Source organism: Amphiura filiformis, chromosome 1 (assembly GCF_039555335.1).
Source record: "Amphiura filiformis chromosome 1, Afil_fr2py, whole genome shotgun sequence".
NCBI classification, from domain to species: domain Eukaryota; kingdom Metazoa; phylum Echinodermata; class Ophiuroidea; order Amphilepidida; family Amphiuridae; genus Amphiura; species Amphiura filiformis.
In genome coordinates this window covers 38,628,526-38,688,633 of record NC_092628.1, presented here as the reverse complement: position 1 = coordinate 38,688,633, position 60,108 = coordinate 38,628,526, and the positions used below count along the sequence as shown (strand labels likewise).

Sequence of the window (60,108 nt, the reverse complement as noted above, 5' to 3'; positions counted from 1 at the left end):
AGTCAATTATTGCAAAAATATTAAAATTTACTAGGTTATAGGGGTCCTATTGTCAGTTAGAACTAGCTATAAAAGGGTTATATACGGTAGTATTTAGCCCAGTATCATACATTCCATGGTGTCAAGAGCCAAGCAATTACAGAGTCAGACTCCCTTGAAGAGCCATACATTTCTTGACTCCAACGACGACTCTGAATGTAGAGTCAATTGACCCCACAGGTAGAGTCAACTGACTCTCTTGTGATAATCAGGTGACTCCTTTGGAGAGTCAGTGCTAGTTTACTCCACTTATAGAGTCACTTGACTCCATTCTGGCTATCAGCGCATGCTTAGGAAAATTCATCACTACGGTATAAGAGGGAAGGAACTTGGTTGGATAAATACTTTCCTTACCAAAAGGAAGCAACGTGTTACGCTTGATGGAAAATTTTCCTCAGCTGTTGATGTCACGTCGAGTGTGCCTCAAGGCGCCGTCATTGGTCATCTGTGTTTCCTAACTTACATTAACAACATGCCTGAGTGTGTCTCAAATGGCACTAAGATCCGCCTTTTTGCGGACGACGCTCTCATTTATCGGGAAATAAACTCTGTTCAAGATACACAGATTTTCCAGAGTGACCTAGGCCTATGTGATGTGCCCTGAGTAATTTAATTTTGTTTACAAAGTTACATGAGTGATGACATTTTGGGGGAATTCCCCTCTCAAATTGAACAAAACAAGTTGAATCATATCTAATTTGGAATATTTGGACACCCCCTGAGGTTGTAAGGGGAAAGTGATGTAATGGAATTCCCCTAAGGAAGTGATGTAATGAGAAAGGTTAATATTATAATTAAGACTTTGGAATTTCCCAGATTGAGCATAATGTGAAGGTAGTAAATGGCCCATAATAGAATGGGGTTTTTCCAATGCTTTGGATATAAGAAAATGAAAACACAATTATGGACACAGTTGATAGTGTTGATCTGGGCTAGCTAGGTAATATTATTACAGTCCAATTCCTTCAAAGAAAGGAAATTGCAAACCAGAAATATTTTATGTAGTCAAAGTGCTACTATTTGCCAGTGTTGTCGGAGAAGATCTAGAACACGTCCAAGAACGTACTTCTTCCAAGAAAGGAATATATATTCTTCTGTCGACTTGTTGAAGTCTGGTGTTTTGATTCAACGCAACTGTCAAAATAAGTGGGGACAACTGCATCGCAATCCTGCTTCCTGAAGATATTGTGTGAAAGGTGGAAATAGCACCAAGTTTGGAGAAAGCAGCGCAAGGAGTTAAATTTGGAGAACTGCGCAAGGAGTTTAGCATTGGAGAACTGCGCAAGGAGTTTAGTATTGGAGAACGGCGCAAGGAGTTTAGTATAGGAGAACTGCGCAAGGAGTTATTTAAACGTGTTTGGAGAACACCATTTTCGTATAAGGATTTTATACGCAATGATTTATAAATGCAAGTGCACAATGGACGTCGCTGATTTTCGTAGGACAAGTGAATAAGGATGTATTACATCAGTCGTCCAGAACATTGCAAGAATTTTATAATCACCAAGAAGAGGAATGCTGGCTAAGTACTAAATAGATAAAGTGTGATTATATTTGATTATTGTGTATGTGCCTTGTTGTCATATATTGTACCAATAATAACGTGCTTTCAATTAAAGACTTAGATTTTGTTAGCTTAAACAAACAGTGTATTTGTGTTGTGCATTCGTGTGAGTTCGGGTAAAAGGTGATTTTGGCCTTGAGTCAGGTACGACTCGTAACACCTAGAAAACTTATCCAATTTGGGCTCTGATTGGCTGATGTCTTTTAACACAGAAAAGTGTTACACCATGCATTTTACATCTAAAAAGTTACCTTCCATCACCCCTTATAAGTTGTGTGGAAACACTCTTCAAGTGACACAAAGTCATCCATATCTTGGTGTCACCTTTAGTAGTGACTTAAAATGGAACTCACACATCAGTAAAGTCACAAAAGGAGGCAAAAAGGCTTTACGTGTCATCCGACGAAATTTGAAATCATGTACCCCGGACGTAAAATCAAGACTTTATTTATCCCTTGTTCAACCTAAATTGGAATACGGAACCACTGCGTGGTATCCTAGCACCAAAAAAAGCTAAATACCAGCTCGACATGGTTCAACGGTCGGCTGCAAGAATGTGCCTTGACTACTCAAGAGACTCCAGTGTGACATCCATGATCATCTTTTCCCTTCAATGGACGGATCTGGAGACTAGACGGATCATCGTAAGACTCGCCATGATGTACAAAATCAACAGTGGCTTAGTGGGCGCACAGTGTCATCGCCCCGATATCTTCATGGCAGAAATCGCCATGGTAGGTTGAATCCACCGCCACACATGGCCATTTTGTATCGACCTGTTTGTTTCGAGTCGCATAATAGGCCGAAGGACATCTGACTAAGGCTACTGACAATAGCCCCGATTAGCCGGTTACTGACCTCGCTGATGTGCGGTCGAGCATGGTACACCATAGGTCATATTCTTTTAGACTACCTCGAACGATTGGCCTATACACTGCGCTATATAATTCGGCACATATAAATCAAAATTATTGTCAGTTTTTGACTCAAGACGCACGGTTCTTTCTCAAGACGCAAGCTAACGACTATCATATCTGTTCAAAATATATATTCAAGTGCAAGGGACCACATGGTTTCTTTATACGAAATCATTTACGGGAGATATTCATCATTTTCTACCCCGTATCCAAAGATTTTCTTCTCATATCAAACTCGTGCATAGCAAATTCACGTGTATCGATCCCGGGTATTTATTTTAGTATCTCTGCTGACAAAGTAATTATTAGCCAGGCGATGTCGGTGTGGGGCGTCGACTGGGAACCATACCTTACCCGACCTACACTCATCCATTTTCTTTCCTGCAACCAAGAACCAGAACCAGAACCAGATGCTTTAATCTCTAGTTTCGCTGTATAATTATATGTGATGTGATCCATGAAAACGGCTTCACATAGATTTGTAGACTGACAAAAAATATTAAAATTCTCATTTTGAAGGCACTGGCAGTGCCACGGGGGCATGGGGAGCACAAAATAGCCCAGTCAGAACTCTTGCACCCCCAGTAAAAACCCGACAAATTACGAACATTTTCATTTGCTGCTTTTGACCCCCCCCCCCCCCTGAAATTTACTTTGGCTTCCCAATAGACAATTACCATCCACTGAAATTTATCGATGGTTTCACTTCAAGCATGTCATGCATGTCAGGCCTGCAAGTTATAGGCCTAATGGTATGTCCCAGCCTTTTGGACCCGCGCGCGACACAACGCGTTTTCTGTAAATTATACGTCATAGTAATCACTCGCGTCAGCGACGCGCACACCAAGGAGACAGTTGCGATGCGCAAAAAAACTTTACTTCATTTGAGTATTGAACTTTAATACATCTACACGTATTTATACGATTAGCTAAAATTTCACCGATTTAAAAAAAATATAACGTCGATTTCAAGTTGGACGCCTATTTGACGCCTATATTTCAAGTTGGACGCCAATGTGAAGGTAAGACTTTTTGTATTATAAGAAACAGGCATGAATAATGTTAATTTGTTCAACGCTGTCTTGAATTTATATTGAGGCCCATATATCGTGGGCAGAATAACATTATGGCTTTTATGCAATAATGAGGCAAATTTGAACTGAGATGCGATCATTTACTCAAAAAAAACCTGAAACTGATGAGAAACCCCTGAAAAGCACGTGAATGCACAGGCCAAGAAGAAGCCCCATTCAAATCGAGCAGAATAAGTTTGCGGGAATTTGGGCTCACAAAAAACCTGAATTCAGGCTTAACCTGAAAAGTGGACAGTAGGCCCTACTGTAAAAACCCAAGTCCCAAGTACAACGATACCGGTATTCTATTCCAGCAATGTAAAAAATTCACTAGTGTAGTAGGCCTACGAATCACACTTTTTATTTCTTAGGCCTAGGCCTACTTTTTACTTCTTATTTTCTTACATTGGTTCTTATTTTGTACTTACTTATTAATTCTTGTTTTTTTACCGTCCTATAGATCATGGCGTTAATAAAGAAGAAATTATCATCGTCGGGTGGATCAAAAAAGGCGCCGAGATGTGAGAGTTCATCCGGGTCAGGGATTAAGGTTTCCAAAACTAAAAAGTAAGTAGAAAATCTCTACAAAATTCAATTTTCTATTCATAATATCTACATTTGTGACCGGACACCTCGAATCAGCCGTAAAGTCGGCCCGGTCAATTTTGTTTTATTTCGTGTTTAGAAAATATATATCATAAGCTTTAAAATGGTATATCATTTGACTTCTAATGATATCCAGAAGCGGGGTTATGGTTTGTTGAACTCTTCTCCTTCAACAAAAATAAATGGTACCTTTTTCGGTTCTACATGTGTCTCTTTTTCCACATTGCTGTACGCATAGACATACCACCTAGACCTATTACTGCCCATCCTTTACCACAGCGGGAGGTGAAGCCCCGTATCCAAGGTGATATTGACGGATTGACGGGGTTACTAGGCGCGGAGAAATATCGCATACATGTTTGACGCGCTCGTTTGCGTGATTACTACGCCGTTATCGCCGCGTCAAATGCAACATGTTCCATAGACGCGAACATGTCTGCTTGTTTGCGTCCGGGTATGCGTCCTTGTCAAATTCGTTGCTAAGCAGTGTCGGCTTCACTACGCGAGTCAAAGTCATAGGTCTAGGTTCTCGTTTGTCTGGGGCTGTACGGTCGTTTACCCGTAATATCATTACATGGCTCTGCGTCGTTTACTCGCGCGATTGCGTAGTGCTGCGTTACCCGCGTATTATCGCTGCGTTATGCGAGCAGCGCGGCGTTAGATACGCCCGTGCGACGCGAGTGGCTAGGTTAGCAACTGACTACTTTTCTCTGTTTACCTAGGATAGCAAGCGACTACATTTTCACTGATTTTGAGGCCAATTCTTAACCGTTTTCAACCAAATAAATTCCCTGTATATTCCTCGATCTCCCGTATGAATTTGGCGACATTTTACGTTGACATACCCACCCATAAACCCACTGCATTTACCTATTTATAGTAAGCTAGTAAGATATTGAAATGATGTGATTTATAAGCGCCGTAAAGTTTTATAAAATGCATAATACCATTTTTCTGTAGATTCAAATCAATGACCCTTTGTTTTCTCTTTTCTTCAATTTGAAATAGGAAATCATCGTTCATGACATTTCTTATAAACATCTGTTGCGTATGCTGCACTGCAGAAGAAGAACCATACCAATCTTCACAGAATTCACCGCAACCGACATCAGCTAAAGAGGTTCCACCTGAGACGGACTTGCAAGATCCAGAAAATCTGTCAACAGAATTAACCGCTCCTCCAATAGAAGAGGAAAATAAACAGCAGTCAACAGAGTCAGTAGACCAACACCAGCGTTCACCTGAAATCAAACTCGAGGAACAACAGATGGCCGTCTCATGTGGCAGCCATGACTCGTTTGACGCAATCTCCAATTATGCACGACTATCATTCGATGCAGCAAGTCTTTATTCTAACGGCGATCCAACTGGGTATCACCTAAGTCCATATCATCAGGATTATTCCAGTGACTACAGAGCTGTTCAGAATAATGGAGATGACATTTCTCTTGGCCTAGGTGACGTTCAGCCGTACTCTTTCACCTTTAGAAACACTCAAGTAAGTTATTTCTTAATTATTTAAATAGTTCAACTTCAACACTACATTTTCTTGGCTCACCTGGAACGTTTTTGCTATAGGTCGACTAGCGTCTTCAGCAGATGGTGATGCTGTGATGATATCTTGTCTATAATCGGAATAATCATTTTTTCCAGTTGAGCGAAAAATAGTGTAGTGACAGTGTTGAAGTTCAACTCTTCAATTAATTTATAGGCCTATATACCACTGCGTATGAATATCCACTCTTTTACTTTTTTGAAAATGTTTAAATAAAATAACGTAATTGCCATAGTACCATTTCAAACATCTCAGATCAAATGATGGGAGTTGCTAGATCCCATTAGAATCTTACCTCTCTCGTACAAACTGTACATACTGCAGTTACTGTCCGTTTTCCTATACACAATACACAGTGCTCTTTCCCATTGACGCGTGACCTCTACAAATAGCCCTACGTTATAAGTATGGGGATATGACTAGTTAACGTCGCTGTGTGAAAAATAACCGGCCAATATTAAAAGCACTCTTCTAAAGTTCTAGAAAATATAGATTTTTAACATGTCCTAAATTTTTAGCTAATTTAGATGTTTGGAAATATTCGTACTTTGGTGTTTTAGTTAATGTTATAGGTAATAGTACATTGCCTAGTTAACGTCGCTGTGTGAAAAATAACCGGCCAATATTAAAAGTACTCTTCTAAAATTCTAGACAATATAGTTTTGTAACATGTCCTAAATTTTTAGCTAATTTAGGTGTTTGGAGAGGGTCGTACTTTTGTGTTTTAGGAAGGATATGTAAACGACAGATAACACCAAAAATATGAAGAAATTATTTCCAAACCGTGTTAAGTCAACAATCATTATGTTGCTCATTTTCAAGAATGCTGGTTTACAAAAAGCACGGCATTGTCTCATTTCGTGAACAAAAGTACACATACCATTGTTTCCTTTCGTTTCCTTTATAATCGGTTACCCAACTGAAGCTATAATACAAACTTTATTGCGATATCGCACATGAAAACAGTCACATGTGCACAGCCAGAGAAGATCCGATTTAATCAGTTGAGCTGTTTCAATGAGTGTTATCTTGGTTTAATAGCTTTTAATGGGGTTAAGTCCTGCAAAGGTCGAGATGAATTCTACTGTAGACATGACTGCATCATGAGGCCTGAACTTCTTGGATGATCAGTGTTTGTTACCAGCGGCGTCACGTCATAGGGGCACGTGCCTCCAATCGATTTGAAATTGTAGCATGTTTAGAAATTCCCATAGGATAAGTGCCCAAAACGGTAGGGCCCCTCCCCCATCAGCCCGATGCCCCCTCAATCAGGGTCGGTGCCCACGACCCAATATTATGGATGACTCACCCAACATCACTGTTTGTTACTATAGTTCACACTATAGACATGTTTTCGTTTATCGGGGTTCACACCACAGTTTCACATTATCTTCTTACAGGACCAAACCCCAGACCAAACTTATGACAATCTCAATGAAAATCCGTCTGAAGATCTGACACAGATTGCAGTTAAAATTCTTCACGCAAAAAAAGATCTAAAACACCAGCAGCCTTCATCTGAAATCAAACCTGAGGAACTGCAGACGATCAACGTCTCATGGGGCAGCTATCAGTCGCGTGACTCGATTTTCAATTATGCACGACTATCATTCGGTGCTGCAACTGTTTGTTCTAACGGGGATCCTACGGGATATCATCTTAGTCCATATCAGCAGGATTACATAGCTGACTTTCAGATTGGTGGAGACGATACGGACGACTGCAGCATCTTCACTCTTGGCCTCGGTGATGTTCAACCGGACTGTTTCGCCCTTATGAATGCCCATGTAAGCAAACAATTTATTTCTTGAAAATGTTTAAAATTAATATCCCAATTGCCATAGTAACATTTCAAACTTCAAATATCTCAAATCACTCACCGCACTTTAACTTTTATCTTCTTGCAGGACCAAACGTATGACATTGACTGTGGCCCTTCTTCAGTTTCCGCATCGCAGATCATATTAGAACGGGACATCGAGTATCACCAGGATAATCACAGGGAAATAGCATCCAAAGTGCAGTAACAACATAATACGATGAAAAAACGTAAACTCAGATTCACAGCTCCAATAATTAGTCGTGAGACGTAAGTTGCAAACGTTTCTTCTATGTTAAGTCAATTATGATTTGTCATTATCTACACTTTTACAGCATCCAAGTGCCACTTCGAATATCATTCGCCAGCATGGGGATAGATGATCATAAAGTGCAGCGATACCTAGCATTTCGGCGTTTGAAACCGATACCTCGTTACCATCCAGATCGTCGGCAAATCTTGTCCAACACCAAGAAAACTTGGGGAAAGAAACGGCAAGCTGCATTCCAGCGCAGACGACTACAACGCAAAGATCATCTAGAAAAGAAGAAGCGCCTGAGAGATATTCAACTTTCTGGACCCAACCTAATCCCTAGCTGTGGCAAGCACTATCTTGGTTGCAATTTGATCGACGGCCGGTCACTTCGCCCTGTAAAGAACCCACAAGACGGCGAACTGATTGTTTTAGGAAGAGGGTGTACTGGATCTGTAGAATTGGCTCGACATAAAGCCTCCGGGTACTTGATGGCGGCAAAAATTATAGATATGGAGGCTCCTGAAAGGTAATGGACTCAATGAATCAAAACCTATATGCAGACCTGAAACTGACCATTTGTAAAAAAAGGAGGAAAATGTCTTTAAAAAAGAGGAAAATAGCCCAAAATCGTGCTAAAAAGTTCAAATTGTGCTGAAAATAAACAAATAATGTGTAAATTTCAGGAAAAAAAAACTTTTATGGAAAAGAGGAAAAGTTTCAGGTCTGTTTTTAACAAACTTTGTTTCAAACTGACTGGTTTATTTGAGCAAGTTATGCGCATTTTGTTCCGTTTCAGATCTAAGACTCATATGCCTATTCTTTTTGTAATTTTTTTAATGTTCTGCAGTGGTTATCGGGAAATGAAAAAGGAGATCCGTGCGTTGCAAGCAGTAGACGGTGAAGAAGAGTTTCCAAAGTTAATTGGAATTATTCAACAACAGCATTTAGTGGCATTTGCCATGGAATTTGTCGGATACTGGCAAACATACAAAACCACCAGCCTGTGTCAACAAATATACGATAGCGGATCCATTAGTCGAAATAACTGGTTGATGATCATTAAGGACATCGGAAAGGGTGTGCAAACCCTCCATGACAGAGGATATATCCATGCAGATCTTCACATGAACAATGTGCTCTTACACCATCCCCCAAACAGCGATCGGCCTAAAGCTAAGATCATTGATCTTGGGTTTGCAGTTACGCGGGATTGTGCTGTAGGTTTAGGAGACATGAATTCCTGTGAAAAGGAGGACATTTACAGGCGATGCAAACATTTTGCACCTGAACTTGTTGAAGGAGAAAGCTTCTTTTCCGTGCAGACAGATATCTTCTCCTATGGGCGGATGATCAAAAACATCGCAACTGCCTTATCCATAGACGGACTTTCGTCTTTGTCTGACGCATGCACGTGTAGAAACCCAATGATCAGATGCACCATTGGGCACGTGCTGCGGGAGATCGACAAGATATTGTAGAGAGGGGAGGGAGGAAAGGGAGGGTAAAGGGGACGGGTATAGGGAGAAACTTAATGGGGGAGGGGGCACAGGGTTCTCTCTAATATGCGAGTAATGTATGTTATATGTCTCGATATAATAAAGATATAATAAACGAAGGTGGGAGGGGAAGGAGGTGGGTAGGAAATTCCCGATTATCGGAGAAAGAAACAGGGAGAGAAGGCTGGAAGAAAGAGAAAGCTGGAAGGGAGGGCAGGCAGGTAGGGAGGTAAACAGCCAAGCATTCAAACAAATGGGTAGTGAGGGAGGGAGGAAGGGAGTCACGGAGGCTGTGATCAGAAAAATACTTTTACTGATTGGAATTATAAAGAGGGGTCGGGGATGCGCTACTAAAAAGAAGGGATGGTAGGGGAAGGAGGCGGGCATGAATCGGGGAACAAACAGGTAGAGAAGGCTGGATGGAAGGGAGGGCAGGGAGGGAGGGAGGGAGGTAAACAACCAGGCAATCAAACAAAAGGGTAAAGAGGGAGGGACGAAGGGGGTCATGGAGGCAGGGATCGGAAACAAATGCATACTCATTGGTACATTATTTTATTATTAATTACTCGAGAATCCTTGGTATTACATAGGTAATTTATTATATTATTATTTGAACCGTATTATATTAATACGGATTTCTATATTGCCCTGCACATTGCAGGTTAATTGTAAATAATTGTAAATAAAAGTTTAATGAAAGTATGGCACTAATTGATTAATTGACTATTGATTTAGTGTATAAGATTATGGTTCTTTGTCCAATTCACAAGCCCCACCACAAAGACATTTGGCATTTGGACAATAATGTAACAAAATCAAACAACAATACGGTATGTGACTACTTTCCACTAGCCTTACATTATTTTACAAGAATGTGAGAACATGAACAGAAGGATATCTGATGAATATGGACTAGGGACATCAACAAATGTACTACGATAGCGGATCCATAAGTCGAAACAACTGGTTGATGATCATCAAGGACATCGGAAAGGGTGTGCAAACCCTCCATGGCAGAGGATATATCCATGCAGATCTTCACATGAACAATGTGCTCATATTCCATCCCCCAAACAGCGATCGACCTAAAGCTAAGATCATTGATCTTGGTTTTGCTGTTACCAGGGATTGTGCTGTAGGTCTGGGATACATGGATTCATGTCAAAAGCAGGACACTTACAGGCGATGTCCACAATTTGCACCAGAACTTGTTGAAGGAGAAAGCTTTTTCCGTGCAGACAGATATCTTCTCCTATGGGCGGATTATCAAAACATCGCAACTGTCTTGACAATAGACGAACTCTCGCATTTGTCGGACGAATGCATGTGCCGAAACCCAAAGGTCAGATGTACCATAGCACATATGATAAGCGAGATTGACAAGTTATTATAGAGAAGGGAGGGAGGGTGAAAGGATCGGGGTATAGTAGGGAGGAAGCAAATGATCCGAGGGAGGGAATGGGTAGAAATTAAAAGATGGGAGCGAGACTCAGGTCCAGGATCTATTTTGTGCATGTATTTTACATGTGTCTTTTTGAGATATTGACAAGTTTCTATAAAGAGGGTGCGGGAGGGACATGAGTCGGGACGAGGAGAGGTGGAAGGGAGGGTAGGCAGGTGGAGGCAAACAGTCAGGCAATCAAACAAATGGGTAGATACTCTCTGCTTGGGAGGGAGGGAATGAGGGACGGGGAATTAGGGAGGGAGGGAATGAGGGAGGAAATGAGAGATGGGGTGAAGGAGGGAGGGAGGGAGGGAGGAAGGGAGGGGGAGGGAGGGAGGGAGGGAGGAGGAAGAAATAGAGTCACAGGGGCAGGGATCAGGTTAATTGTATATAATTGTAAATAAAAGTTTAGTTTAATTGAAATAAAATTGACTATTGATTTATTGTAATAATTATTGTAATAAATAGGCCTAGTTTATCAAAATACATTATTACAATTACTTGCAAACCATAATTTCATGAAAATTGAGGGCTCACTCTTTAATAAATCTTACTAATATATACATTGTGGCTTTTAAGACTTAAATGGGCACTTTGTGAACCACAACTTCATTCCCCACCATACTCCAAAAATGTTGAGAGATTTTTATACCTATGACTACATAATATTACATATCTTTTTACATTTCGTGAAACATTTTTTGACTTATTCTAAAAAGTATTAGGGGGGCACTTAAGTTGTGGACCGTATATGAAGCTCATAAATACTCGTTTATATTACTGAATACACTAACATGTGTATTGACATGCGTTTAACATGTCAACTGTGAAAACTCTGCCATTTAATTGGATTCCCTACTTGGGAACACGGGTAAACATCATTGGGCTATTAGGACACCCCTATGGAAGACACCCCTATGGAAGATATCCCCTATGGAATATTGGTATTGATGAAGTAATCATCTACTGTTGATATCGGTGTTGATGAAGTAATCATCTACTGCTGATATCGGTATTGATGAAGTAATCATCTACTGCTGATATCGGTGTTGATGAAGTAATCATCTATTGATGATATCGGTGTTGATGAAGTAATCATCTACTGGTGATATCGGTGTTGATGAAGTAATCATCTATTGATGATATCGGTGTTGATGAAGTAATCATCTACTGGTGATATTGGTGTTGATGAAGTAATCATCTACTGCTGATATTGGTGTTGATGAAGTAATCATCTACTGGTGATATCGGTGTTGGTGAAGTAATCATCTACTGCTGATATCGGTGTTGATGAAGTAATCATCTACTGCTGATATTGGTGTTGATGAAGTAATCATCTACTGGTGATATCGGTGTTGATGAAGTAATCATCTACTGCTGATATCGGTGTTCATGAAGTAATCATCTACTTGATCTGGGGCGGATATTTTAAAAATGAATTTAGAAGAGCAGCAACGACATTACGACAACTTGCATTACGGCGAATGTCCTCAAATTTTACATATGATGTAGATTTTTAAATCATTGTTAAAACATCTGAAATGTAATGCAAGTGATGGACCAGGTGTATAGTAATTTGTTCTAACTTTCCATTTTCATATCTAACTTACTCTGCACTGATCTTACAATAAATTAGTGATTTGAGCCATAATGATACCTACATCCTGACTCTGGCTTATATAACTCTCTATCCAACAAGAAACTCATTGAAATACAAACTTTCAAATCAATATCATAGGCATATTGAAATTCAATTAATATACCATGCAGATAATAACCATGATAACCGTGGCCCAATAATTATTAGAGATCCAATTAAGATAAGCAAACATTACTGGGTAGATAACAGGAACTGAATTTTGTCAGTTGGAAGTAATGGAGTAAATCGCCTGTATCAAAATAGCAGTGTATGTTTCATATATGCAGTAATATGCTCAGCCTTATCACAAAATAAACAATAGCATTGACCTTACCCACCAATCAGTAAAGCCTATTATAATCATGTGATGGCTCAATCCAATAGTAAACATGCTCAGAAAAAATGGTGTTGATGATATCGGTGTTGATGAAGTAATCACCTACTGCTGATGTTGGTTTGATGAAGTAATCATCTGCTGCTGATATTGGTGTTGATGAAGTAATCATCTACTGATGATATTGGTGTTGATGAAGTAATCATCTACAGGTGATGTTGGTTTTGATGAAGTAATCATCTGCTGCTGATATTGGTGTTGATGAAGTAATCATCTACTGATGATATCGGTGTTGATGAAGTAACCATCTACTGCTGATATCGGTGTTGATAAAGTAATCATCTGCTGCTGATATTGGTGTTGATGAAGTAATCATCTACTGATGATATTGGTGTTGATGAAGTAATCATCTACTGCTGATATTGGGGTCGATGAAGTAATCATCTACTGATGATATTGGTGTTGATGAAGTAATCATCTACTGATGATATTGGTGTTGATGAAGTAATCATCTACTGGTGATATTGGTTTTGATGAAGTAATCATCTACTGCCGATATTGGTTTTGATGAAATAATCATCTACTGCCGATATTGGTTTTGATGAAATAATCATCTGCTGCTGATATTGGTGTTGATGAAGTAATCATCTATTGATAATATCGGTGTTGATGAAGTAATCATCTATTGATGATATCGGTGTTGATGAAGTAATCATCTACTGGTGATGTTGGTGGTAATGAAGTAATCATCTACTGCTGATATCGATGTTGATTAAGTAATCATCTACTGGTGATATCGGTATTGATGAAGTAATCATCTACTGCTGATATCGATGTTGATGAAGTAATCATCTACTGGTGATATTGGTGTTGATGAAGTAATCATCTACTGGTGATATTGGTGTTGATGAAGTAATCATCTATTGATGATATCGGTGTTGATGAAGTAATCATCTACTGGTGATATCGATGTTGATGAAGTAATCATCTACTGCTAATATTGGTGTTGATGAAGTAATCATCTACTGGTGATATTGGTGTTGATGAAGTAATCATCTATTGATGATATCGGTGTTGATGATGTAATCATCTACTGGTGATATTGGTGTTGATGAAGTAATCATCTACTGCTGATATCGATGTTGATGAAGTAATCATCTACTGCTGATATTGGTGTTGATGAAGTAATCATCTACTGGTGATATTGGTGTTGATGAAGTAATCATCTATCGATGATATCGGTGTTGATGAAGTAATCATCTATTGATGATATCGGTGTTGATGAAGTAATCATCTACTGCTGATATCGATGTTGATGAAATAATCATCTATTGATGATATCGGTGTTGATGAAGTAATCATCTACTGCTGATATCGGTGTTGATGAAGTAATCATCTACTGCTGATATCGGTGTTGATGAAGTAATCATCTACTGGTGATATCGGTATTGATGAAGTAATCATCTACTGGTGATATCGGTATTGATGAAGTAATCATCTACTGCTGATATCGGTGTTGATGAAGTAATCATCTACTGCTGATATCGATGTTAATGAAGTAATCATCTACTGGTGATATTGGTGTTGATGGAGTAATCATCTACTGGTGATATTGGTGTTGATAAAGTAATCATCTACTAGCTTCTACTGATATCATCTACTGCTGATATTGGTATTGATTAAGTAGCTCCTTACTTTTGCAGTTGGTGTTGTAGCTATCTGTCGATGATGAAGTAATCATCTATTACTGATATTGTTGTTGATGGACTTATCATCTATTGCTGATATCGGTTTTGACGAAGTAGCTATGATGATGTTGATGAAGTAATCACATACTGTTGATATTGGTGTCGATGAAGTAATCATTTACAGGTGATATTGGTGGTAAAAAAGTAATCATCTACTGCTGATGTTGGTGTTGATGAAGTAATCATCTACTGCTGATATCGGTGTTGATGAAATAATCATCTACTGCTGATATTGGTGTTGATGAAGTAATCATCTACTGCTGATATCGGTGTTGATGAAGTAATCATCTACTGCTGATATTGGTGTTGATGAAGTAATCATCTACTGCTGATATCGGTTTTGATGAAGTAATCATCTACTGCTGATATTGGTGTTGATGAAGTAATCATCTACTGATGATATTGGTGTTGATGAAGTAATCATCTACTGCTGCTATTGGTGTTGATGAAGTAATCATTTACTGGTGATATTGGTTTTGATGAAGTAATCATCTAGAGGTGATATTGGTGTTGATGAAGTAATCATCTACTGCTGATATCGGTGTTGATGAAGTAATCATCTACTGCTGATATTGGTGTTGATGAAGTAATCATCTACTGCTGATATCGGTGTTGATGAAGTAATCATCTACTGCTGATATCGGTGTTGATGAAGTAATCATCTACAGGTGATATTGGTGTTGATGAAGTAATCATCTACAGGTGATATTGGTGTTGATGAAGTAATCATCTAGAGGTGATATTGGTGTTGATGAAGTAATCATCTACTGCTGATATCGGTGTTGATGAAGTAATCATCTACTGCTGATATTGGTGTTGATGAAGTAATCATCTACTGATGATATTGGTGTTGATGAAGTAATCATCTACTGCTGATATTGGTGTTGATGAAGTAATCATCTACAGGTGATATTGGTGTTGATGAAGTAATCATTTATGTAACATGTAATATAGTTGCTTATTAGAATACTTCCCTGTCCCATTTGACTCTGAGATGAAAGTGTTTCTTAAGCCAGGTTCCACAGCTTAACCCAAAATTGACAACCATGAGAGTTTACCAAGTAGCGCGGAAAAGGGTAATTTTTACCAGTAGCAAGGACCGCGAAATTTGCAAAATAGGGAGTATTTAATTTGTGGACTGTCCGCAAAATTTGACTATGAAAGCAGCAAAATAGGGAGTATTTTATTTGCACTGTCCGCAAAATTTGGATAAAAGGGGTACTTGAGAAAATCCGGTAATTTTATGTCAATATTTATAGTGTAATTGAAAAGGGATATTTGAAATTCTAGTCATTGCAAAGGGGTGTTTGAAATTCTAGTCATTGAAAGCCACAAAAAAGGGGTTGTTTTGGTGCAAATTTTGTCCTCGATTTTGCATAAAAAGGGGCTAAATTTGATTTAAAATCATTGCAAAGATTTGGTAACTCTCATGGTTGCCAACTTTTGTGTTGAGTTGGGGGCCGGGTTTTAGCCCTTTGTTACAATAACTCTAATAATGATGCTATAGTAATAAAAGTATAAATAATGCAAGTGACACTGATTTAATTCATTTAAATAAGTTTAATTATATCAAATCATTTATAAACAATTCAGCACAATATGTTACGCAGTCCTCCGCATGCCCGACACGACGCGATGATCTCTAGAGCCAAACAAGAGCAAATACCGGATCAGTCGGGATTATTATGGCTTTCGATACGGGTATCATCATAGGGCAGCAGTGTTTGGGTTAGGATTTGGGTTTACAGTTATCGACCAAGGGAAGTGTCGAACTAACGGAGGACTACATACCCGGCCACAAATTTATTTATGGGTCTATTGGCATATCATTATTATTAGAAAGAACTCGGTAATAATAAGCCATGAATATTATATACATACATATTTACAGGACTAATTTATCTACATTGACGAACCAACATACAAACTATAATGAGTTATTTTAATATTAGTAATAATGAATACAAAACATAATACCTACGTGGCTGCCTCTTCCCAGTGGCCAAGGAGCAACCCAGCAAAAAGAAAACGTTTAACTGATGTGTTCAATGAAGGATATAATATTGTCTAAAGGCCAAAAGGGCATACAATATTATTTTTAAATAACTTTCAGAAACATATTTGAAAAGTTTCTGCAAAACATTCTAACATAATGTAAGTAATGTATTGACAAATTATTGTACCAAAATGTTTACCAACAATTATGTTATAATAACATTGTTATAAAAAGTTTTATAAAACGTTTTTTTCATGACCTTTATGTAACCCAACATTATGTTATTGCACGTTTGATCAAAACCAAAACACATAAAACGTTTAAAATATTTTTGTATTTATTGGGAAATCATGCACTGATCGCGAAAGTCGACTTTTTTCCTTCCCAATGATCATGACCCAAACCCACTGATCGCAAAATTCTAGTGACTGCACTTTCCAGTGACCATATTAAGCCGGGCTTGAAACATGCATCAATGTTTCTTAACTGCAGTCTTCAGTCAAGGCATAGGCATATAACTACGTTTCTATTCTTGAAGATACGTCTACAGAGTTCAGCTTGCCAAGACAACCGTTTTTACAGAGCTCAGTTTGCCAAGACAACCGTTTCAACAGCTCAGCTTGCCAAGACAACCGTTTTTACAGAGCTCAGTTTGCCAAGACAACCGTTTTTACAGAGCTCAGCTTGCCAAGACAACCGTTTCAACAGCTCAGCTTGCCAAGACAACCGTTTTTACAGAGCTCAGTTTGCCAAGACAACCGTTTCTACAGCTCAGCTTGCCAAGACAACCGTTTTTACAGAGCTCAGTTTGCCAAGACAACCGTTTCAACAGCTCAGCTTGCCAAGACAACCGTTTTTACAGAGCTCAGTTTGCCAAGACAACCGTTTCTACAGAGCTCAGCTTTGCCAAGCTCAGCTTGCCAAGACAACCGTTTCTGCAGCTCAGCTTGCCAAGACAACCGTTTTTACAGAGCTCAGTTTGCCAAGACAACCGTTTCTACAGCTCAGCTTGCCAAGACAACCGTTTCTACAGAGCTCAGCTTGCCAAGACAACCGTTTCTGCAGCTCTGCTTGCCAAGACAACCGTTTCTACAGAGCTCAGCTTGCCAAGACAACTGTTTCTGCAGCTCTGCTTGCCAAGACAACCGTTTCTACAGAGCTCAGCTTGCCAAGACAACCGTTTCTACAGAGCTCAGTTTGCCAAGACAACCGTTTCTACAGCTCAGCTTGCCAAGACAACCGTTTTTACAGAGCTCAGTTTGCCAAGACAACCGAGCTCAGCTTGCCAAGACAACCGTTTCTACAGAGCTCAGCTTGCCAAGACAACCGTTTCTGCAGCTCTGCTTGCCAAGACAACCGTTTCTACAGAGCTCAGCTTGCCAAGACAACACTGCAAAAACAGTGTTTAGAAATTAAACACTTTTCTAAACGCAATTTTGCCTTCACAATGTGTCGAATTTATGAACATTGTTCAATGATGGTGTTCAATTTCTAAACATCTGACATCCATATTCTAATGTTTCTAAACACATTCTTGCCTTCACTTTCTAAACAGTTGCTACAGAGTTCAGCTTGCCAAGACACACGTTTACACAGAGTTAAACTTGCCAAGACAGTTTGCCAAACCGTTTCTACACCGTGGCCGTGAGACTTCAGTTTGCCAAGACAACCGTTTCTACAGAGTTCAGCTTGCCAAGACAACCTATCCTTTTGACAATGAACACTGATTGTTAAAAGATTAAAACTATCCTACGTCAACCTGAATACAAAAGTATAAATATATTACATATTTACTAACACGCATAGTAAAATATAAAAGATCCATTTTTTGTATCAAAACATTAGTTTACAAAAACAACAAGTTACAAAAAAATCTACAGCAATGGCAGATACTTCCATATCTGCTGGATTTATCACAAAAGTACACATAATTCTTACACGTTACATTTATCTAATTACGCTTTACATATACTTTTAAGTATAAAGTACTGTATAATTACTAGTAGGAACAAAACAGTTAAATTAGGTTAAAAATCCCTGTACAGTTTTGTAGCCCGCGAGCCTTCCTGGTTCTCATTCCCGATTGCAATCATGTACAGTGTTCGAAACCTTTGTAACTTTAGCTACGTTCGGACATCGACGTGACTTGATTTCGAAATGTCATATTTCTTGACTAATAACTACGAGTATACCTACCAGTTCTCGGTGAAGATTTTAGTATACACGAACTACGCATGTGACTAAAACTTCCAATCTCAATATCTTATATCACTTATAAGAATATCATTATTGTTTTCTGAATGCCATATAAACCGCAATCAACAATATTATAGTTGAAGTTAACTCTTCAATCATAACAATATTATATTCGATTTCTTTTGTCTTAAAATGCTGATAGGCCTATATAAGCTAGTTACTGAATCAGTTCTTTGGAGTCGCTATTACTAAAATCAGCAAGCTCCGTTGTAGCTACTGGGTTTTCAAACGCCACGTGTGATCCATTCCCGAAGTCTGAAAAAAAAAGTAAATCAAGGTTAAAATTGTTTTCTATATCCGGCCTATTCAAATCACCGCACACACTCACTCACATGCTATCCACAGGACAAATTGTTTTACAGCATCAGAGATGATAGCATTCACACGGAAGATGTTATGCCCCACCATCGTCTCCCATTCCAAGCCTAACAGATCCAGAACGACTTCACTGTCTATACATGACGCTCGCATATAATATGTAGCACCAGGTGAATAGTCCAAGTGCAACATGACGTATGATTGCCCTAAAGGATGCTCAACATCACGGCAGACCCAGAGCAGAGGGTGACTGTTCAGCGAACAAGGGACACGCCGTCATATGCATGCACAGTAGTCGAGTATATGTCAATCCACGTAAGATAATACGCGGTACAGCAGGATCTCGAAAGTTTTTTGGATGTATATGTCTCAGTTGCAAGTTTAATGCACATGTACTGATTTAAAGAAAATTAATGTCTCCTTGTCTTTATCACTTTGCACTTTTCATACATGTCTATGGCTATCTCCCTAACTGATGTAGCGTCGCTTCTTATTTTTAGAAGAACCAGTCTGCAACAATCGGTGGGACATAATATCGAGGGCATAGAGCAAAAACCACCTAGCCTATGTCCATTTGGTTTCTCAATTACATTTTACTCATTTCGGTAACAAATATGACGGTTAATTCTGCCCTCCACAAGAAAATGTAAGTTACTTTCGGGTATATGCATGTTCACTTGTGTCTAACTATAACTTATAAGTGGTCAAGTGACCATGCATATACCCCAAAGTCACTTGCATTTATTATAGAGGGCATAATTAACCGTCCATTTGTTGCCGAAATGAGTAATAGGCCTATGTAATTGAGAAAACAAATGGACATATATGGTTCTGGCTCTAAGCGATATGTGCTAGAAAGGCATGTCTAGAATATACTGATGCGCAAATAGCAGTCATAACAAAAATATGAGGGAATGAATCTCAAAATGCCCCCCCCCGGATCTGATACATTTATTCACTTACCATTACTAGGTACATCCATCTTCATACCGTACCCATAGTCTGGTACCCCGCTGCTCATAGTATCTTCGAATGGATCATGGTTTAAGAATAGGATCTTTGCCCTGTATAGAAACACTGTAGCGAGCACAATGTAGCCATTGAGTACTGCAAGGATACTAATGGACAACCGATGGAAATCTGCGTGTATTAATTCTCCCAGTAACACCCATACGATCATTACAAAAATGCAACCTGCAAAAGAAAGAGATGCGAAATTTTCATATAGCTCGCTTTTTGGGAGTGAACGAGTTAGATTGGTTGACTGGGCAGACTCCTTACAACATTTTGTCATAGTTTACCCACGTTTTAAGCTGAATTTATACTCCATCGCTGATCGACGAGCGATTGGTTTTCAGCCAATGAGGTGGTACGCTTTTTATTGCATCGGGGAAAGCGAGCTACCTCATTGGTTAAATACTAATCGCTCGCCACTCAGCGATGGAGTATAAATTCAGCTTTAGATTGGTAATAACTCATTCAACCATTCTCCGGTCACTTTCTGGATAGCTGGACTGAACAAATTAATTTGACGTATAATTATGTCGACTTATAATTATATCTGGGCCATATACTGGCCCGGGTTGCATGTCAAATTGGTCGTATCAGGGACAGATTTGAACTTTATTGAGAATTAAAACTGTCAAAAGGAATTTGTTAGAATTTAAAGGCGACGACAAACTATGTGCACATCAAGAAACAGTGGCATTCAGTTTAAATAAATCGCTTGTTGTTAGATACGTACATGTGTATGAAACATCGCTTGTTGTTAGAGACCTACATGTGTATGAAACAATCTTAACTTACCTATATTGGCCAGCAATATAGTATCAATTTGTACATGTGACATGGACACCATATGTGATATACGTCGTCTTGCTATCAACGCCACTCCTAGGTTGAGAACTAACAATATATAGATATAGATGAATGAGAACTGCAGATGGGCCGTGTCATATTTACAGTCTCCTACGACTGGCAGCGGTGTGCCACCAGGCTTTGGAGTTGGGCCACCATCTCTTGGTACCAACATAGGTGGCTCTAAGATCAACCATTCAATGTCGATAACAAATTGGAAAGCAGCTAGGAATAGGAACAGAATCACCTGGCTTCCGGTTTCAATAAAACTGGTCTTTGGACCTGATATTGTACGATGTCTGCCCATACGGTAAAGACGTACTGTCATGAGGAACAACGCAGCATAGCACATAGCGAATCCGATGCCAGAATCAATACGTTGTATAGCACATACGGGTACCGACACAGGCACGGCGAACACAATAACCAAAGTAAACATTTGGAAGACACCAATGAGCACCATAAGCAGCAAGAAAGGAGACATGGCTTGGGTGACGGGCTCCTTCCATCGTAGAATAACCAACACAATCAAGGCTATCGTTATAAGCAGTCCAATGGCGGCGAAAACGATTACGGCATAGAACCAGGCCGACGTCAGCTCGGACGAACCAACATCCACTTGAGGTTGTTTGGATGGCTTTTTCGCTTCTGTCGTCGGATTCGGTTTATCGGGTAATTTTGACGGGGTTGGTTTAGGTGTAGTTGCCTTTGTAGTTGTTGGTTGTTCAGTTGTCATTGTCGTCGTTGTTGGTTGATTCGTTGTAACTGAAATGTAATTAAGTCAAACAATTAGCTAAGTCATACACTAGGACACATTATGAAACAAAATATGGATGACACAGAGGATCCTGTAAAAAAGACAAATACATACACACACATAAAAACAATGAATACACCCGCTTTTCACTGCTAAGAATTATAAAGATGTAGGGCCTAAATAAAGAAAAGGCATGTCACTACTCTTCTCAGGACTGGAGCACAGATTTCCGCAAAGCACAATTCTTACAACTGATTCGTACACTGTAAGAGATGGCCTTTAATCTTAATCTTCCACACAGGGAGTGTGATTTCAAATGGGATTATCTGAATGGGCGATTCCATTTGAAATCTACACCCCCTGTGTGGGAGATTAAGGCCATTTCTTCCAATGGGTGGTACATGTGTATGGATTTCAAATGGAATTGACCAAGAGAGACCTGAAGACTTGAGAAGTAATGAGCACATTATGGAGGCGTGTGTTTGTTGAGATACCACTTCATGTAATAATACATAGAATAATGATCCACATGTAATTTTGAATAGAAGAATATTAAACTTCAAATGAGTGAATGTTCTTAGTCATCCAGTTTCACACACACACACATACATACTGACCATTATTTTCAGTTTGGTTCCCATCATCCACTCGTACATAAGTTAGTCGAACTCCAATATAGAGCAGATACGATCATTAGTGAGTCCGAACAAGTTCCCGAGGAAAAGGACCACATTAAGCCAGCCCTTCCCTTAATAAATGTGGTTATCCGGACTGGGCCTTTCTTATAGCCACCAAGAGTATGGAACCAAGGACCGGAGGCGCGAGTGGTCAAACCAACAGCACCCGTGTTACTATACCACATATTTCGGGAATCTCGGAACGTGTGAAGAACCACTTCAAATCCTACGGAATTTCCACGTCCTTCAAACCAGTTAACACGCTTCGCGGGAAACTTGTGAATGTAAAGGACAAGCAGCCGAAGGATAAACGTTTGAACTGAGTGTTCGAGGTTGTGTGTGGTGACACCGATTGCTCAGCGGCTTATGTTAGAGAACCCAAACAGGCGTTAAATTCCGTATTGGTCAACATAGGAGACCAAGTACCAACGAAGCGTAAAACTCCGGTGTTTACCTCCATTTAAAGGACACTGGACACTCAATTAAGAACGAGGAAGTCGTGATTCTGAATCAGGAGGAACAATGGCATAGGAGAGGCATAAAGGAAGCCATTTGGGAGCGCATTGAGCAACCATCACTGAACAAGAGATGGGGACTCCGCTTCAACTTATCTCATGCATGGGACCGGGCCATCGGGACGATACTTAGCCGCGCCGTCTATCACGTGACCAGTCCAGCGGGTCAGTTGTCTGACGAAGTCTGGTGGTTCCAGACACAACGTCGCAATAGTTGCAAAAAGTAAGTTCCAGTGTTAAATTTAATTCCAAAACTCTATTAAATTTCAAAGTTCCTCTATTGTTTATACAACATTATAAATGCTATGGGTATTATAGTCCTGCATAAAACCAGTCACCTACTTTTTTCAGTAGTCCTCAGTACAGTTGTCGGCATCGTAGTAGTTGGCGGTAAATGTGTGGTCATTACGGCTGTCGTTGGTGGCAGACATTGTCCACATTCACTGCGATCGTCGCAACTGGAGGTTGGCGTACCTGGTTGTAACGTTTGTTCTACTCCTTCATACAATGTAACCCCATCGTCAGGAATTTGTAAATTGCCAGGTTGCCAATATCCTACCTGTACAACGTGTATACATTAAAAGAAATATTACGTTTTTACGGATGTTGCTGTAATGTTATTAAACCTGAAAGTAGATTTTTCTTTTCGTTACTGCTTATAACACAGAATATATGGTACTTGAAAAACGAAGTACATACCTTCACATACTCAAAATTGCCATTGTTGGCAATATCCTGGTAGTTCCAGACTTCAAATGTGGGCATAATGGCATTTTCCTCGTCTGTAATACCAAAGAACGAACCATCTTCTCTTGTGAAAGTATACGATTTGACGGCGTTACGAAATTCCTCAGGTGTAGCACTGAGAAACTCAGCACACATTCCACTTACAGCCTGAGGGCATTTGGTTTTTAGAAGCATATCAATGCCAGTGGCGACAACTTTGACGGAGTCTATAATACTTTCAACAAGCTGCCCATTAACGTCGATTACATCCGAGCTGACGCCTTCTGATCCGTCACAAGTGTTAGGCGCACCACAATTGAACGTGCTGTCGATGTATTCTTTAAACCATGGATTTCTTGTGCTATTGTTCACTCGCAAAGATGTTACGTATTGTTTGAAGTTGTCAGGAACAGTTTCTTCAGCCTTGATAGCAAGCGAACCTTTAAATGAACGGATAGATCCACCAGCGCCACCGATGATGAACCGGTTAGTCTCCAGATCGTATGGGTATGCTAGCACCCATGTAATGTGTCGTACATCGCCGCCTCTAATCACAAGTTGATGTTGAAGACTGGTAATATCGTCCATCTTCAAAAACGCCACAACTACATTATCGAGTGTTTTATCGAGAATGGAGTCCATCACCTGAGGATAGGTGTTATTTGGACCCAACATCTCTTGCGTTGCGATGCATAGTTGAGCATTAGTAGCAGCTTCATTGAATGCTTTCACATCTAAAGAAAGAACATAACAAGTACATAAATATAAAAGCCAAATGTACAGAATATAGCGGGATGACCAGGTAACCTGTCTGTATCATGATTAAAAGTAAACTTTTACCAAAATGTAACTTATACTTGTTGTGCATGTTAACTGGTTGTTCCTGTGCGGCAAGTTTGTTTTCCAAGTCATGCATTAAAAGGACATAAACACGGTGCTTCTGCAGCTCAAGAACAGCATATTAAGGGTTAGGTTTATCGTTTAGTGTTCCAGGAACATTAGGGTTTGGGACGGGTAGGGCTAGTACTCCAGGAGCTCTTGATTAAACCTTATTTTTCCAACAACCTTCCGCCATGCACTCTTTTTCTTTCAGGTGCATACCAACCTAAATAGACTATTCGCAACAGCCCTCTTCCACACAGGGAATGATTTACTCTATATAAAATAATTTCAGAAGGTGTTGACGATCGCTCAATTTTGCGTCATATATTAACAGGCATCATGAAAGAGAATAAAAAATATACAGAACAATGAACTCCCTAAATCAAACGAATACGTCTGCTGTCAGGCATTGGGTGAGGAAGAGAAATAACAATCCGATTCCACCTGCCATGGCACTAAGCAAGAACTAAGAAGTAAGAACAACCACATACTCTAACCATAACGCAATTTCAACAGCAAAGGTTCTTAATCCTTACCCTAAAATTAACCCTAATTAGTATCTCTTGGGCAGGCGATCATTATTCTAAAGTCTTCCCTTATAGCAATGTTTGCCTACCATTAACTATGTCCTCGTCATCACTAGAATAAACCACGGAAACATAAGTCCAACTGTAATGTCCCAACAGCTCTATGACGGCACGGGCTTTGGATGCATCGGAAGCAAATGTGCCGGCCCTGTAGAGGTACGCATTCGATGGTGTCAGGGTATCGCCTGGTCCGTAGCTTATCTGTAACACGGGGAAAGAGTTGCATAAGGTTTGCGTAAGTGCACTGAAATCAAATAAATGTCGATTGCTGCATATATTAATATAATATGCAAGAGGTGCATGATTGAAGTGAACCTGTTCTAAAAAGTTATCAGGCTAGACGCTTCGAAAGAGAACCAGACAGTCCGGCCTGATGACAGATACACGGACATCTGCCTTTATTTTTTAAGCGTTATCCTATTAGTATTAGAGAGAAACTGTGTACCTGTGTGTACTTGTATTGACCCGTCAGCTCAGCCGTACTCAATGTAACATCTTCTGACTCTGATCCTATCACACCGATAACAGACGACCATATCTGATTGGTGGACACTGACACATGGGATCCACTCAACAGCGAAGACAGATCACGAACTGCACGGGAGCTTCTCAGACACGTATCAAAAACGGTTGTTCCAAGGGTCACTCCTGGCAGTATATTAGGGTCATTGTTAATCATATCAATGGCGTATAGCATAGCTTCTATATTCAGCAGTCCAGATAATCTAAAGTCGCCACATTCAGAGAGATGATCACCGGCTTCATGGAGAGCGAAGAGTCCAGGGATCTGAAGCTGACCATCAATGTGAAGGTAGCTATCCGGGTTGCTGGACGGATTACATTCAAAGCAACGACCCATGCATTCACTGTTGGCGGGGTCTCTTTCGCCATTTGCGTCGTAAAACTTGATGCTATTTGTGTCCAGAGAGAGTCCGTCATTTGAAGTCCAACTGCCAACCTTCAATTTAAGTAAAACGAAATCCAAAGATTACAATTCTGTATGATTAGTTTTTAACATTACATTCAATAGTTTCATACTGTATGATATTCGAGATTTTCTTCTGTTTAACAAAAGGCCAAAATAGCATAAGGCGCTCCTTTGAGTTCATCACGTTCATTAAGAATATCCAGTATTATTGTGAAAAAATGTTTTTAAAAAATCCGCTTACTGATAGACACAATGAGGGAAAAGAACACGAACGGCCACGATTTTATCTTAGATCCTCTGATGCTCTATGTGAAATTCATCTCAATTTGCAAAAATAACTAAAAAAGATCATATCTTGCACTTACACTCTTTTAAAAACATTCAAAAACTCGCAGTTGTACCGGTTTCATTATGCAAGTGTCAAATTATGTTAAAAATGTAATTACCAATGCATAGGTAGTCGCAGACCCATCATCTGTCTTCTGATAGTTGAGTATATCATACATTGCAGGCCCATTACCATTAGCATCAAACTGGAAGGTAGAACCATCGCTAAAATAGTCCACTTTTGCTGCTCGCACTTTGTCCTGTAGTACCGTCATATTCCCAATGACCTCAGTACACAGATGATCAGTCTTATCCGGGCAAAGTTCCTGCATGGCATCGTGTAGACCTTGTGCGAATGCCTTAACAGCCAGAATAATATAAGAAACTTCAGGTTCTTGTGGATCTTCCGCGAGCATTGTATTAACGTCCCAAGGACACGTAGTCCATTCACTCCTCTGTACTACATCGTAACCATAGAGATTACATTGATATTTCTCAGATATAAACACCTTCCACCACGGATTACGAATGTTCGCGTACGGATTCAGCGCGGAATAATACGCCGAGAAACCCGGATCAATCATCTGTTTAAATTCTAGGGTTATAGCGCCTTGTGAGGTGATCGGCGATGCTGCGGTTACGTAGTCGCGTGATCCCCACGTATCGGATCCAACCCATTGCAAGTCGGTGATGCTTAACGATTCTGCTGCCAGAAGTAGATCTCGTGTATCATAATCAGAGGTTAGCAGCAAAACAACATTGGCTTGAGGGTTACCTCGGAGATTCCTTACGACAGATTTGAAACCCTCCATATCGTAACTAGCTGATATCTTTGTACTCATTGCAACACAGATATCTTTGGACGTTTTCTTCTCTGATATCAACTTGTACATATCGTTTCCGTATTCATCATCAGAGTAGACAACAGAGACATATTTCCAGTTCATTTGCTTAAGGATATCAAGAAGGGCATCTGCTTGGAAATTATCGGATGCGACAGTACGTTGGAAGAATGGATACGTTACGTTGTCGTCCAGTACCGTTGTAGTTGCAGCATAGCTAATCTGTGGCACCTGTATGAAGAGTAGGTGTGAAAAGTATAAATAAAGACCTGAGCGCAAGGAGACTTGTAAGTCCACTTGGCCCCTCATCATGTATACACTAAAGTTACGTATAGTTTCTTAGGGTTTTATAATGTTTAATACATGTTCCAGGGTCAAAACATCATGAAAGGTTGTGAAAGATTTGTTTTGGCCCCTGAACATGTATAAAACATTACCAAACTATACGCAACTTTAGTTTAAACACGTTGAGGGGCCAAGTGGACTTACGATCTTCTTGCACTCAGGTCTTCATATGAAGAGCTTGTTTCCAAACCATGTTAAGTCCACAACCACATGTTTCTCATTTACACGTGTGATACAATCACAATTACTTTGACAAGTTTGACATTAGCAACAATGAGTTGTACAATCAACAAGCCATTATTTACCAGAACAATGCTGCTTAACAATATGCAGATTATTTTGTTCTCATTTGGGAACCAAAGGCCTCACACAGTATTGTTACTGAGCATCCATCCACTGTTTGCTTTGTAGTGGTGCATCAAACTGAAATTACTATACCTATAGCATCACAACCCATTGCAATATCGCACAGGTAAATCAAAAACATGTGCTTGGGGACTTAACATGGTTTGGAGCCAAGCGTTTCATATTGATATATTTTATTAGTATTACTTCCAGTTATAATCATAACCTAAACTTCTTAATATTACCCCCAATCCTGTCCCTATAACCCTTATTTATATATTGTGGTAACAGCAGTGATTATTAAGTCTTGCTGAACCTTCGGGACAGAAGATTAAAATGACAAAAGAAAAATATTACGCATAAATCAATTCAATTAAAAATGGTTATGAGAATCGTTTAATATAAAATGTAGAAAAAAAAAAAAGCACATGATAATCTCCTGACTCTCACTATGCTATGGTTTTCTTGTGTTGTGAAATAGGGATGGGACTTCTATATGCTCGGACGGGATGGGGCTCATATAGTGTGACCAAAACTTACCTGCAATGGAGTTACAACATCTGCCAATGCCAGAGTTACATCACTCGTCTGTTCCCCTATAACACCACTAACCACTACTCGATTTTGTGGATACCCATAGCGATATTCCACTGTAGCACTGATGAAATTCGCCGCATCTCTTTGGGCCCGTTTAGGGCTTCCACAGGTATCAAAAGCAACACCACCCAGTTTTAGGTTAGGAAGAACGGTTAGATCGCGGTTGACTTCGTCAATGGCGTACAGAAAAGATTCAATGTACTGCATGTTGTAGAAGATCATCTCATCTTTGCAGTCATGTTCGTTGTCATCAAGTTCGTGAAGACGGAAAAAACCTAGAAAACAGAAGACATCAGATTTGAGACTATTTTTTATCGTGACTTTTGTTTGCAAAATGATTTCTAAAAGCCAAGGTTTTTCCGACATTATATCAAATTGAACGCAGTCACCGATGCATAGTTTGAAATTTGATCTGGGGGTTACAGAACCAAACTTTTATAAATATGCAAAAGTACTCAGAACTGACTGAAATGCACAATGATGAACATGTCTTTTTTTAAATAGTCGTATCGTAAGCAGCCAATACCATCGGAGCGTTTAGATGACATTCTCGCTCTATCGGAAGGCAATTTTGCCGATATATTGATTCGGTAGAATGTCCAGCGTCAGTGGTCATATCACTCCCAGTTTAACACAAGTCAGCTTTCAACTGACACAACTTTGAATTGCAGTCGCTAGCAACGACTGAATACCCGGTAGCATAATGATAAATACCTTACTGTGAACAAACATAATTATATTGATCCATCGACGACTTACCTCCAATGTATGCGTCTCCATATTGTGCTTCTGCAGTCTTCCCCTTGTCAACTTTCTTACAATCCGCGCATACCCCTATACAAACTGACACAGGGTTGACTAGTTCCGTTCCATTAGACGTATAGACTTTCAAGGAAGGATATCCTTGGGCTGTGTAGGTATATGTGCGATAACCCCCAACCTTAAAAATATAAAACAAATGCGATCGAAGTGTGTTTTGATATAAGAAAGAGATTGCGATTTCCAAACGTAGCATTGAACGTAGGAGTCAAAATCCCGTCACAGGAGAGTGATTTTGAATAGATTCCACGTACGTTCGATACGTACGTTTGGAAATCGCAATCTCTCTATTGAACACAAACTAATGCATACGGTTAATTATAATCATATCAAGGGCAGTGTGACTCCCATATACGCAGTTCATTACTTCGTTCATTACTGGTGTCACCTAAAGATTTCACACAATCGGATAAATCATGTGCATTGTACGGCCTTCAATGTGCTGATTGTGCATCCATGCACCAATATTGGTGACAGTGCCCGCCCTCTAAGAAATAGACTCAGGGAACACGAAAGACCTAGCTTTCCTGTTGGAGAGCACCGCATTGATTGGGACAATGTCCGCGTTTAATACCGCGAAAGTGACTGTTATCGTAGGGGAGTGCGCGAAGCCATTCACATCAAGAGACGAGACTGCAACCAGAACAGGGACCAGGGCCGGCACATCCTCCCTCTCAGCTATGACAACATCATCAATTCATGTGACCATAGAATAACCAGTGGTCACGTCATGAACACGGAATAAACCAGTAGCTCCAGGACAAGTGGTCCGAGAGATTTTTTTCTCACGAGAGCCTAACTAACGAAACTGGGGGTTGAATGAATGACACCTCCCGGAAGTAATTAGAAGTCAAAGTCAATGTGACAATAATAAGACTAGATATATCCATAGCAACGTTGTAAATAAATGTCCAGAATGAAGATCTTAAAATGTTAGAACACATCTTTGTTAGAATAGAAATTGGATTCTGAAGCTGTAGATGGAAACTAATCAAGATGAGATATCCTGGGAGATGTCTTACAAATTATTTACTTCTTTGAGCGTTGCTTTAAATAGGTTACGCTAATTTGATCTCTTTAACTACTAGTACCTTAATATTCTCAAATACTCCTGACGCTTCATTAAGCTGATAGTTGAACACTTCAAACTCGTTGTCTGCATTGCCTTGGTAGTCAAACTTGACGAGCTTCCGATCATTGACGCTATAGAATTGCACTTGTCTTATCAAGCTAAAGATTTCTGCACCATCGGTGTTGATCATCTCCGTGCACAACCCCACCTGTCCTGGACACTTGATGGCTTGTAGTTGTTGCATCATGTATGCCACTGTGTATACAGCGTCTACTACATCAGCTACATGAACGTCTTGCACCAAAGTACCGTTTATTCGTTCGTCACCTGTAAAGAGAGAGCATCCGAACCGAAGTTATCCCATGGTAAATAATGGCGATGATAAGCTTATCTTAAACTCATCTCTAATAATATTGTAATTGGTTTATGCTTGTCGACAACCAGGAAAATTGCTTTTGTCAACAATTTTGTCGACAATAGCCTTGTCGACAACATACCTAGTAACATAATATTTTATTTAGTGTGAAACTTAGAGCAGGAAACATTACATAAGTGTGCAAGTCGAATTGATACCTCAATCTTTCATGTTGTCGATGGCGAGCAGCTGACGACACTTGTTAAGGTGGGTGCATACTTACTATGCAGAGTGAAGGCAGTGTGGTGTATGCCTGCCTAATAGAATGTGAACACGTGTACTTATTTCTAATGGCCAATATTATAGTTCGACGTTTTCCCGCAGATGTTGCGTTTTTGGTTCTCCGTAGTGTTTTTGGTTCTCTGCTACTAATTTCTGTTGATGGTTCCGATTCTTCATGTGCTCAAATGACTTTATTTGGGAGTTTGTTCTCCCTCTCAACGTTTTTGTCGCTGTGAAAGACCGGTCGGCGACAAATTACTACTGCCGCGTCTGTCGCAACTCCAAACGCCGAGAAAACGTCGAACTATTGATAAAGGTTTGAATTTTTCTTTGTCAAAAAATGGGCAAATTGTGCGTATAACAACAAAATCTTACCAGAACACGGTCTTGTTTGAGTTGAATTCACCGTACCAGGCAAGTAACAGTCAAATTTGTTCATCCAGTACTCTGCAAACCATGGGTTGCGTGTATTTTGAGCAGGGTTTAGTGTGCCGATATAATTTTTGACATCAGGGTACTGTCTTGTCAGTTGACCAATGAAGGTAGCACCTGTAAACAAAATAAAAGCACACAGTGGTATTACGCTATACAGACTCATTATACAATTACCATTTTAACAACTAGCCGAAACGTGGGTATAACAGCATGACAACTGTAACCAACTGTCAACATTTAAATAATGATTGCTCAAAGCACCTACCTTTGATATCATTTGCATATTGATTATAAAACTGCGCATCAGTGAGAGGCCATCCGTCAGAAGCGAACAGGTAAAAGGATCCGATCATGTTTTTCCTTTTCATCTGATCAAGCACAGCCTTGAATTCGGCAATATTGTCAGAGATAATCACCAAGACTTTTGCGTCTTTTCTGACGTTGACCTTTTGGAATATATCATCCCAGGCCGAGTTAATGTGAATGCTTTCTATCGATGGCATTGCCATGTACTGGGTAAGACAAATTTTTCGCTGCGTAGAAAGAACAGTGAAAAAGTGAAAGTTATTATAAAAAAACAAGCACACAAAAACAGAGCTTTATCAAAATGGTGACTACACGTATCTTTCAGGAAGTCATTGACCCTATAATTTATCAACATTAAAATAAAATCCCACAGACCTAGAAAATCACGTCATGCATTAATTAACTCTAATTTGGTGAGACTGTCAACATTTCGCAAACAAATATGTCACGTAGAGTTTTTCCAAGAAACTACATAACCGTACGAACAATCTTATCATAGTGTAACTAATAATTGTACTGTTTCTGGGCATATGGCAACCTGTTAACGTTGTCACCTCAGCGACAGACAAACAGGGGATCTCAAGTGGTATTGTGAAAATGCAAACTTTGTTCAAGGCGGGGTAACGTATGATAGCATAATTATATTATTTTCTTTCATGCCTATCTTTCCGGTAATAAAAGTTTAAACAAATTAATAATTACCTGTGGAGCCTGTTGTTTCAGGACACTAACTCCATTGTAACCATACTGACTCGTTGAGTGAATAGCCTGAATGTAGTCCCATCCATTGGTAAAAATCGCTCCTAACAAAGCCGCATACTGGTTGGTCGCCGGCGCAATCACGCGGGCAAAATTCGGGTAGAAGTAACTGTTGCTTAACGTGGCACTGGCCGCTGCGTATGCTACCACCGGGACGTGATAGACCTTGAGCACCTCGCTAACTTGGACACACTCGTCGTCTCTTTCTGGACCTACTACCGCAAACAAATGCTCGGCATTCCCTTTAGCGCCTTCTCGTTCCCCTGATCCAGATTGCTTGAAATCGGCATTGGCTATAAGTTGCAGCGCTTGACTGCCTGCACGTTTGGTATTGCCACAGGTGTCTAACCCATCCATACCAAATTTGATGCCAGGAAGGAGAGAAGGATCGTTGTTGATCTGATCCAAGGCATATAACATGGCCTCCAGGCGATGGACTCCAATTTCATCGACATCACCGCATGGATCATTTGGATTTGCAGAAGGATGGATGTTGAACATCCCTCCTATAATGATATCACCTGGTATGTAAATCTGTGGACAAAACACGTAATAATATGTAAAGGAAATGGATTACTAGTATTAGTAGGTACACAAAAAAATGCATCACTTTTTATGTTGTGAACATTATTGATATTGACTACGATTAAAGTTATAGCTTTCATGTGCTGTTAAGAGTTTGCCTCTTCTAATGATTTACGTTATAGTTATAGACACATCCAGGGAGCCACATCATACCTCTTGATCCAGTCTATCCTTATTTTGTATACACGCAATGTCAAGGCAAGTATCTCCGCAGGTAGAATTCACAAGGGGCTGAGTAAGGTTCGTTAAAGGTAAGGTTAGGTTCCCATCCTGCCACGTACCAATCTGAAGAAAAAATGGTAATATGATATAACATTTATCTAAATGAAACGGTTTCGTTGAAACGGGATTTGATCCAACTATTTTTCAAAACCACTTCGGTATTACAAGAGAAATAACACGTGGTGAACACGATAAAAGCTCAGGTCATATAAAAGAGTTGTCAGCGCAGATTGTGGTTAAAATATACATTTTATTAAAGTAATGCAGCGCTACGTTAAACTTTAAATCAGTAGAGTTCTAAAAGTATATCTTTATTTCTAGCAATATTTCGGAGTTTCTTGTATGGACGGCAGCGTTTTTACCGTCTTGCTCCATTCCATAGCGTAAGACAATTATGGCACCGAGGCATCAGTTTAATACGTCCTCCTTGACAGCCACCTCCGCTGCTTTGGAGCAGATCGTGTCTGCACCTCATATTGCAAGTATCAGATCAGCACCAGGGCGCATTGGGACAATCAGCGAAACAAATAGTTGGCACACTTGCTCGCAACAATTCAAATGCATGTCATGCGAGTGATAGCAGAGACTCTGCCCTGCACCCACCCGTCCCTGCTCCCTATCTTTCCATGTTGGAGGGTCTCACGGACCTGCTAACAACATGGCTTTGTCCAACATGGAATTTGGGGAGCGGGGGCAGAGATACATCGAAGACAATCAAAGTGTGCCAACATATTTTTCCTGATTGCAGGGGTTAGCAACCGTACTCTTCTCGAATTTGATTGCGAGTTACATGGGGTGGACAGCTTAGTGTACCTTGGGCGAAACGCTCTCCAGCTGCAAATGGGATGGACACCTAGTTCAGAAAGTAGAATTCTGACTTTTTTTCTATGCAACCAAATATATCCCAAACAATTGTTTACAGATAGGGTCTGATTACGTGTAAAGAATAGAGTTGTATTATACCTCTTGACCATTTGCGAAGCCGATGATTGAAAACCTATTTACAGCCAGATCCCCCGACGCTTTGTACTGTATCTGTTGATTCGCTGAACCTGTAGTATTAACCTGCGTGATGTTGCTGTAAAAATAGTCTGCAGAAAGCTGTTGAAGATTGGCGCAGACTCCACTGGCTCCCTCGCCGCAAAGAGTCTGATGTGTCATCTTGAGTGCTTCTGTTAAGACTTTGATAGAGTCTAGAACAACCGGTACATGCGGATGAGGTCGGGAAGAATTCATGTGCTGTTGCACGTGCTGCTCGCTACAGTTAGATGGAAAATCATTGCCTCCGTCTAGGTTGCATTGGTACGCTTTCTGCCAGAATGTTTTGAACCAAGGATTTGCTGTGGCGTCGTAATTATCAGGTGATAGAGCTTTAAAGAAGTCATCAAAATCTCTGTTTGCATTTGGTCCTAATGATGAAGGCAAAATTCCAAGAAGTCTACTTTTTGTTACGGCAGGTATTGAATTAATCAAGGAAGGGTCCGGCTTAGTCAAACCGCGATATCCAATGATGAACTGGATATCTTGCGCAGTGGGATCAACACGACGTGCAAATGCTTGGAAAAATGAAGTCAGCTGATCAGGAGGTAAGAACAAAACCACTACTTTTGGTTTCAGTTGCTGGAAGAAGGATGACACAAGACTATTAAAGGTATCATCAGACACGTCGAGTGGTTTGACAGAGTGTGACTTGCTGATGCAGATATTACTTGTGCGATTGACAACGCTCTTGAACGCTTCATATGCAGCCATGTCAGCGGCGTTCTCGGAATGAAATGTTGCGATATAGTCCCATCCGAGGGTTTTAATCAGATCGGTTATGGCCTGTGGAAAGAAAAATACATACAAGGTTTTCATTATATTGCAAGCAATAAGAAAACAATACTTTTGTGGGAAAAACCTCTTTATGTACCTTTTCACTTTTCACTCTTTAGTACCGTTTTCGTCAGCCCCCTTGAAAATTCATTTTGGCCAACCCTTCCCCCTTTGGAGTCATCCGTCTATGATGGGTAGCGAGTCTGATCGTGGAGGGGGTGCAAACAATTTTCTTATGGAATTTTCTAAATTTTCAAATCGATTGGGGCACATGCCCCCCCCCCCCCCCTCCCCGTGCCCCTGGCGCTACACCACCCCTCCCTCCCTCTGAAAAAGTCCTGCTTACACCACTGGCTGAGATCTTGTTCTAGGTTAGACACTTCACCTAATTGTCCTGCCAATTAAAGAACTAAAATTTAATTACCATAGCTTGGTTTTGGTCAGAAGGCAGTGTCCGGATAAAGTAGGAGTATCGTTCACTGCTAGTGAATTCACTTAGTGTGGTATCGTAGCCTATCAAAGGTAGATGTGCATCGCTGATGAACGGTCCTACAGATGTCATGATGTCAAGACCTCCGCCTACGACCATTCCTGAAATACAAAAATTAAAACACAGCAAATGTTATAATAATTACAACCATTATAGAGTTATCCATAACCGTGATATAAAAAAAAATGCAGTTGAGTGACATGCATTGTAAGGTCTTCTCAGCCATAGCTTGGAAGACAATTATTGAGCAACTCAACTGATGGACGGTTTTCATCCGATATTTGAATACACGACAGATTCTCTTTTGATGTACTTATATTTGTCCTTACGATTCGCACCATTAATGTCAAGACATTAACAGCTTTTTTCATTACGGTAAAGCTGAGAGGTTGGCGCTTAGATAGCTGTTTTAATAAGGTTAAAACCTTCTTTTTGAAGCTGGCACGTTTCGCAATTCTTGGAATGTGAAGGGGTGCATTCCACGTGGGAGCTGCGACGAAGGACGTTCATAACAATGTTAGATCATGCAATTTGAACAACAGGGTCGTAAGATCTAACGGACTCCCCGGCGGCGAAGACGGGGGTCAGTCTGGAGCAGACATAAAGTAGTATAGATTGGGCACAATAGCTCCGGAGACCGGAACATTACCATAGTATATTTGATGGAACATAATAGTGGGCCAAATGTTGAATTTGGATGGATGAGTTTCTTCCCAAGCTGGGAGATCTATGATGCGAATGGTTCGCCTCTGGATTGCGTTTAACTTTGACAGTGATGATACTCCAACTTTGAAGTTGTGCGCGTCCGATACCCCTCTCTCTTCCTGTGGACATCAGTTACTGCAGGTACGTTGGTCGCTTTGACGTCGACTTGGAATGACGACTCATCTTGTATCCTGCCCGAGTGACAAAGCAGCCCAGCCCACGGGACAGCACTGCTTTCCCCGGAAGGGGAGGGGAAGATAAAAGGATTCCTAAAAAAAGCTCATTCCACTTGTAATCTGCTCGTTCACCGTGGCGAGCTGATTATCCAATTTAGCGGTAGAGCAAGAAATAGAATTAAACGTAAATAACGTAAAGGAAAGACAAATATCAATATTGCAGCATGGAATGTCCGGACCCTTCAGGACAACCCAAACAACCTTGAACGCAGAACAGCTGTAGTAGCAAAAGCACTGAAGCGTTATAACATTGATATAGCAGCGCTCTCTGAAACTCGTCTCCCAGACACTTCACAACTTGAAGAACATGGATGTGGCTATACATTCTTTTGGAGTGGCAAACCAGCCAGTGAAGCCAGACAATCAGGAGTTGGGTTCGCCATACGGAATCAGCATCTTAAACTCCTTGACAAGCTCCCACAGGGCATCAGCGACAGACTTGCTATCATGCGGCTGAAAGTGAATAGTGGCTTTGTTACCTTCATCAGCGCTTATGCCCCAACAATGGCATACTCAGACCAGGCCAAGGAAGAATTCTACGAGGAGCTGGACCATATTATTCAGTCAGTACCACGTTCTGACAAGCTGTTTCTACTTGGTGCCTTCAATGCTCATGTCGGATCAGATCATGCAGCATGGCAGAAAGTCCTTGGTCATCATGGAGTTGGAAAGGAAAATTCAAATGGCACCCTTTTGCTGACCTTGTGTGCTGAGAAGCAGTTGGTCATTACCATGTACCAACACACTGTACACCCAGAAAGACAGCTTCAAGACAACTTGGCGACATCCACGCTCTGGTCACTGGCACCAAATCGACTTCATCATCATTAGGCAGAGAGACTGGCATGATGTCAAACTTACACGTGCAGCCAAAGCATCAACATGTCACTCGGACCATGCCCTCCTGAAAAGCAAAGTGTCCATCTGCTTCAAACTGAGCCGACAGCATCAACGTGTCCAACGAACCAAGAAATTGGATGTTACCAAGCTTGCAACCAGTGAGGCACAAGCCACTCTCAGGGACAACATTGCATCTGCCCTCGTCGACCTCGTAGACACCGAGTACAGTGATGCAGCTAGCCACTGGGAAGAGCTCCGCAAGAAAATTTATCAGGCATCAGCTGACTCCCTGATGCAAAGAAGAAGCATAAAGACTGGTTTGATGAAAACGATGTCTCGGTGAACGCTCTGCTTGATGAACTGCACTCCCTTCACATCGAGTATGCCAACAACAAAGACTCTCAGGCAAGGAAAGACCGCTACAACCATGTGAAGCAAAAGGCTCAAGTGAAGCTACGTGAGATGAAGGACAACTGGTGGCGTGACAGGACACGGGAATTACAGGAAGCTGCTGACACAAAGAACATCAAGATGTTCTTTAGCGAGCTCAAGGCAGTCTATGGACCTTCTTCCAGAGGAACCAGCCCACTACTTGACCTTGATGGACATACTGTGATCAAGGAACCGTCACTCATCACAGAGAGATGGGCTCAGCACTTCAACCAGCTGCTCAACCGCCAGTCAACAATCTCTGAGGAGGCAATTGCAGAAATACCACAAAGCCCAGTAATTGAAGAGCTCGACCAACCACCTACTGTTGAAGAAACAGTAAAGGCGATCAAACAGCTTCCTAGTGGCAAAGCTCCAGGCGAGGATGGCATTCCCCCAGAAGTTTACAAATATGGTGGAGATAAGCTTGTGTCCGAGCTAACGCGGCTCTTCAAAGAACTCTGGGCAGAAGGTGAGGTTCCACAGGATTTCAAAGATGCTCTGATAATACACCTCTACAAGAACAAAGGGGATAGACGCATTTGTGACAACCATCGTGGTATATCGCTGTTAAGCATTGCTGGTAAGATCTTCGCCAGAGTGATCATCAATCGTCTTACTACCCATCTTGATAGCACCTTTCCAGAGAGTCAATGTGGCTTTAGAGCTGGCAGAGGCACAACAGATATGCTATTTGCAGCTAGACAAGTCCAGGAGAAATGCAGGGAACACAACCTGGACCTGTATATGGTGTTTGTTGATCTCACCAAAGCCTTCGACTCTGTCAGTCGTGAAGGCCTCTGGAGGTTACTACTGAAGATAGGATGCCCACCAAGAGTAGTTAAGATAATCCGCTCATTTCATGATGGCATGATGGCCCGCATATCTGACCTAGGGACAACATCAGAAGCATTTCCAGTGTCAAATGGTACCAAGCAGGGATGTGTCATGGCCCCTCTATTGTTTTGCATCATCTTCTCTGCAATGCTTCAAGATGCCTTCAAGGACTGTAACGAAGGAGTCATGATCAGGTTTAGAAGCGATTGTGGAATCTTCAACCTTCAACGCCTGAAAGCCAAGACAAAGGTGTCTCTATCACTTCTGCGTGAGCTACTATTTGCTGATGATTGCGCCCTGATTGCCTATACAGAAGAGGATCTACAGAGCATTCTCAATGACTTTGCTAGAGCAGCCACACGCTATGGTCTTACCATAAGCATTAAGAAAACAGAAGTGATGTTCCAGCCAAAGCCAGGCAGCCCACCTATAGACCCAGTCATCAAGATCGGTGACGATCAACTAAAGGTTGTGCAGAAGTTCTGCTATCTAGGTGGCTTCCTCTCACAGAATGCCTGTATTGATGATGAGATCACTTCGCGAATTAGCAAAGCAAGTGCCAGCTTCGGACGGTTGCAGCACAGACTCTGGTCTGATCATGGCATCCGACTCAGTACTAAGCTCGGTGTATATAGAACAGTTGTGCTATCCACCCTCCTTTATGGAAGTGTCTCTTGGACCTGGTATCGCCGGCATGTGAGAAAACTTAACCAATTCCATCTAAGGTGCCTTCGTAAAATCTGTGGTATCTCATGGAAGGACAGAGTACCAAACACCTCAGTACTTGAGCGCTGTGAATCGGAAGGTATCGAGGCAATCCTCGTCAAAGGTCAACTCCAATGGGCTGGACATCTTGTTCGCATGGATGATAGCAGAATACCAAAGGCCCTGTTTTATGGCGAGCTAGTCAATGGTCAGCGTTCAAGAGGAGGTCAACACAAGAGATTCAAGGATGTCCTTAAATCCAGTCTGAAAGCATGTGATATACCTACTGCATCTTGGGAGAGTCAGGCTCTCACCCGTCCAGAGTGGCGATCCGCTTGTCGTGCTGGTGTTGGGAAATTCGAGCAACGACGTATCAAGACGCTCCAGGAAGCCCGCTCAGCCCGCCATGCTACACAAAGCCAAATTCCACCAAGCAATAATGATTATGTCTGCCCTGACTGTCAACGACACTGCCGTTCCCGCGCAGGATTGGTCAGCCACCGCAGAAAACATCGAATCCTCAAGCAGCTTTGAGAGAAAGGAGATCTGTCGGATACGACGGCTCACACCATCATCACTCCAACTTTGATCTGACAATGCTCTTGTAAATTATGAAATTATGGCTCTCTGAGAAGGCACCAGGTAGGTGCAGCTTGATGGAGGAGACACGCTTGGCTGCTGTCTTTGCCACATTGGTGATAACATGATTCCAAGAAGTTCCACACTATCTACCTCTGAAAGCTTTTGCCAAAGAATTTGAGGCTATATGGTGAGTGCCTACAGAATTTCTGAGGTTGGAAACTGTGATGGATTGGTATTTATCTGCTGCGAAAAGTATACATTCCATGTAGAGGCCAATGGTTGAGAGATGCAGCAGCAGCTTGCATGTCCTCTCTAGTCTCGATCGATTGTGGGACACCAGCATTGATCCACTTCAGGCTGAACGACTTGCCATTTAGTATTACCTTCATGGAGCGGTTCGAATTACCTTTTAACTGTCTAAAATGGTTCTTTCTGCCTTTTGCAGATATTTTAGTTCTTCGTAGAACTGTTAAAGGTTCTTCATACAGGATAGCTTAAGAACCTTTTTAGTTGCTAAGAGTGTAGCAAAATGCTGGCAAAGAACAATAATAAAGCAATGGGGCATTCGTTTGCGATATACTATAGTTAATGAGTATGTCGTTACTGTTTTCATACTCTCTCCGTGTGGTCGGTCGTTGGGAGATCTTTTTATTTATTTGTACACCGGCAAAGACACTTGCAAATGTAGCGCTTATTATCAATTGCTGTCACTGCATTATGGGTCGTATTTTTTTTTAATTATCCAAAACTTCAATTTATACGATGTTATAACGTCAGAAGCTTGGTTCCATCCAGTAACCGTACAGGACTTAAACCAAACACCAGTTCAAAGCAGAAACAGGATATTTGAAAATGACTCGACTGAATGAATAGCAGGAGCGCGATGTTATTTTCAAATAAATATGATCATTTTGATGAACTACCTTTTGTATTACCTGTATCGTTTCAATAAAGACAATAATTGTTTGAAAAAGGATTAACTTTGACCTCGTATTCTGACATTGAAACTCACCACAACCATCTATCATCAATTCATGATTATGTCTTCCTATTCTTACATTTGATTCCATTCAATAAGATCGACTATGGTATGATTCAACCATATCCATAATGTAAATATTTACCTTAACATTTTTATTTTCATATCATCATGATCATAGAAATTTGAATAGCCCTAGCTATATGAATCATACTTTTTTCCAGGTCATATATATTTCTAAGATACCAGTCACCTTACGGTACTACACCCCTTGATAAATTTGTGACTATTTTTGCATTTTCTCAAAAAATAATAATACACTGGTAACAAAAGTTATGGGCAAGGAATCCAGTTTAGTACCGCTAGAATGTACCTCATTTCTTAACATTATATAACGAACCAATTGTTTTGAATCACTGGAATTTCAGTGAAGTAATCATTTCCTTGCCCCTATAATATCCATAACTTTTGTTACCAGTGTGTAGTTATTTTTTGAGAAAAATGCAAAATTAGTCACAAAATTTATGGTGTAATACCACCTTAAAAATTTGCTAAATCATACTCACTATTTAAAATTGCATTTACAAGCTGTACAAATCTAAGGCTTTTGAAATCAACCCATTTGGCAAGTCACGACTATAAAAATGACCCGCTTGCCTTGTTATTGTGTTTTTGTTGGCTCGACTTGACACAAAGTCAAACAAACACATTTTTTCTTTTGTTGACATTACTCATTTTTCAAATTTGAAATACTTAAGATTCTATGGCAGTTGTTGCAACTCAAACAAAATGAGGTAACCCAACTTAACCTCTTCATTTATGATTTTATAGACTTTTACTTTTTTTGAACTAATTCTGCAAATTTCAAATATTTGTTCATGCTCAAGCATTACTGAAGTGATATAATATATACTGCGCCAAAAAAGTATCCTTATACTTGAAAAAATAATCACAATTTCAAAACAGAACCATATTGGGGTAAAGTTTTTTTTTATTACGGTAGATGCACTGTCTAATCCTGCACATTATGACACCACTTCGAATCCAATGTGACCTCAAGAAGTAAAATTACAAGCAATTGAATAGACGAAGGTCCAGTTTTAAAAGTGACAAACTGGTCTATTATACAAGGCACAAAAAGATTCCAACAAGCGTAACAAAGAGACAACACAGTTTCTTCAATGAAGCTTTATTTAAAGCAGTTCCTATTTCAGTTTTTACTTCTCTGTTCTTTTCATAAATCTCATTTTATTTGTCAGTTCTTTTGTTTCAGTTTCCTTTTTTTCCCCTTTTTAAAAAAATTAGGCACGCATAAATTAGCCATTCACCACTCTCACCGATGCCTAGTGCGTGGAGTTTTGAATAGGTCAGTTTGTCACTTTTAAAACTGGACCTTTGTCTAATCAAATGCTTGTAACTTTGCTTCTTGAAATGGTTTAGTTTTAAAATTAGGATTTTTCTTCCAAGTGTATAAGGTTACTTTATTGGCGCAGTATACATAACACATCTCTAAATAATAAGTAAATTTTATATATCAGGATCTTAGTAAATTCCGAATTCAGACAACATACCTGGTTTGATGGTCGATCCGGAACAACTGGACATTTGGTTGTCCACTAGCACCGATCTGTCAGATAGGAATGACACCGTTTGCTCAATACCAACTTTACTAGATCCACAATTGTCATACGCTTCCAACCCTGAAATACAACGTGACATAATATTATTTTGATAATAATGACTACATATTACGGTCAAATAAAAGTTGCCAGCATTCTACCGTAAAAACAACGATTTTACAAGTATTTTACCGTAATTAGCATACGGTATTGCCGTAAAAGTATGGTAGAATGCCCATAATCCTGTATAAAATACGATATAAAGCACGTATGTTTACGGTAAAATACCTGGCAACTGGGTTGCCAACATTCTACCGTTAAAATAGAAGTTGAAGCCGTAACTATTATACACTGTAAATTATACGAAATGGCATTTAAAAACAATCTGTCAGGACAATACGGATATTTATCTATTCAAAAAATTAAAAGATGCAACACTTTACACACACACCCCCACACCCACACACGCACACACCCCCACCCACCACCATGCACCACACAAAAACAAAAAACAAACAAAAAATACAATCTAACGGTACTAACATGCCTATTTTCAGTGAAATAGTAATTCAATTTTACGGTAAATAACGTAAAGATTACGGGAAAGTGTCGTAAAATAACAGTAATATTTTACAGTGTATTGTAATAATTGGACAAGATAAAGGGAAGATAAATCAAGAAAACTGCAACATTTCATGTTCAACAACATCAGTGAACTTCTCTGCGGGACTGTACCATGTACAATTACGCGCGAATGGATTCTGTTTTGATCCACTCTAGCTGAAACTATGAAGCGATTAAAGAAAACAAGCAAGACTAATAAATTAGAGAATTCAAATCCGAAGAGTTTTCCTAAAACAACATAATTAATACATGATCAAAGAATTTATCATGTTTCAATATATGGAGCTTTCCGCTATTGTTTGAAAAAAAAATGATCAAAATTTGAAAATCTATAAATAAATTATTGCTCTTCTTTTGTACCAATATTTAGTTTCCAGCATATTGGTCGCAAACAAAGCGTCGATTGCACGTCCGCCATTGAAATTGTTCAAGTTCTCGTTCATTCGAATCATAATAAAAAACGTTCTAATATTTTCAAAAGTGCTTCCAAATGAAGAAGACGACGAACACCATATACTCTAAGAAATAAAGGTTCTAAATAGAACCTTTTTGTCCTCGCAGGAGAACCCTCCCACTTGAACCTCTCAAAAAGTTCTTTAATTTTGAAGAACCTTTAAAGGTTCTCTAAAGAACTGAAAACGGTTCTGTATCACCATGGCAACATTATGAAGCCATTGCTGCAAAAAAAGGTTATCACATGTGCAGCACAGACTTCGCCATTTAAGTATTACGTGTAATCCGATTATCACTATAGGATGGATCACACTTTTGAATCCTGAACCACGATCAAAATGATCGCCACACAAGATACGAGGGTTGGTCAATAATATCCCGCAACCATTATTTATCTCCGCTCATGCATGACTTAGATGACTGTTACTTACGATCAATAAAGTTTGTACCTTTGTCTTTAAAACGCACAACAATTAGTATCAGAGTACCTTTAATTACGTAATCTCATTTGCATAAAGTCATTGCTATGTGTACACTGACAATTGTCAACATTGGCGAGAAATTTGAATTGGCTTTGAGGAACGTGTAATAAAAAGAAGCAGAAGTAAGGACCAAATCAGTTTACAAGCCTTATTTTTGGTATGAGGTAATCTGAGTATATTCAATTGATAATTGTGAAAGAAGAAATGTATCCGTCAACAGATGAGGAAAGGGACCGTCTTTGAACTTCACCAAAAATAGGCCTATAACAACAAGCAAAAATGGTGTGAAAATCGCAAAAAGAGCCCACACGGCAGAAGAAAGAATCCAAATTATCTCCAAAATAAAACAAAACCAAATATGGTTATTAGTATGGTATTAGAGATCATAGTCAGGCCAACAGAATTTGTTGCAACAAAAATAGAAATATGCGCATGCGTTGATGGTATGCATGATTGAAAGTACCAAAAATGTATGAAAAAAGTAAAAATTCATCAAAAACGCGCTAAAAATATGACTAATACAAGGTTTGCGGAACAGTAGCTAAGTGAGTGAATTGCTATACCAAGTCTTATGCTCAAATTAGACACACCTTTCGAAATTCAAATTTCTTATTCAATCCAGAGCCTCTCTATGGTGTGCTACTTTAATTACAAAAACAAGACCTTTTGAAATTAAGGGTTCATTAAGAAAGAAATGTTTATGGTTTCACCACTGGGACCTCCCTTTTTTATAATCAGTAGATACCCAATCAAACCAGGTACCATTGGTTAAATTTTGTCATCGGTTAATCTTTCTATCTCTTATTATGTAAAGAACAATGGGTGATAAAGCCTACTCAAAATTGGAGATATTCAACACGATTTCTTTTCTTTAATAAAAATGGTATATGTCTAAAAAGAGTCCAGCATCATGCCTATGTTATCGGTCTATAAAGCTGCAAAAACCGTGCCAGATTCTATACTTTTATTCTCGAGATATTTGGAATTATGTAACAATACCTCAATCCCGACCTCAATTTGGCGCGAGATTTTCTTGACTACTTTTCACCATAAATCAGGCAGTGCCCATACGCTATTGTGTTTATGCTAATGTCATTACGTAATCAAGCATTCAGCATCGCTAAAACATATTCGTTTTGAAAGACAAAAGTACAAACTTGAATTTAGCGTAAGTAACAGCCATCCAAGTCATGCATGAGCGGAGATACACCATAGTTGCGGGAACTTATTGACCAGCCCTCGTATAACGCATGTAGATCTATCATTTCAAAAGAGTGCGTGCATAACCACTTGCTTATATTTTGCATGTCTGCTTAAAAATTGGTCATACAGATTTAAGTTGCCAAAAAAAAAAAAATGAGTATTTACTTTTAGTGATGTGTTAATGTAAATATGAATCAACATTATCAATCACTAACATCTCACCTATGGTTACACCTGGAATTGTATTTTGAGCATTCTGGAGAGCAAATCGTGCTGCCTCTAGGAGTTGAATATTGCTGAGATCAACCACCTCACTGCTGCAAGAACTGCTGCCTTGTTGAGATCCTCGGAATGGAAACAAGAAACCAAGGGTGATGTTACCTTCGATGGTACCACGGATGGGACCACTACAAGTCTGCCCTGCAACATCCTGGAGGAGGAGGATGGTTAAGGCGCCGACAACGACGAGAACCAACCGCATCTTGTTGCGTCATATACAGACTTACAGGGTCTGTGGATGATAATTTAGTTGCTGGTGATCTGTAAAGAAATGAAAGTAATGATTGGTTGGTTCGTTGGCTCTCGTTCATTTTTCATTGGTTCGTTGGTTCATTCATTCATTCAATTATCAACATTTTATTTGGCTATTGAGATGTATAGTTTTAATTCCTTATATTTTGAGACTATTTGTATTGAAATCGGAGTACTTTTAGATTTTGACCCCTGTGTGGTCAAAAAATCTGATCACCCCCCAATTCTGAATCTTTTAGCTTATAACTCAAGAACGGTATGTCGCCGCTAGGTCAAACTATACTTTTTCTGAATTGTTATGACCAGAGGAATACTTTGAAGTGGTTTTTGACAAATTCGGAGCAATTTTGAAATTGTAACCTGTTGCATGAAATTTGATCCCTAGGAACATTTTTTGAGTTTTTTAAATATAGCTTATCGTATTCTATTTTGTCTGATTTGTATAGACATCAATTCGATTAGAAGATGATTTCCGAGGGTGCATGATAGACCCTTTTTCTAAGTAAACGTTAAACTACAATCAAGGAAAAAAATAGTTGGCACACTTGCACTAAAGAATTGAAATGCGTGCTCTATGTGAAGCACAGACTACCCCCTATATCTCACCCTTCCCCACTCCCCATCTCCCCATGTTGGAGGGTCTCACGGGCCTGTTGACAACATGGCTTGGTCCAACATTGAATTGGGGAGCGGGGGCGGAGATATACCAAAAGACAGGCAAATTGTGCCAACATTTTTTCCTTGATTGTAGATCACATTGTCAGTAAGTTATGTGCATGTGATGTGGACCATCACGATCATGAATGCTATGAATTTATTTCCTGGTTTACTAACATTTAAAAAGGACTAAAGGATACGAAACTGACGATTTCAAAATGATTCCTTTTTTCATGTTTTTAAATTTTAGTTTATTAATTTTATTAAATTTTATCAATCAACTCCTGAAACGAAAGTTACGAAATACATGCATTGTAATGGTTCTCGATCTGCCATTATATGTCACGTATGTGCCGCGTTACTGTTCTTTATAAATAAAAGCATATGTTGTCAGGAAAGTATTGTAAAAAAAACAAACGATTACAAAACTATTTTTGGGTATGGCTCTGCCGCATGTCAAAGTTTTTGATGAAACTTTCAACACATTTTACATAATACCGACTTACCACTCTGCCAGGGCCACAATGAAAAGCACCCTTATCTGCATTAGGCCTATACTATCTAGGCCCTATATGGACAATGTCCAAAAATGCACTTCTGCGCCAATTATACTTCCAGAAAGACTGAATTTTACAGTCGCTGGTTGCTTGTCTACAAAGGCCACATAGTATAATCGTCATAAAAACTCGGCACTTGGTGAAGATGCCACCCATGCAAAGGCGTCTCCATCCAACGATTGACTGAGAAATTTGTTACATCAAAACACACATCTCATCTTTACTATTCACCATTTGCAAATAACATTCTTTAGACCTTAATCCCAAAATTAATAAATTGACTTGTAGTAAAAATAGGAACCTATAGAAAGGGTCAAGCATCGGCAATGAATTTATGAATATCAATGTCGTGTAGACCTACAGGCGAAAATCAATTGTCAGGTGCAGGGTAAGTTAGTTTTGAAGATATGTAGCCTAATTGCTGAGCCGAATATTATACGTTTGTCAAACTGGTAACTTAGATGTCTTTGGTAGTCCTTCGAGAAGGAACACGGCTATCGGGGAGGCCCGGCGAAGCAAGCACGAACCTCATCAGCCGAGAGTTTTCTTAGAGGATTATACTATTGTTTAATTCATTAGCGCCAATCTGGCTTGAAATGTGGGGAGGGAACAATCGGCCTGAATTGTCAGAAAGTGGCTGAAAAAATGGGTCATTTTGCCTCAATTGTGTCTCAAGTTAGCGATGTTATTTTTTCATCATCAATATTTAAATCAAAAGCTCGTCAAACCTTCCTGCCTAAACCATTGTAAACTTCCAGTAACATCATGAAGTCACCGCGGAAAAAAAAATATTGAGGGGGTGACCGAAAGAGCGAAATGGACCTTCTCCATAATAAAAAGGCATAATCTACCAGTTCGTGTGCTATGGGGTGATGGGGAATGTATCATGCATATTATATGCTCTCGTACTTCCTCATTCAGTTTTTAAGCTTTTTTACCCAAGTAAAAATAAGTTTAGGCCTATATATATAATGTGGCATTTTTGACCATTGAAATGCAAATAACGGTCTACTTTGACCTCGAGATCGAATATTTTATTTAACTAAATTGGTCAAACACAAAAGAACAGCAAGATACTGGTCTTCTGTGATACTCAAAACACATCTCAAACACACTTGAACGGTTCACCTCATTTGCAATTCATATAGAATTACCAAAATTGGTCACGGTTTTAACATTATGGACTTCCGTGTCATTGAGCTTCAATGGATGAAATGGTCGATAGCATTATCATTATCATACCAGAGGGTTATTTTATTGACAATAGATGCTGTAGGGGTTCCCTGGATCTCCAGCAAGTAATAATGTTGTCTTTTTGCACGAAAATAAAGAGGTGCACTCTAATCATGCCTAACTACAACCCGGGGGGGCACTCCCACTTCGGAGGTGACGCGTATGTACATGTAGGGCTGTTAAGACCCCCTTTTCAGCGTCGCTGTAACCCAAAGACCCCATATTTTTTTTTACGAACACATGCTCTGTCACCCGAAGATCCCTTATTTTTCCATTTGATCTGTCACCCAAAGACCCTTATTTTTCAATTTGAACAGCAACTTTCATTTATCACTGATTTTGTTACTTATTTTGAAAAAACAAATTTTAAGCCATTTAGAACTAGAAATTTGATTTTCGAGGTTTCTGTGGCGCTGTTTCGGCTCTCACTCAAAGGAAAATTAAAAAAAAAAAAGGTCATGTTCTCACCCAATGAGCAGTTGTCAATGACCCCATATTTTTTTTATTTTGCTCTCACCGAATGCCAAAAATCATGCTCTCACACATTGACCCCATATTTTTTACATTTTGCTCTCACCGAATGCCCTTACTGCAAAAGTGCCAGCCCTAGACCTATATCCATTTCATATTGAAGTGCCCCGCGGACTACAACGCATAAGTTTAAATGAAATACATTGAATTATTTGAACATAAGAGAGGGGGCTATCAGCATATCCACCTTTTGAAACACTCATGATTTAAAACAAGAAAATAGTAAATAGCTAAATTAGGCCTACAGAAACAGTTCTGGAAAAGCCTTGACCACTTAACTATACCACAAAATACAGAAGTGACTGCGTCTGCATTCACCCCCTATAAGGTTATCTCAGGGTTTGGATTTAGGGTTGGATTAGATTTTAGTGTTAGGATGAAGATATTTTAGTTATACTAGGATTGCAAACAAAATATGTTCCCAATTGACGTTTTACAAATACATGTACTCTAAAAAGGTTCTACATGTAAAGTTGTCTTCTCAGAAGAACCCTGGATATTCTCTAAAGAACCAAAAATGGTTCCAAAACCATCGAAAATGGCCCCAAAAATGTGATACAGAGCCGTTTTCGGTTCTTTAGAGAACCTTTAAGGGTTCTCCAAAATTAAAGAATCTCTTTTGTTTCAAGAGGGAGGGTTCTCCTGAGAGGAAAAAAAAGGTTCTATTGAGAACTTTTATTTCTTAGAGTGTTATACTTTCTATTATAATTATATAATACATAAATAAGTCATTTGCCATGTGTTCAAACTTTTCATTCCAACACCCATATCTAGTTATATAACGAACAAACTGATCATAAACTGGGATCTTTGAAAAACTATATTATATAATTGTATATACCCTGAATATTTAGACATATTTATAATATATTGTGTTTAGTATTAATGACTCATGTTCATGCCCAGGTTCATGTTCATGTGGGTCGCGGTCAGAGGGCCATGCTATTGTGAGTCCGATTTGTATATGTAGTTACTGAATAGGGCCTATACGGTATACAAATATTTACAAATTTAGTACGAGATCTACACACAGAATGTTCTTTAAAGACAGGCATATCATTTTTTATATGATTTGAATTAAAATTATACCAAAGTGTAGTTTAGCAAAGAAGAAATTATATAGTTAGGCCTATATGTTCACATTTTTTTATGTTATTTAGTAACAACTGTTATATCATTATCAAGAGCTCAGTGCAACAATACATATCTCCATTTTGAAGAATTTTAACTAACTCTTTAAAAAGAGTTAGTCATACTCATGTATACTATTTATACATAACCGCATGACGAGACTTATTTGTGATACTTGAAAGAGAATTTCATTATGACAATATTGATAACAAAATCTTATTTTCGTCAAAACTGGAGATGGCAGTTGAGGAACAAGTCTATAATTATCTTCTTTCACTTTTTAGTATTTGCTTACTATTCCTTTTTAATATAGTCAGAAATGTTCAATTTTATTGGATCATGGCCCATCATGATCATGAATATTAAGTTAAACCACTTGTCAAAAACGTGTTACTTTTCTCACTTTCACTGGAAAATAGTGTTTAAAAATGTGTAAATAGTTTATTATAGGTTTTGTTAAATAATACTATAGTTTTGTTTAGAATTTCTAAACTGCTTGACAGGTCGGGACAGGATATCGGGTGACAGAGGCAATTCATGCTGATTCGGAATTTCGGATGATAATCAGATGAGCATTGAGAAAACTGGGCGAGTGTAATATATATAGGCCTACCTATTTAGTATTATTTTATTAAAATTTAAAAATAGTCAGAATAAAAGCTACTTTGCTTGAGTTTTTTTTTTTATCTTTCCAACTACTTTGCTTGAGTTCCTAAAACCGCTTAAAGGGGTACTACACCCTGCCCAATTTTGTGCCTATTTTTGCATTTTTCTCAAAAATTATAGAGCATTGATGACAAGTAAGATATGTATATTATAGGGGCAAGGACTACACCTACTGCACTGGAAATTTTATTTCAGCAAGACAACAGTTGTGGAGTTACAGTCAAAATGAGGAAAACCAATATTTGATCAATAAATCAATAACTACTTGCCTTGAGTTGCTGAATTTTCAGTGCAGTAGTTGTAGTCCTTGCCCCTATAATATACATATCTTAATTGTCACTAATGCGCTATAATTTTTTGAGAAAAATGCAAAAAAGGCACAAAATTCGCCAGGGGTGTAGTACCCCCTTAATCTTATTGATAATGATCCAACTGTGAATTTTGACAGAAGAAAATAGGGAGTACGTGTAACTTTGCTTTTGTCAAATTTAACCCGCTGACCTAATACATATAATTCAACCAACATGCATGTATAATAGGCCTACTTTCATTTGTTTGTATTCCTGAAGGCGACGAAGGCGACAAGGGATTATTTTCTGTGGTTTTTACAAAGTTCCTATTGTTCTGAAAATTTGGATTAAAATTGTTTTCCCCTTTTTGTATTTTATATTGAGAGTTTAGAGGGAATGTCCTATCTGCAATAGCTGCCCTATAGACATTTGACAGTGTCTGCATTCTATTGTACACATGATACCTGGCAGCTATTGCAGACTGGGCCTTCTTGCATAACCCCTCGGTATGGTTCAGTGAATATAAGTTGTTGTTGTTTGTGTGTATTATTATAATTTTGTGAAAAAAATTCCATTGCATATGGACTTATTGGTTCATCAAAGGTCACGATTTAATCAAGAACAAAATAACAACAATAAAATGTAAAACATGGCTGCTCCACCGAGTGGTGACACGGTGACGCATCAGTTGAAGACCCATAATCACGAGGTAGCTCGAGGTCGTGGGTTCTAATCCCTCCGATTTTCGTAAAAATCGATGCAAACTGTTCCTCAAGTTCAAGGGATTCAGGAAAAGAATAGTTTTTACTATCTGCGATCTGAAGTTCAAAAGATAGATGATAAATAAATACAAATGCTATTGAATCCATCCGACATATCTTTGCTGTGTAACATGCTAACTAGACATCGCAGATAGTGCAAACTATTCTTTTCTGAAACCTCTAAGCTAGGTTAACAAGTTGCTTCGACTTTTACGAAAACTGGAGCAACGTTGACTTTTGACTCATACACGACAAGCAAATCGACCTTAAGACCTTTTATGCCCCGTAACTTATTAAATATAAACTATAATATATAGTGGTGCACGCACAAACATTACATTTCTGGGATCCGTGGGGCCAGACACTTTAATAATTTGACATGTTTGAATGTGCTATTGGAATAGAATTAATTTTTGCCACTATTCGACGCGATCCTATGGGATCCTTTGAGAGTCCCGGTCTCAAAATACTGCTTGGCAGATAACACATTAACAGATTCGAGTTCAGTATAGGGCCTACCCAAATTAACAAAAATAAGCTGGTTGCCAGCTTTTACGCAAACTTGCCGATTGGAACGCGATTTGTCCAAAATAGAACCAGTCTACTATATGATTTGATTTAAATAAAATCAACATACATATTTGAAACTATTGACGTGAAAATGACAACATTAAATGCAGACCAATTATATTGTCAATTAAAAGTTGAGTGCATGGTTGTCAAATTATATAGGTGAGAAAGCCGCAATGAACCATGAATATGCGATATTGAGCAAAATAAATACGTTTAATTGAACTCTCTTTTCCTTGTTTGCAGCAAATTACACAATTTCATATGAAGACAAGGGACTGCTGTTTCCTTGCCTCTCTTCATGTTTCAGATTTTTAAATGGTTTCTTTGATTCAAAATTGACAAATAGCAATGTGCTAAACCCGCAAATAGATTCATCAGGATTGTCCATTAAAATTATAGGAAAATGTTGTTAAGGGGTACTACACCCATTGCATTTTTTTTTTTTTTTGCATTTTTTTGCATTTTGTGAAGAAATGAGTAAAAGAAATTGGACAAAGTGGTATGCAAAATGAAGGGGCAAATCTTCTCGTTCAATTGGTGGCATCAGTATCAATGACGCGTACATGCTGCTAATGGTATAAGCCAAAAAGTGGTACATCACTGATGTTTTATAAATTCACTTCATTTTGGAAAGCTTACTATTAACGGATTTCGTTAAAATTTTGGATATGTGTTGCTAACACATTAGGGAAATAATGTTGATATATAAAATGGGAATATGTGGTCCCTGATTTCTTTTATGACTTCATGAACTTGGTGCTCCACAACTATCAAAAAACGAACCGGTTAAAATGCTTCTATTTTCAATGTTGAGCTATATTTTGTATTTTGAACTTGCGACACTATTTCACTGAAACTTAATTAAGCCATAGGTAACAGGTTACCACAACCACACTACAGCAATGTTGAAAAAGATTGTATTTTTTGTCACCTATACCACCATATTAGTTAGTTTTCCGTAAGCTTCATTTTTGTGATTTTGGTAACTATTTTATATTTATTTGCCCAATCCATCTCAACTAGGCAATCTAAATTGTACTCACCATTTACATCCCAAGGTATTTTAGTATATCCACCTCACACATTTCCATTATATATCCATTAACAGACAAAATATCAAAATTGATGCCTCATTATGACATGTATGATATCACAGACTATCACATGTATTCAAAATTGATGCCTGAATTTGACCTGAACCAATTGACCTATAACCTGACCTTTGATGACCTTATAGCCTTTTTTAATCTCTTTTCCTAACAACACATTATAGAAGATACATACATGTTGTAGTATTAAATTGTCTATGTGGAAGAGATTAGGCATATTTAATTTATTCAGTGTTATAATCAGTGAGTACATTTCTATAGATAGTATAACAAAGGATTTAATGTATTCTATTCATGTATTCTACTTGGACATGTTCAATAGAATAAATTATGGTTTGTTATGAAACACACATCTCAGTTACCAGGATACAGTAAACAAAAAAATATGTAGGGCTAAAATGATTTTCTAAAATGGTTTAAAATCACTTTGTAGGTAGAGATATTTTATAAGTTTAGGACATGAGATGATGAACATATTTATGTAGTTCATAAATTTGCAAGAAAAAAAAGAAGAGGGGTACTGATGAAAATCAGGGTATTATTCCCCCTTAAACAAATCCAAATGAATTGAATTTATTTAAGAACATTCTCATATAATAGCAATGTTCTTAAGTGGACCAAATCAAGAAATGTCTTTAAAAATGACAACGCAGTGAATGAAGAAAATTTGTCACATTTTCACACAAATACTGGTAAGGACTTGTAGAAGATGCAGATATGGTAACAAGTCATTTTGTGCAAGTTAAGGTCAAGTCACAGGTCATTTTGTCCAAGTCACAAGCAAGTCATTTTGAAAAAGTTGCAAGTCAAGCAAAGTCACCAAATCAAAAAATCAAGTCACAAATCAGTTGGTCATGATGTGATTTGTTGACGGGTATGAGATAACAGAAAAAAATGTTTGGAGAGTAGTACTAATGAAGTCGATCCGATACACTACAATACCTGATACGGGTGCGAGTTTACTGAGAGATAATACAGTAATAATATTCTAGAGCTCAGTGATAAAAGTGGGAAATATTCAGATTTATAGTACGGTAAATAATTAGATAAATGTGGTGCAGTGGCGTAGCTGCCGGGGGGCAGGGGGGCAATTGCCCCTCCCCTGGCAAAATTGCCTATTTGGGCCCCCGCCCCTAGTGCAAGGAAAATAGGAAAAGGAGGAGAAAGAGGAAAAAGAGAGAGAGAGAGAGGAGAGGAGGGCAGAGAGATACGATATGCAATATTTTACGATTATTATCAATAAGCCTGGCAAAATTGTCTATTTGCCCCCCAGTGCAGGGAAATTTGGTAGATTTGGGCCCCCGCCCCATACAGGCTTGCCCCCCCCCCGGAAAAAATCCCAGCTACGCCGCTGATGTGGTGGCGATTCGTTTTCATCATAAAATATTAAAGCGTAAATTAACAGTAATGTAAAGAGATTGGTAGTGCAGGCACTGGAAAGCGTACGTTATATGTGTAGTGAAATTGCACTGCCATTTACCGTGCCATGTAAAAATTTCAAAGAAAGAAGTATATCAAATATTGCTTTTATATGCGTATATCGGAAGAAAGATTTCCAAGTATACACTAAAATATGGTTGGCTATAAGCCAATTGGCAACCACAAATTATGTTGTTGTTAAAGAGAGTGGGATGGATGGCATGAACCAATATTTGTCCAGTTTTAACCATCTGCAATGTACTTCTTACTATTAATACATTGATCAAATAGGAAATGAGTCAAGGAAGCCAATAATCGCATGCATTTATATTTCCATTGGTTTTCCGGTTCTTGAGTTAAGACCAATAATATATGAAAAACAAGTTTCGGGTGCATTCCTTATCCTAGGAAAAATCATGCACATAGGTTGGAAATGACATCCCTTAATCAAGCTTTGTTTTAATAGAACCCATATCATTCTCTTGTGTATCAGCTTTATTTGTCTCAATATTTGAGTGCAAACATAGCTATGACACTCTCCCCTCTGAACCTGCCTTAAATAATGGTCCACTTTTTTGCATTTATTTTAAGTATAGCCTACTAGTTACATGCTATGATTATGAAATAGGGGATTAAATTCGATTGCTTTTATAATACCAAAAAGTAATAATGTTCAACATATTTTATGGCAACATTAATACCAAAGTTGACTTTCTGCCAATATATATAGCCTTGTATTTCTCGATTTTCTTTTGTGAACACTACACACCGCAGGCATTTGGGGCATTGTTTACTATTATGATTTATGGTGTAATATTGATCAACTAGAAATAAAACACGTACAATATACTGAATGTTGCATTTAAGAACCATTAATAAAACATGCGAAACTGAAAGTATAGGCTACATATTGCCACTATGTTAAAAAAAATAATGATATCGTGTTCAACTCAGCTGATGCAAAAATAGCAATATGGCCTATTTAACTTAAGAAATGATATAACGTGTTACATAAAAAGTGAGATATTTATAGAATGTCATCGTACATATCGCTTACCTTTATCAATGCACCTGTTGGGTCTATTGTATTGGTTTCCACCAGATAGATCCGTGTCTTATTCAGTGTCACAACAGGTTGTTCAAATGGTAGTTCACGGGCACATGACATGCAGCTCAGTGTCCAAAATAGTATGAGATCGACATCCACTTTTAAACCATTTCTTCACGGTTAAAGTCGGACTACTACCAAAAACTTTGCAAAATATTATTTTGCAATTGTATGTTAATATATACAAGAAATCAGCTGTGTACCATAGCCACATAAATAATTCGTCAACAATACATTGAAAATTGTTATGCATTGGCGAACCTATTAATGGCATGCCACCGTGACAATGCTGTTCAGAATTTAAGCTCTCCACGTGATAAGGTGGTTGATTTAAATGACAAAAGATTCACCTTGGTTCAAGCATGTAACTTTCTTGCATGGTTCAAGGAACAGGTAAATATCAAAATATCAAAGGTATTATTGTCATCTCAGGTCACCGGGTGACAAGTTGAAAATCCAACAGGTAAATAAACTGGCCAACTCAACTGACAATAAATTAACATAATCACAATTAAAGGGTCTGGAAATTCTGGGAAATTTATATGTCTGATATTTACATATATCCATGTTTTGTATGTGTACACTACCTGTATAAGTACAAGTACATTATATGTACTTTGCTCGGGAGATCTATAAAAAACTAACATGAAATACATACCGATACTATTCTTTTGTCATATTGGCACTCTGTCATAAAAACAAACTAACTCCTCATTGAAGAAAAAAGATAATGAAATAATAGCCCACATAAGGAAAACCCTTTTACTTAATCCTAGTATAAAGGTTGAAAATTTAAGGGTAAATTCGTTGGGAATATTTTTGCATTTTTCTCGAAAAATAATAACACACTGGTAACAAAAGTTATGTATATTATTGGGGCACGGAATCCAATTACTACACTGAAATTTCAGTGACTCAAGACAAGCGGCATAGGAAATGAGGTACATTCTAGTGGTACATCTTTTCTTATCATAAATAATGAACCGCTTGTCTTGGGTCACTGAAATTCCAGTGTAGTAATTGGATTCCTTGCCCCCAATAATATACATAACTTTTGTTATACCACTGTGTTAATAGTTTTTGATAAAAATGCAACAATAGACACAAATTTATCGAGGGGTGTAGTACCCCCTATTCTTTTATATACTGGTATATGCAATATATCCCACCATGAACTTGTGTTTATTACTATTAACAAGTTCTGCTAAGACCGGAACTCCAGAGAGCATAGGTTCGAAACCCAGCTGGTTCTGATATTCTCACTTCCTCACTTAATAATATATATATTATGTCACTAATATGCCACTTTGCCCGAGCTCGCTTACCATTATTACACTTCGTTACATTTTATTTAAATAAAAGTGACATGATGTCCATTTGATGGAATTTTATATATTGAAATAATTTGGGTGAAGTTAGGGACATAGCATGAGTAAATATTGTCACTATATATTGCCAGCCTTCACATGAGCACTATTCATGGGCGGCCTTACTTTGGTATTTGTTTTGGTATAATTATTTGAATTGAATTTTCATAAGTGAATGTCGGGACCAAGGTAAGGACATCGCCTTGTAAGTAGAAAGTGACATTCATCTAATTTCACAGGTTTCAATTGTTTCGTCGTTGTACCGTGAGGAAAATGATCCCACCCGGGTATCGAACCCACGAACTCAGGTTTACGAGACGCTTCCGATATCATTCTGTGAATAATATTAAATTCTGTTAAATACATATACAGGGTTATTCATGCTTTCCCTGAAGGTGAACAACCTGAACAGGTTTCTGTGCCTTCACATTGACACATTGGTTGAATGATAAGAAACGTAACAGGGATTCCTGAAAAGTTTGAATTCTATAAATGCAATATGTCACTTTTCAAAACACCAAGAAAGACATGATTTAGTGATTTACAACTGTTGCATTCATTATTCGTGACAATATTTGAAGCAACGTTTTGCCCGAAAACATTTATTGGAAAAAAAAATACATGATTAATTGATCCCTGATTAATCATGTTTCCTACTACCAAAATCATGTGAGTGCACCAATAGTTAGTAGGTTTTTTGTTTCCAGGATGCCCGCGCAAAATGAATTTGCCAACTTCTGATGGCAGTCTTCTGCCCGTTTATTTAGCACCGATTAGCAAGAGTTCGGTTTATCGTGTTTATGTCATAAGAATCTTCCGCCCGTATTTCTGAAATAAATAAATAAATAAATAAATAAATAAATAAATAAATAAATAAATAAATAAATAAATAAATAAATAAATAAATAAATAAATAAATAAATAAATAAATAAATAAATAAATAAACAAACAATACCCTTTCCCATAATATCAAAGTCAATTTATTAGACTGCGAACTACTACTACCCCCTCAATCAAAACAATTAACATCATACAGTGCACATATCAAGCAACGTTATATTAGTGTACATTTTCTGTTTCCAGGATGCCCGCGCAAAATGAATATTGGCAAAGTTCTGATGGCAGTCTTCCGCCCGTTTTTAGCACTGATTCGGGTTATCGTCTTTGTCTTTATCTTGATAAATAAATAAATAAATAAATAAATAAATAAATAAATAAATAAATAAATAAATAAATAAATAAATAAATAAATAAATAAATAAATAAATAAATAAATAAATAAATAAATAAATAAAAAAAATAAATAAATAAATACTGCATAAAGTTATGCGAAATAAGGATTCATATTGAAAGGCAAATATCAGTTAGGCCTACAGTTTTAAGGACTAATTTCATGATTTAAAGTTCCATTCAGTGATCCCAGCGCAAGTGTAAAAAATTAAAATTGTTTATAATTTGCTTAAAAGTGAAAGATAAGTCATTCAAATGTTATTTGGTAATTTTGAAATAAAATATTTAGCAAAAAACAAAGCAAGCAGCAGTATTGACGAAGTTCAAGCCCCATTCAAATACGTAGCTAATTTATATAGGCCTACTGTCAGTATATAAATAACAGATTCATGTAAATGCCTTATTTTGTCTTTACACAGCTTTCAGCTGAACCACCTATATGACAAAAAACAAAGGTACCAAAATCTGAATTTTGATGACTTTTACGATCGTCCGGATGAGCAAATCACTTTGGTCTTTCATTTTATGCAAGCAGGGGCCGTACATGGCCGCCTAAACGGTCCCTGCTTGTGACTCTAAAGATATTTTCAGAGTTGAATCTCTGTCACGGCCAATAATCGTCCAATTAATCAAGGCGTGGCTTCGCGTCACCAGCGCTGTGTGGCGCTCGCGAATTTTCCGGCATGACGCACGTCCCCAGCGCGTTTCGGAATACGCAATTTTCTTACGCGTATTGTAAATACAAAAATAATGCATGTTTTTGTACTGGATCGAGAAAATTACAACAAATTCAACTAAATATGGATTATACCTTCGAAATTAGTGTTCTTCAAGCTGAGGACAGAACATTTTTACAGTTAATTTAGCTTGGTGGATATGAACAGCGTTTTTAGACGTATCTTGAACTGCTAAAGAATGGTTTGTAAGCTTAAATGTCGTGTTTTTTAATGGTAGGAATTAATAACGGTAAATGTAACGGATCGATAAAAATCCATTTTATAGTAAATTGTATCATTATTTGTTTTTGCTTGTGTATTTTACAAGTCTATATTGCTGTTTTTCGTCAACAGATTTTTCTGAGGACAGTTTTACGGTACTTTCTATTTGGCTTCCTTGTGTTCTTTCACACAGGTCTCTCAGTATCGGGTAAGTCATAAGCTGTTTTTTACCTGGAAAGCAAAGAACATCCTACTTGTCCAATGTGCAAAAACTGTTGGGGGACTTCGACAACTTTTTACTGCCAAATGCCATTACCACCTTGGCTTCAAATCGTAATACATGGAGAAACTTTGTAGTCAACTGCTTCGCAGCCGAATGAAATGAAATAAAATGAAATGAAAATGAATAAGCTGATTAAGGCATAGCATACATTTATAAATAAACAAAATTAATAGGACCTTACTTAAAAATGAATACAACCAGGGAATTGGACCTTTGAAGAGGAGATATCATAAGAAATTGATGGATGGATGGCAATAGTTTAGATGGAGTACAAGTACAAAATGAGAATATGGAAAGGGGCATTGAGAGAGGGGAGACGGGGAAATGGGAGAGCATTGTTGTAATAGAGAAAGAGAAGGGACACAATGAGAGAGGAAGAGAGTGAGAGACAGCACAGCAACACAACTGTTTTCAAAAACATTTTATATATAAGGGCAGAGAAGG

At 38.7% G+C, this 60,108-nt stretch overlaps 2 protein-coding genes across 3 annotated transcripts; one reads left to right on the top strand and one right to left on the bottom strand.

Annotated features, from left to right (window-relative positions):
- Window positions 1–7,914: 7,914 nt before the first annotated feature.
- On the top strand, window positions 7,915–9,307 carry LOC140158961 (uncharacterized). The gene is made up of 2 exons (XM_072182260.1): window positions 7,915–8,355; window positions 8,677–9,307. The coding sequence occupies exons 1-2, from the start codon at window positions 7,943–7,945 to the stop codon at window positions 9,305–9,307; spliced, it is 1,044 nt and encodes a 347-aa protein (XP_072038361.1). The 5' UTR covers window positions 7,915–7,942.
- Window positions 9,308–18,361: 9,054 nt separating this feature from the next.
- LOC140146762 (uncharacterized) lies at window positions 18,362–56,135 on the bottom strand. Of its 2 annotated transcripts, none has more exons than XM_072168642.1 (20): window positions 55,795–56,135; window positions 45,502–45,819; window positions 42,470–42,598; window positions 35,520–35,686; window positions 34,244–35,104; window positions 33,212–33,343; window positions 32,417–33,007; window positions 31,674–31,941; window positions 31,349–31,522; window positions 30,356–30,663; window positions 29,205–29,385; window positions 28,389–28,720; window positions 26,436–27,389; window positions 25,507–26,019; window positions 25,091–25,262; window positions 23,566–24,326; window positions 23,209–23,425; window positions 20,867–21,682; window positions 20,024–20,254; window positions 18,362–18,997 (listed from the first exon to the last, which is right to left on the bottom strand). In XM_072168642.1, the coding sequence occupies exons 2-20, from the start codon at window positions 45,758–45,760 to the stop codon at window positions 18,900–18,902; spliced, it is 7,164 nt and encodes a 2,387-aa protein (XP_072024743.1). In that variant the 5' UTR covers window positions 45,761–45,819; window positions 55,795–56,135; the 3' UTR covers window positions 18,362–18,899. The 2 variants fall into 2 exon arrangements, with proteins under 2 accessions (XP_072024743.1, XP_072024749.1); XM_072168648.1 differs by lacking the exon at window positions 55,795–56,135 and adding an exon at window positions 46,974–46,997.
- Between the last annotated feature and the right edge of the window lie 3,973 nt (window positions 56,136–60,108).

Bases quoted from the DNA above. Each gene is read 5' to 3' on its own strand.
- LOC140158961 (XM_072182260.1), top strand. From the start codon at position 7,943: ATGGGGATAGATGATCATAAAGTGCAGCGATACCTAGCATTTCGGCGT. The intron at 8,356-8,676 runs GTAATGGACTCA...AATGTTCTGCAG, and splicing joins GATATGGAGGCTCCTGAAAG to TGGTTATCGGGAAATGAAAA.
- LOC140146762 (XM_072168642.1), bottom strand. From the start codon at position 45,760: ATGCGGTTGGTTCTCGTCGTTGTCGGCGCCTTAACCATCCTCCTCCTC. The intron at 31,942-32,416 runs GTAATTATTAAT...CTTTCTACGCAG, and splicing joins TGAAACAACAGGCTCCACAG to CGAAAAATTTGTCTTACCCA. The intron at 26,020-26,435 runs GTAATTACATTT...CTTAAATTGAAG, and splicing joins CTGCGACTACCTATGCATTG to GTTGGCAGTTGGACTTCAAA.